General features: G+C 44.2%; 3 protein-coding genes across 5 annotated transcripts; all 3 read right to left on the bottom strand.

Annotated features, from left to right (window-relative positions):
• Positions 1-3,399: 3,399 nt before the first annotated feature.
• Positions 3,400-28,570, bottom strand: LOC142587158 (kunitz-type serine protease inhibitor bitisilin-3-like). 2 transcript variants are annotated; one of them, XM_075698048.1, is made up of 6 exons: positions 28,438-28,570; positions 19,720-19,902; positions 16,838-17,020; positions 10,344-10,361; positions 7,166-7,339; positions 3,400-3,557 (listed from the first exon to the last, which is right to left on the bottom strand). In XM_075698048.1, exons 1-6 carry the CDS (start codon positions 28,490-28,492, stop codon positions 3,445-3,447), a joined length of 726 nt encoding a protein of 241 aa, XP_075554163.1. In that variant the 5' UTR covers positions 28,493-28,570; the 3' UTR covers positions 3,400-3,444. The 2 variants fall into 2 exon arrangements, with proteins under 2 accessions (XP_075554163.1, XP_075554164.1); XM_075698049.1 differs by lacking the exon at positions 10,344-10,361 and having other exon boundaries at positions 3,410-3,557.
• A 4,624-nt stretch (positions 28,571-33,194) lies between these two features.
• On the bottom strand, positions 33,195-50,340 carry LOC142587951 (uncharacterized). 2 transcript variants are annotated; one of them, XM_075699348.1, is made up of 5 exons: positions 50,170-50,340; positions 47,670-48,125; positions 36,927-37,130; positions 36,329-36,517; positions 33,195-34,179 (listed from the first exon to the last, which is right to left on the bottom strand). In XM_075699348.1, exons 1-5 carry the CDS (start codon positions 50,243-50,245, stop codon positions 33,560-33,562), a joined length of 1,545 nt encoding a protein of 514 aa, XP_075555463.1. In that variant the 5' UTR covers positions 50,246-50,340; the 3' UTR covers positions 33,195-33,559. The 2 variants fall into 2 exon arrangements, with proteins under 2 accessions (XP_075555463.1, XP_075555464.1); XM_075699349.1 differs by lacking the exon at positions 36,927-37,130.
• Positions 50,341-51,295: 955 nt separating this feature from the next.
• On the bottom strand, positions 51,296-57,773 carry LOC142587157 (kunitz-type serine protease inhibitor B5-like). Its single transcript, XM_075698047.1, has 3 exons — positions 57,704-57,773; positions 54,183-54,386; positions 51,296-51,517 (listed from the first exon to the last, which is right to left on the bottom strand). The coding sequence occupies exons 1-3, from the start codon at positions 57,756-57,758 to the stop codon at positions 51,303-51,305; spliced, it is 474 nt and encodes a 157-aa protein (XP_075554162.1). The 5' UTR covers positions 57,759-57,773; the 3' UTR covers positions 51,296-51,302.
• Positions 57,774-71,647: the final 13,874 nt, after the last annotated feature.

Genomic DNA, 71,647 nt, shown 5'->3' with positions numbered 1-71,647 from the left:
ACTAACATGTCTTTAAGTTTTCTGTTGCGGCGACAGGCAACCCTTGGTACCTCCGGCGACGCTTTTGTCAAGCGTTCGATACTTGATATTATTTGGTGGTATTTTCATAGGATGTTGATGTCCGAGATGGCATTAGAATATTTTGTTGTAAAGGCTGGCGATTTGTCACATACTGGTATAGGCTGGATATTAGCTAATTCCGATTTTCTCTCGAATTTTGACGCGACATCTTAAGCTCTGTAAAGAGAAACTTGCAGATAGTTTCTCTTGCTAGCATTGGTTTAAGAGGAAGCTTTAGCTCGGGCCCAACTCCAACGCGGCCTATTCGAGCACATGCAAAACGCAAAAACGTTTTTCTGAGATACCCCTGCACCGATTTTCATCAAATTTATCGCATTTGAGAAACAAAGTTAAATTCTAGTGAATGCTGCAAGCGGAATGCTGAATTAGGGACAAAATTTTATGAAAAGGATTTTCACAAATTTGAAAGCTAAATAAATATAGAAGCACGAAGTTTATAAAAACTAGTTCTGAATCAAGAACAGATAGTGCGGTTCTGTAAACGGCACCCATTAGATCATTGAAAGCGGACAAATTTCATGCCATCTTATAGCTTAGGTAGATTTGTTAATTTGTGTACAAGGATTCTGCAAAAGCTGTATTCCCATATTAGTAATTTTTTAGATTCATATGTAACATATCAGTTTTGTCCGCTGTAAAGGTACCATTAGATGCAATTCACAGAATTGTGATATAATTTTTCCTCGCTGAGTTACGGAGTTGTAAACTAGATAGTTTCGTTTTCTGAAAATATTCAATTTTTACCATTATTTAATAAAAAAAGGACGGCATAAATAAAAAATTGGAAACCAGCAGTCACTAGATTATAGGTTTTTCTTTCAATCCAATAAACCTCGCCAAATTTAATGCAGTGGTTGCCGAGAAAAACGAATTCTCCTTTTACATGTATTTAGATATGAGCATCTGAGCAAAGGCTTCCTATTAAAGTGAATTAGGTGGTGGATATAATCGTTGTCTTCGCTGCAGATGCTTTAGACCAAATACGTGGATTCTTGCGCTGCATTTTCATTCTCTCTTTTTTTCACACTAGTCGTGGCCAGCTATCTTTTCAATATCCCTACGAGCACTTATCTTTTTAAGTTCTTCTTAGATAGCTTAACTACTGTGAATTTTATTGCAGCACTTGGGAAAGTATGATCTTAGACTAAGTGTGATGACTTCTGTTTGTTCTGTTTGTGATATTGAACATGTGGACTAATTTGCCTAATCTTGATTTTAAATGGAACTATTCTAATGAACGAAGAGAAGCCAAACTGGAAGGCCGAGTATTCATTTGTCACAAACGCATGAAGTTCATTCAAGCTCATGGCTGTTTGATGTTTTAAAATTTCTAGGCACAAAGTACTGCCCACCTATGTCTGCATATATTGTTGCTGTTTTTTTGTTGGTTTTTATTTTCAGAGCTTCGTATATATATGTACTCAATAGGTGTTAAAAGCTAGCAGCTGAAACTTTGTTGCACATTTTGTATTGTACCTGTATTGTAAGTAAATTATTCTATTCTGAAAAACATGTACACCTATACGTGAGAAGACATATCTGCATAAATATTACAGCATCCATTCCGATAGCTTTCGCAGTTTAAGTGCACGTTCCGCTAAAGCATACTTCGTGTGTTAGGAGAACAACGTGGGTATCTAACATTTTTTTTATTTTCGGCACACTTGACATAAGAAGGCGCAGGCATTCAACCAATGCGCGCGATACACATAAACCCCGCATTCAATCGAGTTCAGTCTCTTCTGAATAATAGTCCCCTTAACCTGTGCGCTGACACTTCCTCGCGCTCCTTACTTTGCCTGACGGAAAGCACAACAGCGTAGTGGCCGCTTCATACAGAGCGTGCCTTTTATTACAGAGAGCCCGATTTTACAGCGCAACTAATTATGGCTAGCCGATTCGTTCGCCGGTCTGTCGGTGCGTCTGTCGCCTGTACGTGAAAAGCTCCTCCGGCACGACCTTATGCGCATGCGCAAAAAAAGAAAAGGAGAAAGTGAGGTGCGCAATTGGCTGCGCAAGTAGTGACGTCCTTGCTCTCCATCGCATAAATGGAAGATGGCGTCGCGTGGCGACAGCTTCAGCCTAATTCAGTTCCCTGCCTCTTTTATCTTCACCTCTTCCACCCCACATAATATCCCTCATACAGTCCCTATTGTGGAGCAAAGCCCACAGTATATTATAAAAGCACTTCTTGTTGGGCTAGTTGGTAGCTATTCATTATAAAATATGAAGACGCCAAATAAACAGACACACACAAGAGATCTTCCAATATTAGCTATTAATTATTCCATGATTACTAATTTCACAGGCGCCCTGTCCCGTTTTCTTCTCTTGTGTGTGTCTGCTCATTTGGCGTCTTCATATTTTATAATGAATACCCACACTATATCATTTCACCTGGGAGTGCCCACACCCTCCCAGTTACTCCTCTTTTCCTTGACCTCCACCTTCCTCCTGGGAGATTGCGCTGACCAGCTCAAACCCGCAAGAGCAGCAACGGCTGATCCGTCCAATGGGGCCCTGAACTAAGGGCTCCACCCTACGACGAAGACACCCAATCTCATTACAAATAATAAATGTTTTCTCTCTCTCTCTCTCTCGCAGCCGAGCGCGCGCGCAGCGAAGTCTCTCCGACTCGGAAATGGTAGGCCACGCGTCAGACGTACTCCTGAGGAGCAGGCAGTGTCCGATCGGCAAGGCCGCAAGCAAAACCGGTAGCGAGCTCGTCTGCGCCGTGCCGATGCTGCAGCCTCGAGCAGACTCGTGCAGCCAAGCGCAAACAACAACTTGGTACCGAGGATCCGGCAGCCTACGAAGCCTTCGTTTAAGGAACCGTCGCGGAACCGTCCCGAATAACCCAGATGGTTTAACCATCTGTGGGAGTGCTTGAACGGCGAGTTTTTTTATACATAAATAGAAGTAACTTCTGTATGAATACCGCTCGTCTTCCGTATGTGCTTATAAACAAGACAGATTTGACCTGAAATACCACTCAAATAGCCTTATGCGGGACGTTTTCTTAGCGGCCCTCCTCTGCAACAAATGTGTCCGTTTAAATGCGAGCGGCATAAAATAGGCCTTTATTACTGGGCTGCATACGCAGTAGGCAAGTTGCAGTGAGCAATTTACAGGCGTCGAAATTTCGATCTACTTCCCGCGTTATATGCGCAGTTTTATGCCGGTAGTGACTAAGAAGATATATTTTTTGTGGTCCGTATCAGTTTGAAAGAGGAATAATAGAAGCCAAGCAGAGATCCGGTCAGTGTTTAGCAACTGCATTTTATTCTGCACTTGTTAAACATGACATTAATTTTAGAAGAACCATGCATTCACAAACAACCCTACTATTTGTGAGAAGTTTTATTATGAACGGCTAATCAACTTTCTCAAGCTGGAACGCCCGAATCGGTTCCGGGTCATCTTCGTCTCCTGGTCTATTTGTTCATGAGATGTGGAGCGTACTGGAGCTTTGCGATCTGAGGAAGATATAAACAAAATGTTAACACAGTTATTGATATTTCAATATTAGCTATTAATTAACCCATAATTACTAACTTCACCGACAAAAATCACTAAAGTCTTAGCAAGGTAGAGTTCCTAAATACACTTTCGCTTTGGGCTACATTCGTACGTCCACTGAAGCTTGTCTTAGAAATCTGCTGTAACAATTCACTTGTTTGTCTTACGAACACACCCATACCACAGGTAATACTAGAAGCGCTTAAGGTTCTCCACTGTCATCGTCTTAGTAGAGATACCATTCCTTTAGGGCGCAACGCATTCACATTTGTTTAGCCCTTATACGGTACAGTGAAGAACTAAAGTGTCTGATGGGGGTAGTTGAGAATAAAATGAAACAAGCTGCCTTGCCTGTACGTAAGTTCATAGAAAGAATTGGTTAATTTCCTTTGTACACTGATTTGCACCTTCTTAATGTTCCCGATATGCAGTTGTCCCATAAAAAATTACTAGATTAAAGTCTTTCGCTCTACGAATCTTGCAAACTTCTCCTGCATCAATGTTGCGCAGGCCCATCTGCAATTATTTTTACAATTTTTCAGACTACCTTGGTACAAAAAAGCTATATAACGAAAAATGTAATTGAGAATAGCATTCAAGATAGCCTTATGAGCAATGAAGATGACGTAGAAATGAAGAGTAAGGCGTAGGCCCATTACCATGGGTAAATGCAGAAGCTTTTGAAGTATTTAGACAATCTTTAACATTTTTAGACAGCATATAATTGTATCGTAGATTTCAACACTATTTCAAAGACACTCTAGTACGTAAAATTAAACATTAGAAGTGACAAATATGACGCAGATCTGTACAGCATCTTGGAATCTACGTGAAGCGAGCTTTCGGGAAGCGGTTAATCGAGTAACCTATATTTGGTCATTTCGTTCCTGCGTCTGTCATGTAATATAAACTGGCCAGCGCAGGTGAATGTGCCCTCACGCATCCCTGCTACGCAAGGGGAAACTCACGGTGGTCATCTCAAACAACTAGTTGACGTTGACACGAATGCAGTCTACGTGTCATTGAGGCTTTATGGTTCGAACATTAGACTGCCTTGCGTGAGGACTGAGACTCAATCCCGCCGTGGGGCAGGCAGTTCAATTTTGTTTCAAATACTAGCTATTCGGCAAGACGGCATAACCTAGCTGCGACAATCAGGAAAGTTCGGGAGCGTTTGGAAGAAAAAAAAAGGTTGCGTTGTAAATTAGTAGTGCCACCCAAATGCCATTCAGTGAAATCGATAGCCAGGTTAAGCGTTGCAATTAAGATGGTCGCCTAATGTTGTAACTATACGCGAAGTCGAGAACACGTGATGCAAACACGCGGAGCAACTCCTCTTGCGGAGCAGGAAGAGTTCCTTGGCTGACACAGAGCGAGCGACGATGCTTGCGCAGTGAGGAATGCTGTAAGTGGGAATACAGGTGCCGTACGACGACGGTTCAGGAAATACGACCGACAGGAGAGCATCAACTTTCGTCAGCACCTGATGCAACGATAATACCCATGTCACACGGGTATTTTTTGAAATGACGCTGGGCATGGGGTGGCCTTCGAAGTTCTAAAATTACCTTTATTAGGACTTGGTCATGTAGCAGCGTTAAAACTTGTGTCACCTAAACACTTATCTTTAGCTGTACTCGCACGTCTCCATGTGTGACCGGTTCGCTATGCCTTTAATTCTACCGTCGAAGATAAGCTTTGTGTTCGTCTTTTGTTTCAAGAAATTGTTTAAAATGGACTCAACTGAGGGTTGGCTTTTCTGCTGTGCAGTTTTGTGGCACTTATTGGGGTGCTGGCACACTTGCCTTTTATTAGAATAAAAACAACTGGTAAAATGGGTATTTGTTGACGTCTCTGCAATGGCTCATCCGTGTAGACTATTTTGAGTGCAGGTTTCTCGCAATGAGCTGGTAATAAGATTTATCCCGTATTCGTGGGCGATTAATTGATCCGTATGCTACATATAGAAAGGCTTTCAGGTTGTGTACGAGGATTGTCTCAGAAGTTCGTGAAGTACCTTGAAAAAATTATCCTCTCGAACTTTCAGATACACGAATGTGACCACATCATCATCAGCAGTATCATCAGCCTATTTTATGTTAATTGCCGGACGAAGGCTTCTCCTTGCAATCTTCAATTACCCCTGTGTGGCGCCAACTTATTCAAACCAGCACGTGCACATTTCCTAATGTCATCGCCCCACTTAGTCTTCTGCCGCCCTAGACTGCGCTTTCCATCCTGTTCGCACTCATTCTGTAAACCTAATGGTCCATTGGTTATCGAATCTACACACTACATACCTGCCCAGCTCCATTTTCTCTCTTAAAGTCAATTATAATATTGGCTATTCCATTTTGCTAGCTGATCCTCACCGCTATCTTTCTGTTTCATAACGTTATGCCTAACATTCTTCGTTCCATCGCTCTTTGCGCGGTCCTAAACTTGATCTCATGCTTCTTTGTCAGTCTCAAAGTTTCTTACCCAAACGTTAGCACCGATAAAATGAACTGATTGTAGGCCTTTCGTTTCAGTCATAATGTAAGCTTTCAGTCATGAGCTGACAACGTCTGCCATATGCGCCCTAACCCATTTTTATTCTTCTGTAAATTTCGTTCTCATGATCAGGGTTTCCTGTGAGCAATTGACATAGCTAAAGGAAGTCTTTCACAGACTCTGGAGGCTTACTGGCGATCCTGAACTCTTGTTCACTTGCCCGGTGTTTGATCGTTATCTTTGTCCTCTGTATATCTATCTTCAACCCTAATCTTACAAAACAGAGACAGAATGTAGTCACATTAAAAAAAAGATATCATTAGCCTCCATACACTAGTTCAACCATTTTTCCATTGCTTGAAGAGCCCTTGTGTATATTCTATTAGGCCCTTCAGCCGCAATGTTCTTTCCTTTTGAATTGCCGTTACCTTTTTAACATGACAGCCACGGGACAAAGCGTTAGCATTACGTGTAAACACTCACGTCCTGTCAATACAGTGTCAGCAGTGTCATTATCATGGTGCAAATTAAAGCATCCCTCTCTCGAAAATTTTGTCCGGGGTGATGGGAACCAATTCTGAGTCGCCTGAAGTCCTCAGCGTAGAAAGCCGCATAAATAGTTTCCCTTTCAGGGACAAATTCTACATTAGGCCTTGCTTTGCCACTTCAGCTCGGTGTGGCATTCGCAACTTGCCGAATCACGGCAAAACGTTTCGGACAGACCTAATCGATAATACAATAACTGTTTGCTTCAATGTGCTTGATCTGCGCTGCGGGCTTTGCGCACCGTCATATCAGCAGGTGGTAAGTGAATTGCGGTCTTTTCGAGTTCTTCGACACAAACCCAGGTACGGTGGCAGGGAGATACGAAATCGTGTGATCTCATTAGGTTCTTCAACGTGACACCAAGAAACAGCACTTCTAACGCTTGGCTAAATCGTGGGCCAACCGAAATGCCACCACATACACGGGAAATATTTCCCGTAGCCTTGTGTTCAGTATTAGGAAGCGGTAGCCATTGAGCCATCGGGGTGGTTCAGAGAAGGTAATACAAATAAAACCTCATACTTACAGCTGCACCTGTCCACGCATTTTTTCGCCGACGCAAATGCATTGTGATTTGCACCACATTGATTTCTTGGAAATAGATGACACACATTACTGCTTTCTTGAAAGTACCAGCGCAAGTTGCTGCCCCAACACTTTCCGGATTTTGGATGCAAGCTGCACAAAGGTTTCTGTTTGTCTGTAAAGTGTATAAAACGAACAAGTTCTCATTTCTGGGAAACTTTCATGTCTGTATAAAGATTTCTTCAGTGAGCTAAACCGAAATGTTAACTCGGAACGTATCAAACCAACCGCGTAATATTGTATTTAGTGAGCACGGTTTCTATTAGGTACTGCTCTCTTGAGAAAGAGGTGAGAACGAACTCCAGACCCGAAACAAAAACTTCCGTTTTTTTTCCTTCTGTGTTTCAGTTGTATGTTAATTGATACAAATATTGGTCAACGACTTATGTTTATGAACTTCCCGGACTTTCTTCTTTAGGTTGATGATGTGCTTTTTTAATTAGTGTTGTGCTCGATTCTTCGAATGCAGAAATAGCACAATGAGTGCTGAGCACAGTTCTTGCTAAAATGTGCTCAGCCGAAGTATTTAATGCACATTTATGTTGTAACATGGTGCACTGACACGTCTACGGACATCCGTACTATCATTCGCCCCACAACAATTCACTTTATGTTGTGGTAGGAGCAGCGGAGCAATCGACAGTCATATTGCATCTGAAGATTGAATAGTGGCTCTCTTGAGGGCTTTATTAAGTAACTGACAGCTATATAGTAATGAAGACCCAGTTCCACTGCAAGAAAGCGCAGTTGTTCAATAGATATTCTACTCAACATGCCGCACAAGGTACATGCGTATCCTTATATTGTTTCGCGTGCAATATTCGGATCAGATGGAGTGCTAATAGCAGTTATGAATTTGAAAAGTCGATTATCGCGTTGTTATAGCACTGTCAAGACAGCTGTCATGGTGGCGCAGCTGTCTTCATTTCATCAAAGTTAGAATATTCCAGGCGTCGGGACTTAACAATTAATCAAGTAAATTGTGAATCAGTGTGGATTGAGCTGAACGCATCATTTCTCGATATTGACGCCAAAAATTTAGTGGTTGGTTCTATTTATCGATCACCGTCGTCATCCTTTAATTATTTTTGTTTAGAACTTAACCATGTTTTGCACACGCTATCGCTAGAGTGTAAAAACATCATTATTATGGGTGACATCAATATTAATCTTTTAGATGTTCACAGTTCATCATACACTGCTTATACAGATACATTGAACGGACATGGCCTTGAATCACTTGTAACTGTACCTACTCGGCGGAATATAAATGGTCCGGATACACTAATTGACCATGCATTGTCGAATCTCATGGTTACTCCTGGATCTGGTGTCATTGAAGTTTCACTAACTGATCATTATACAATATTCGTGCGCATAAATTCCAATATCAATATTCCAGATATGCATGTTAAAAGAAAAAATCTTGACAAAACTTCATTTGTTAGGAAAATCGCCGAAGTTAATTGGTACCCCGTTATGTCGCAAAAAAATCCAGAAATCGCCTTCGAATTGTTTTGCAATATAATTTCTAACGCTACTTCCGAATCAACCACAATAACCACGAGTAAGAAAAGGTTCGCTTTTCCTCGTTGTCCGTGGATGACTGATAATCTTCTCAAATACGTGCGCAGAAAAGATAATCTTTATAAAAAAACAAAAAAGAAGCCATTTAATGTGACCCTGCTCACTCGTTACAAGTGCTACTCGAATATTTTGAGCAGGCTTCTTAAAAACGCTAAAAAGAGTATTATGAAAAGGAAATTGACCGTGCTGGCAACGATTCTAAGAAACAGTGGAAAATTATCAATGAATTTTTAAACAGAACATCGCCAAATCCCGCCATAACTGCTATTCAAGTTGGCGAACAAACCCTTAATAATCCTTCAGCCATTGCTAACGCCTTTGTCGATTCTTTTTGCCCCGACCAGCCACGTCTCTCAGTTCACATCGACAAGGCTTATCATCGTTTGCCACGCAGTTTTTTTCTCGGTCCAGTTTCCCCAGTAGAAGTGCGCATGACCATTCTGAGCTTAAAGAACACTGGAGCTGGTTTAGATAACTTCAACTCATCTCATGTAAAGCTTATAGCTCATCTTATCAGTGACACACTCTCACACATAATAAATCTAATATTCAAAACTGGCGTCTTTCCTAGCTGCTTAAAAATCGCCAAAGTTATTCCTGTTTTCAAAAAGGGTAGCAAGAACTCGTTATTAAACTACCGCCCTATATCTATTTTATCATTTTTCAGCAAGATAATTGAAAAGTTATTCGTAGTGCGTTTAACTAGCTATTTCACGAAGTTCAGTATGTTGTCCCCTTATCAATTTGGCTTTCGATCTGGTTATTCAACTGAATTAGCGCTCATAACTTTAACCGATCATCTTATAACAGCCATTGACACAGGTGAATTGGCTGGTACCTTGTTTATTGATTTTTCTAAAGCATTCGATTCGTTAAATCATGACATACTTTTTGCTAAACTAAACGCTGTTGGCGTGTGTGGTCCAGCACTTTCCCTAATTCGTAGTTATTTACATGATCGAAAACATATCGTCTCTATTTCTGATACACATTCGCGTGCCAAACTAACTAACATAGGGGTTCCACAAGGCTCAATACTAGGACCAATTTTATTCCTTGTGTACATCAATGACCTTCCAGAATACATTACACATTCCAGTTGTATTTTATACGCTGACGACACAACAATTTATTCTTCTAACACTTCCTTGGAATCGCTAATATGTTACCTTAATGCCGACGTGGTTAAAATCGTTAATTGGTACAGAGATAATATGCTCAGTATTAATGCTACTAAATCGAAATTTGTAATTTTTTCATCCGCGCAAAAAAGTGTACAGGAGAAGCCATGCATTAACATTGGTCCGACTTCGCTTCAGGCTGTTGACCATGCAACATTTCTTGGAGTTGAACTGGACAATCATTTGAAATTTACAAATCACATATCCTTATTAACGCGTAAAGCAGCATATTGTATCAGAATACTAATCAAAGTCCGCCCCTATTTTCCTATACGTATATTAATTTCACTCTATTACGCATTTATTCACAGCCACATCTCTTACTGCATTTCTTCTTGGGGTAATACTTACGCAACTCACTTGGCTCCCCTGCAACACACACAAAACCAAGCTTTGAGAATAATAAGTTACAGCAATTTTACATGTAGTGCTCTGCCATTACTCCGCACATATAATATTTTGTCCGTAGTGGATTTAAATAAATGTTGTCTTAGTGTACTGACGTATAAATTTTGTCGAGGAGAATTACCAATTTCGTTGATATCAAAAGACCAAACCCCCCATTTCACTGGCACTCGATTTTCACACCATAATAACTACCTCCTACCGAAACCAAGGACTAACTACGGCAAACTTACTGCGAACTTTTTGGCAACATCAATATGGAATTCACTACCACCCTCCATTAAATCATCTCCTTCCATTCATTTATTTAAGAAGAAAATTCGTCACCACTTCTTGGGAAAGTGATTGTGCTGTATATTTTTTACGCTTCTGTATGTCGAATAATACTCCTTGGATCTGCTTTTCGTGTTTATACTTTGTTGTTATTACTATGACTCGACTTTGTTAATACTTTCTGTTCCTAGGATTGCTACTGCTGTTGTTAACCGCATTAAGTAAACTTTTTCTATGTATTTTTTGTTGGAGGTCCCTCCTCAGTCTTTGACTATGGGACCTCCTAGAGTTGCTTCTGTAAAACATTTCAAACGCTCAATAAACTGAAACTGAAACTGAATGTAGGACAGCAGGTACATTAGGACACAGAACTTGCTTTGGATGCGTGATTGCGAACTGCACAACACACACACACAGGCTGAACAGCAAGACCAAACACTTAAGTGCGCGCTGCAATCTGAACCTAATAAAGGCATACACACGCTCTGAGATACAGTCTCGGTAACGGGTTTTTCGTTTTGTGGTTTCGCACACAATAGGACCTACAATAACTGGAAAAAGAAGGAAAGAAAGAGATTCGCTTACACGAATGCGCAGTGAGCTAGAATGCGTATATTTGTCGCTGCCAGGATAGTTAGGTTGGGAATCTTTCAACGCATAATTCAATAGAGAATTGAGTTAGTCGTCAGCACACCTATAGAGATAGCGCAGATTGCCACACATATAAGGCCATGCGTTAGTGTAGGCTGTCGATAAGGTGAAAATATCGGAAGCTTACGTCCAAGCCGCGGTTTGATAGGATGTCGCATCCAATGTTGGGAAGGGCAATGTCGGCTGTTATGAACACCCACCGAAACGTGTGACGTAGACGCACATGAATAGTGAATGAGAGCAGGCCGTGCGTGGTTATCAATCATGAGTTAGCGGAAAGTAGTGTTCGTCGTGTGGATCTGGAGCAACGATCGCGTTGGCAGGTGGTAGCACACTTCTTGTGCCGCGTCCGCTCGGAATTTCGTCCCTGAGATTCGCTCCGTAACCCTGAAGCGGCGGCCGGGTTGAGGAGCGAGGTCACAGGTCGATTTCTGTGATCCCCTCGGCCGTAGGTAGGCAAAGTGCATTTTCTTCCGTTGTGCTGTAACATCCTGTCGTACCGGAGATCGAAGATGTACTCGAACGACACAAAGAGTCATTGCGCGGAGAGCGACGCCTTCGTCGTGGAGGGTGCTAGTAATGGGACAGCGAACGCACAGGGGCTATGCAAGCAGCGAGTTGGTCTAGGCGCTCCTCTAACACTGAAACACCAGAAACCTCAGGGGCAGTGGAGGCATCGGTTATGGTTGGAGAGACAATGTCATAGGCGGTGTCAGTCAATGCTGCAAGGCTATCGAGATACAACGTGCGCGCAGAAAGCCATAACGAAGAAGTGCGACGGAGCACGGGCTGCACGAACGACTACTTGAGGCAGGTGCTGTGCGTGCTGATGTGGCTCACACGCAAGAACCGTTGCATGACGCTGAGCAGCTGTGAAGGCCGCCGGTCGCCTGGCTGTTCGCCATATTGAGGAGCTGCTAGGTACGCGCGTGCTATACGTTTGTAATGTACGTTCCAGTATCGTTTGCTTCAGTCGTTGGCAGGGTGTGTCGCCCAGAGGCTCCGCATTAGCATCGCCCACCTTCTAAGCCACATCTGACAGCAGAGATTAAAAGGGGTGGCAGTACCGTGTGCTCTCTGAGGTAGTGTGGCGAAGCTAAAAGTGGGCCTCCAGTGGAGCGAACCATGCTTTACTCGGTGTTTAGGCAAACCGGCTGCATGCGGGGTTGTGCGATTACCACGTCCGCCTAGTTTTTTGCCGGAAGCGGTAGGAAGAAAGCCTGCTGGCGGAAGGTCAGGTGAGCTCGTGTCTGCTTCCGGAATCACCACTGTAGCAACCTCACATCAAGATCAGGACGTCTAACATCAAAACTTCAGCCCCGGTGTATGTCTTCTTGGTCTTCATCACAACCGACCAGATACGTTCTGCTGTGATGCGGAGGGGGCCTCTTTTGTTAGGGCATGACAGCGCCAGCAACGTCGAGAATGCAGACCCTGAAGCAGGGCCAAGTAGACTGATGTTTAAAAACGTCAGGCAAAATGAAAATACCAACAAAGACAATATGCGTGGATCCATTGCAGGGGAAGTGTCTCTCTACCTTACAGAGGGAACTTGCACTGACACGGTTGCCCCTGACAACTTGGAAAGCGAACGCTAGCCGCTTTCCCTCGCTTTCCCGCCTCGCAAGGGCACTTTTCACTGTGAATACGACTTCAGCTGACGTGGAACGCATATTTTATACATCTCTGATAATGACAACACATCGAAATCGGCTGTCAAGCATCTCTTTCGAGCAGCAGATGTTTCTGAAGCGGAGCACATAGGTAGAAGGCAATTGTTTTATCTCGCTATCTTGTTTTACAATTAACCACTGAAGCAACCATCATTTACACTTCGGGTTTTTAAATCTAAACGGCGAAGCACTCATTTAGCTCATGATATTTTGCGGCAATATTTCGATGAATAAAACTAAAATGAAGTCTGCTTTTGCACCTTGCACTGCTCGCGACCTTTATTGCAGCATTTGAAAATCACGAGGACACCTAAGCAAATATATGCTGTCGTCCTTTTAGCATTAACACACTCAAGCTTAAACAATAATAAAACATCACAAGTCGTCAAAACATGCTGACCATGCAAATACAATAGGTAGTGGCTGAACTGCCCCTAGGGAATTAGTATGGTGGTTCTACTGCACGAGATATGTCGCCAAGCTACTACCCTCGACCTTGGTAACCTGTTTTCCGCATTTTTGTAGTTCTTAACGCGCCTGATGACATTAGCTTTATAGTGCGCTCATCGGTAACTAGATTATACTACCATGATGCTTTTGCTATGTTGAAGAATTGCAGGAATGGAATTCAACTGCCCGGCCATTGCTGGAGTGGCAATGCGCTAAGTTTTTGTCATTCCGATGAATTGAAAGGAATGAATTTGAAACAGAACAGCGCGGTTTTCACGGGGACAAGCAAGGAGAAACGACACGGGCGAGCGCTGACTTGCAACTCTGGTCGTCTGTCTTACCAACTCGCCCAGACGTCTGTTTTGAAAGTAATGAAATTGCGACAAGTTCTAATTAACGGGAATGTAATTGCAATAAAATGGGCGCGCCCATTCCGCAACACTTGTCAGAAGAAGACCCTACATAAAAAAAGCAGGGTTAATGTCAGCAGTCTGGCATAGCTCGCAAGGAAACTTCGCAGTAAATTGACCAGGGGGAGTAAATTTGAAATACTAGAAAAAGAACCTTCTTTGAAATTATTAGCATCGAGAGTCTATAGCATCCGTCAGTGGCACCTGAGTGCGGTATTGCTAGCCTGGTGGGTCATTTACGATGGACTTCTGTGTTTTTATTTCTTTGTTTCATATCCCGTCCTACATTGTCGCATATTTTGATCTCACGTCTTGCAACGTCCCAGGAAGGGCTGACGTTACGATGTAATGTATTAGTAGCAAATGTACGTACGTATGTGCTGTTTGGAACTGCACGATGCCGCGGACAGTGCACGGTACTATGTTACGAGCTGCAGCGTAGACGAAAGCGGAGAAGCACGCCCAAATAGCGTCTGCCATCGGTTAATGTGAGGCACCGTACAACCGATGTGCGTACCGCAGCATACCTGTACAAGCCTCTCAGCACGAAGAATAAAAGCATCGTTCAAACACACCCAGGGGCCGTATAACGTAAAACTATTCCAATATGTTTTTATTCCAATCTCCAGACGCCAAATTTGCGTAACCGCCAACCCAAGCATCGGGCGGTCACCCGCAGGGTTGTCTGATCAAACCAATCAAATGCTCCCCTCGTTCACAGGAGGCCACTTTTGTTTGCGTGAAAAACGAATAACATTGCCCGCACTGAGCGGCTTCACTTATCTAATTAGCTTAAGAGGGGCGAGGAGCATGCTCAAGTGGAAAGGGATTCGATGGGGCCGAGATACTGCACTGAATATCGATAACTGGATGAAAAGGGTGTTGCCGGCATCTGTGATTGGTCCGCTTTCTCTTACTTAGCTTGCGGTGGCTCGTCGACAATCGCGGAGGCATGCAACGGAAGCCTAAGAATGACGCTAAAACGGATCCTCAGCAAAGAAGAGTTAGCAGAACGAGGTCGTAAACGTGCCGAAAGTTCTCGAAAACGTTACACGGCCCCGCAGAAAGATTTATTATATGCAAATACGCACCTACAAACTAGAACAAAGATGTAGCATAAGTTATATATCTGACTTAGCCCCGATTGAATTATTTCATTGCACATATCCACGCCGGCATAAACTCCACTGGGTATTACCAAAAGTAAGAACAAACTATGGGCACCAAATGGTAGCATATCACTTCCATCCTTACTTAACAAATATAATTGATGAAAATATAGACTTAGGAAGCATTAGCTGCTCTAACCTTCGCTACTACTTTCTCCTTAACGCGTCCCTTTGATTGTCCAACATTTAGGCATCTGTGAACGTTTGCGTGTCTAATTGTGTTATAAGCGCATTTTTGGTTGCTGTTCTTTCGCTGGTTCGTAAGCGTTTTTGTTCTCAGTTGCTGTACTTGCCTTTCTTTTCAATCTGTTTATATTTTTTTCACATACGCAGGTGATTGTGTATTTTGCATACTTGTTTTTGTACTAATGCTTTGTTTGACTTTGTATTTGCTGTCGTGACAGAAGTGCCGTCGCATGCCACTGCTCACCTGCTGTTCGGGGGGTGGGAACATAGTCAAGCGTCAATCACTTTTATTTCCATCCCCTCCATCAATGTAATGGTGATGGAAATGAATCATTATATCATAATTATTATAAACCCAGGCTCTCCGGCAGGGGCGAGTAGCCAGTGCCTGAGTGATCGGCGGCAGCCATCTTTTATTCCTTTCGGAACGGGGCAGTCTGCGGCTATTCAGAAAAAAATTCAGTTTTATTTGGCATATTAATGTATCTTTAGCGCGCACATGTCACGTTGACGCGCTGAGTTTTCGCGGTCTTCCGACGTCGCGTGACAGGCAGGTGAAGTGGGTACAGCCCTGAAGCTTTTGACCAATAGTCGAGGTGTAACGTCGAAAAGGCGTCGAATCAGAAATAACCATTTTTCTTTTCTTCGCTGCAATCACGCATAATCAGTGTGTACACGTCGTATCAGGTGGAGAGGTGTCGCGGTTTTCGTGAAGTCGCGTGACAGACAGGCGAAGTGGGGGTGGTAAAAAAACGTTTGTAACCAATCGCTGAGGGCTGATTGCAGAATTGGAATAGAAAAGTTTGAAATAGCTTTATGTTATAGCGCCCCAAGATGCTTCAGTTCCCTCCAAAATTTTCGAAGAGTAGCGTAGAATACCCTCTCACAATAAGGTTTCTAAGCACATCAAAAGTGTTTAGGGTTCCCAAGAGGCGTTCAGGTCATTTAATTTAAGGAAATCTAATAGTTATTGCTAATTATAACAGCGAAAGGAAGATGCAAGCGAGCGATACTACGAAAGCACTATTACTAGCGATTACCCAATAATTACTTGCCCAGTTTTCTTTCTTCTCTATACTTAATACACTAAACGTGCCCAGTTACGTCGCCAGTAGAAAATGCACTTATCAGCATCCAAATTCAAAACTGTTCATGTACATCTAAAATAGGACATATTTTCTTTCACGTTCAGTCTCTTAATTCCGCTAAGCTTACCGCGCTTGTTTTGCTTGTGCAGAAAACAACATGTCTATTGGCCTGATCGGTCACACACCTTAATTTCAAGTACCGGGTATGTCTAAGAAACACCAGTTCGTGAAAAAAAATTCAATATTTCCCAACAGAACAAATAACACGGCGGCAGACCGTGAAAGGTGGGAACATTAAAATAATCTCCCAGTGACGACTGTAGATGTTTGTTTAGCGGCAGTTTATCGTGATCGCATTCGTTGTAGTGCGTATTTTGCACCATGGAAGCATCTGTAGTAGTACTGGCGCTCAGTATTCAAGGACCTATATCTCACTTCGGTTGGTGAGGACTTAGGCGTACCTAAATAAAGCCTATTTATCAGCACAAAACAAACCAGGTTCCGTTTTGACAAAGTTCTTTATATCCCAAATGTACTCACGAAGACACGTCGCTTGGCACTTTTGTTCTGTCGCAAAATCGTTCACGCCTTCAGCGCAGATCGTACGGTTGAAAACTTTACAATGGTGTTCTAGGTAATCGAAGTAGTAAGCCACAAATACCGGGCCACATGGGCCCTGAATTGGTGGCCGCAGGCAGATTTTGGCGTTCTGTGTAGTCATCGCTGAAAAAGCATACATTCAGAATACTTAGCAAATGGTATAGCATGCAGCAAAGCGTATGCGCAAGAAGCTTAATGGTATATCTTTTTCTTCCATTCAACTTTTAAGATATATTACTGTCGTAAAAAAGTGGGTGCCGCTGATGTTACTGGCGTCACGACTGACCTTAATTACACGTGCTGCTGTTGATGATCGTTTTTTTATCATAGCTTCGAAGAAGTTACTTTTTTAAGCTGTATGACATATTGTCCGTGTGTTACACATAAGAGGCACGAGGCATTGTGTTTGCTGGTTATTACTTCCAGTTGCATCGCACCCTCAATGATGTGAATGCACTTAACTTCGTGAATGTGGCAGAAGGAGAAAGTTCCATTAATATATGAGGCTTTTTCTTTGGCAGATAATCACCGCCTAGTGGCAATTTCTAGTTTCCGGTTGCGCGTCGTTCATATTTTGGGAAAATATACTCACACCCTACACAGCCGCACAAAGCAGCCTACCTTATAATTATCGAGACAAAACTACGAAAAAAAATCGATGCGCTTTATTTCGCGGTAAGGAACAAGCATGCTGCAAGCTGCCCAAACACTCGTGGTCTGCTTCGTGTTTTCGGTGGACACTAAAGGGACACTAAAGCGAAACAATAAATCAGTTTAGACTAATGAAGCATTGTTTGAGAACCCTGCAGGCAGTCATCTAAAAAAATAGTTTGATTATTAGATGAGAAAATGAAGGTTCAAGTATCAGTATTTGAATTTCGCGCTGAAACCCCAGCGCCGGTACGTAAGCGTGACGTCAGGGATACCAAACTAAGTTAACGCATTTGGGCCGCGTTGGCTTAATAAAGGTTCCCGAAACTTGCCATGTTTAATATTTGGTTCCTTTAGAACACAATGTAGTCAATCTGTACGGCTGTATAAAATTAGCAGGCCCTAGAAGCTTCCATAAAAATCCAAGACGTCACAGCCCCCATGTGCGGGAATTTAAGCAGGCGTCGCCACCTGTATTTCGTTCTTGCGCTTTTTCTGGCTTACCAAACGTCTCATCGCTGTAAGAGTGGTGTTTTTGGTGTTGTAGAACGGTAATTTACTGATGCAGAAGAAATCATTTTTCACTTTAGTGTCCCTTTAAGAAAAGGTCAACATGCCTTATGAAAGTCGAAGTCTTTGATGTTGGAAAGTAAGGGTAGAAGTGGTAGATAAGTGATGACAATGGTAGTAGTACAAGACACAAAAACTTTGACAATGCTGCATTTTAAAAAACCAATTACATGTGTCATAGTAAGGATTTTCTTTCGTTTGTAGAAAATGCTAAATTTATTCTCATGTTGTGGGGGCGGATATGCGTATCGGCATCTTTTATTTTCTTGTCAGGGTGTCTACACACCAGCGACTTCCTTTTCTTATACGAGTAAAGGTTGCTTTGAACGGGCCATGTTAGAAGAAAATAGTTCTTTTTAGTTTATTGCCAGCGGTGTCCGTAGTTCTGCTCTAGTAAAAATGTCACCGATACCAAATTTGAAGATGTCTGTTATATAGGAAATCAAGCGAACACTTCAGAAATTTTAAACAGAAGCCCTTACTAAGCCACAATACGGCAAAAATTTTGTGCACTGCTGCCCTAAGTTACAACAGATGACAACAGTACACGGGTAATGATTTAAAAGTAGAACAGTTGGATATCACTTAGCCATACGGGTATGTTGCGTACATATGACAAAATTCTGCATAAAATCGTGTTATTGATATGTATCTCTAACACCACTTCAAAGTAGTGTGCCGGCGGAATCTGTGAACGAGTGTGTTAGTCCAGGCATAGCAGTTAGGAGACGTCGGACTGCTATAATCTACAAAACAATGGATCAGCCTGCAAACTACATTGCATAAACGCAATGAATAAACGAATTTGCTACCTATTTTCGGCGATAAGTGCCAGGACAGTGTAACCAGCATGATTTAAACGTTCTGCATCCGCCTCCAGATAGCTTATGTTTATTATAAATGCAAAGGGAGCTCTAAGAGCTTTTCAAGCGTTATCGCTTTTTTGAACATAAATTACCGTTAGCAAAAAAGGAGAATACTACACAATTCGAACATTTTCATTTTACACATCTAACCCGCATTTTCGTTTCGGTTCATCAGACAGCAGATGGGGTTGTGTGTTTTGCTTTGTCTATTGAAAAATAAAAAGGAGAAACGTAATTTTTGCTGCACTTTTTTCCGGCTAATCACACATATCATTACGTAAGAAAGTAAACATCCAGTTACTTTACATGTTGGCTCTTCGTTGATACTTTAGTAGCACCTGGGGGAGCAGCAGACAAGCAGGTTACAGAGCGACACCAAATTAATTCCCAACTTGAAGCACCGGGACCCTGTTTACGACAGATCGGTTATTCTTAGGCACGAGGGCATAAATCTGGCAGTTTATATTTTGGCTGCAGTGGAAAGAAATAGGTATTTTTGATGAACACACCTGAAATATTTCTGATAAACAACAAGCATGTTTGAAGGATAACTATATAACAGTAGAAAAGACAGGTTGCATAGCTCTGTTTTACTTAGCCTTTTGTTTAGGCAGTTAGCCCCTCTTTGAAAGAGCAGACCCTAGCTTAAAAAAAACGAGATATTCTACTACGAAAACACTGTGGAGACGTAAATAGGTACTATAATGTGACATGCCCATCTTGGGTCGTACTCACGGATGCAGGTTTTCATGCATTGATTCTGCGTAGGGAACAGGTTGCTGCCTCTAGCACAAACGCCATGTTCGAGCGTTTTACAGTGTTGGCTATTAGCGTCGTAGAACCAGGTTGCTTTCAGTGGGTGACAAGAGCCAATTACAGGCACTTCGGTGCACCTTTTTGGTATCGCCTGATGTTCAGCTGGAAAAAAAGAAACGATCGTGAATAATTTGTTAGAAGACTATACCAACCGATAGACAAGTGCATGGGAACTGTGTCCATTCGTATGCGAAATTCGCTTTGTTGGGCGCTAAGCAAACAAAGGCATCCTAATATTTGTAAACTGCATTATATAGAATAGAAAAATATGGGCTACAAATGACTATATTTGGATAACACGTTAAATGTAAGAAGTTATTTTATTTATAAAAAAAATGGTGCAATGCAGTTGAGGCCCATCAGAAGCGATCCACGCGATAATAAAGAAAAAATAAACATTCAATAACTTAACGCACAGCATGCCTTGCTAGCACTGATGAAATATTTTGAGAGGTTTTTTTCCGTATATATCTTGAGCGAGTTGAAGTCTTAGGTGGGCGGTTAATTGACGTGTTCTCAAGCTCAATAAAGAATTATACGTAACAAGGAAGAGCTGCTTTGTTGCATATATACAGCGTGCGAAAGAAGAATTGCTAACCATTTCCGGAGAAATATTGTGTAACGGCAGTGTTTTTAGTCCGCCCTAAACAGGTGCAAGAAGAAATGAAAATTGCTCTACTTCTACATTGCTTACCGCGTTACACCACATACTGTACATGAAAGCTCAGCATAGGTTACGGTTTACATTTTTGTAGAGAGATCCTTATTGCGAGGTGTTGTTATTATTTGGTTCTATTGCGGCTTGTAAGCAGCCTGAAGTAATGTGTTGTATAATAACACCTATTTTTTTTCCTATATTCTCCGAGGACACTGTTCGTCATACGACTCCCATTTTATAGACATCACCCCTTGCAGGAGCCTCTTCGCAACGCCCTACCTTGTTAGCCAAAACCCCTAAAGTTAAAGAAAGGCACGATAATTCTTACTGCAGGAAACTTGTGCCAGATTTAGAGCATTAGCAATCCCTAAACCGTTATCCTACACAGCCTGAGCTGATTAATTCAAGCCCTCTAGAGACTGGTCGATGCTAAAATGGCTGTTTTCATTGTTGAGCATACTTTAATAGTGTACGAGTAGCTTGCCGTTAGTAGCCACCAGCGTGACCGGCAGCAGGCATGCGACGTAGGATGACTACGAATCCGTGAAGATTTTCACTCGCCTCCGCGACATTTTATTTTGGCCTCGGTTTGGTAAAGTTCATGCATTTGGTAAACGATATTTATAGAAAACGCATCTGATGAATAGAACTTTCAAAACTACAGCAACTGAGAATTGGAAAGGCCACTTTATGGCCTCCTGAAAATGTGCTTATTATTTTGTTGTGGATCTCACTGGCTTACTGGAACAAATCACGCCCTCCTGGTGTTCAGCAAGAAATGATGATGATGTGCAGGTTCGACGTCTCAACAAATCGTATTGGCATTAGCACTTGCAAATAGCATTAATGATCACTCACGAAGAACCCCTCATTTTTACCTCAATGTTCTTGCAAGACACCCAAAGTAGGTAAAAGTGTCTACATAATGAAGGTATGTACATAAAAAAAAATCTTGACTCGCCATTCCGATCCTGAGAAAGCGGATGGCCTAGCGAAGCTCTTAGAAAACCAGACAAATGCCATCGATGGGGATGTGAAATGCTTTGTTCTGCCTTTTCTTAGCGTGACACCAGTGTTGAGCATTACGATTTCGCACTTTTCAACGCTCATCGTATTCACGCTGCTCTTCGGGAGCCTTTGCGTGGTCTACAGATATCGGTCTTGCAATGAACTGAATGATTTGCTAGGTTAGTTTCACTTTTATATATGAAGTTTGGTGACACCACTAACTGGTTCGTGTGCTGCTGTTACCCCTTCCCACCCGAGCAGCTCATGCAACCGTATTCTTCATCGGGAAGCATACGCGTGGAGAAGGAACGTGCCTCGCATTGTTCACAGGTGCCTTATCATCCATTATGCGGGTTTGACGCTTTTTTGTGCTTTTCTTTATTAAAATGAATACTGACCTGGGTGTTGTAAGCCTGCTTCCAAAAGAGATATACACTTTTTGTGGTTGATGGTCTTTCTTCTTTTTTGCTGACGGACACGAAACATCCCCATCCACTAGCGGCTAACAGCTTCGCTTTAACATGCGGAACAAAACGCAGCTGGAAATACGCGAACGTTTCCACATTCAACAGTTATTGAGTCCCAAAAGCAGATAGAAGGAGCAAATGAAAATTTGCCACTTTGTGCATTGGACTCGCTACGCAATGGCTGAATAATGTGTGTGCAGACTTACTGATCAATACTCCCTATTCTATAAACTTACACAGCAATAAAATACATGAGGTCACGAGAGCACAAGTTATTTCCGCTCATGCGGCGCCTTCACTGGTTTGTTTTTAATTTACATCTTCATGCATTTCCATCCTACGAATGGGGCTTATACACCACCAACTAACATTAGTGGATATTGTACTCGCGCATAGCAGGCGTTGTCCTTGTGTCTACTCGGGAAGACAATAGAAGGTGATGTTGCATTGAGTAGTGAGCTTCTATATACACGCCAAGACCCCTTGTACTTCAAAAGGGGCAGCAGGGAAGAGTCAATTGCAGTAGTGTGGGTAGTCGATGCAGCATTGATATGCTATCTACGGGGTCCTAGGAAAGCACGAATGTATAACCAGGGGGCCGCAGGGTTTTCGCATCGTAAGCTTGCGTCGACTCGGCGAGACAGCCGCCTCGCTTAGGTCACGAATAGTGTAAGCGCGCTTCAGTTTTCAAGCGTGACATTCAAGTGGACCCTAAAACACCACACAGGAGTTTCATCATGCACTAAGGACGGATTTAAATAAAAAAAGTGTAAGCACTTCTCTTTTGAAAAATACTGAACATGTGAAGTTGTTAAAGTATGCGTCATATATGGGGCTTAGGATTAGATTCCTGATATCTTGGAGAACAGCAAGCCGGCCTTTATAGGATTACGAATAAGATGTCCTATGGCGGCCTGTCCAATGGCAGGCCGCCATTGGAATATGAACCTGGCAACGTTTAACGCTAGGACGTTATCTAATGAGGCGAGTCTAGCAGTGCTATTGGAGGAATTAGAGGGCAGTAAATGGGATATAATAGGGCTCAGTGAAGTTAGGAGGCGAAAAGAAGCATATAGAGGGCTAAAAAGCGGGCACGTCCTGCGCTACTGGGGCTTAGCGGAGAGGCGAGAACTAGGTGTCAGATTCCTGATTAATAAGAATATCGGTGGTAACATACAGGAATTCTATAGCATTAACGAGAGGGTGGCAGGTCTTGTGAACCTTAGGAGGTACAAAATGAAGGTTGTACAGGTCTACGCCCCTATATCCATTCATGATCACCAGGAAGTCTAAATCTTCTATGAAGACGTGGAATCGGCGATGGGTAAACTCAAAACAAAGTACACTATACTGATGGGCGACTTCAATGCGAAGGTAGGCAAGAAACAGGCTGGAGACAAGGCAGTGGGGGGATATGGCATAGGCACTAGGAATAGCAGGGGAGAGTTATTAGTAGAGCTTGCGGAACAGAATAATATGCGGATAATGAATACATTCTTCCGCAAGCGGAATAGCCGAAAGTGCACGTGGAGGAGCCCGAACGGCGAGACTAGAAATGAAATAGACTTCATACTCTGTGCTAACCCTGGCATCATACAACATGTGGACGGGCTCAGCAAGGTGCGCTGAAGTGACCGTAGGATGGTAAGAACTCGAATTAGCCTAGACCTACGGAAGGAATGGAAGAAACTGGTACATAAGAAGCCGATCAATGAGTTAGCGGTAAGAGGGAAAATAGGGGAATTCCAGATCAAGCTACAGAACAGGTATTCGGCTTTAACTCAGGAAGAGGACCTTAGTGTTGAAGCAATGAACGACAATCTTGTGGGCATCATTAAGGAGTGTGCAATAGAAGTCGCTGGTAACTCCGTTAGACAGGATACCAGTATGCCATCGCAGGAGACGAAAGATCTGATCAAGAAATGCCAATGTATGAAAGCCTCTAAACCTACAGCTAGAATAGAACTGGCAGAACTTTCGAAGTTAATCAACAAGAGTAAGACAGCTGACATAAGCAAGTACAATATACATAGAATTGAACATGCTCTCAGGAACGGAGGAAGCCTAAAAGCAGTGAAGAAGAAACTAGGGATTGGCAAGAATCAGATGTACGCGTTAAGAGACAAAGTCGGCAATATCATTACTAATATGGATGAGATAGTTCAAGTGGCTGAGGAGTTCTATAAAGATTTATACAGTACCAGTGGCACCCACGAGGATAATGGAAGAGAGAATATTTTAGAGGAATTCGAAATTCCACAGGTAACGCCGGTAGAAGTAAAGAAAGCCTTGGGAGCTATGTAAAGGGGGAAGGCAGCTGGGGAGGATCAGGTAACAGCAGATTTGTTGAAGGATGGTGGGCAGAATGTTCTAGAGAAACTGGCCACCCTGTATACGCAATGCCTCATGACTTCGAGCCTACCGGAATCTTGGAAAAACGCTAACATAATCCTAATCCTTAAGAAAGGGGACGCCAAAGACTTGAAAAATTATAGACCAATCAGCGTACTGTCCGTTGCCTACAAAGTATTTACTAAGGTAATTGCAAATAGAATCAGGAACACCTTAGACTTCCGCCAACCAAAGGACCAGGCAGGATTCTGTAAAGCTACTCAACAATCGACCATATGCACACTATCAATCAGGTGATAGAAAAATGTGCGGAATATAACCAGCCTTTATATATAGCTTTCATTGATTACAAGAAAGCGTTTGATTCAGTCGAAAGCTCAGCAGTCAGGGAGGCATTGCGAAATCAGGGTGTAGACGAGCCGTATGTAAAAATACTGAAAGATATCTATAGCGGCTCCACAGTCACCGTAGTCCTCAATAAAGAAAGCAACAAAATCACAATAAAGAAAGGCGTCAGGCAGGGAGATACGATCTCTCCAATGCTATTGACAGCGTGTTTACAGGAGGTATTCAGAGACCTGGATTGGGAATTATTGGGGATAAGAGTTAATGGAGAATACCTTATTAACTTGCGATTCGCTGATGATATTGCCTTGCTTAGTAACTCAGGGGACCAACTGCAATGCATGCTGACTGACCTGGAGAGGCAAAGCCGAAGGGTGGGTCTAAAAATTAATCTACAGGAAACTAAAGTAATGTTTAACAGTCTCGGAAGAGAACAGCAGTTTACGATAGGTAGTGAGGGACTGGAAGTGGTAAGGGAATACATCTACTTAGAACAGGTAGTGACTGCGGATCCGGATCACGATACTGAAATAATCAGAAGAATAAGAATGGGCTGGGGTGCCCCTGGCAGGCATTCTCAGATCATGAACAGCAGGTTGCCATTATCCCTCAAGAGAAAAGTTTATAACAGCTGTGTCTTACCATTACTCACGTACGGGGGAGGCTTACGAAAAGGATTCTACTTAAATTGAGGACGACGCAACGGGCTATGGAAAGAAGAATGATAGGTGTAACGTTAAGGGATAAGAAAAGAGCAGATTGGGTGAGGGGACAAACGCGAGTTAATGATATCTTAGTTGAAATGAAGAAAAAGAACTGCGCATGAGCAGGACACGTAATGTGGAGGGAAGAAACCGGTGGTCATTAAGAGTTACGGAATGCATTCCAAGGGAATGGAAGCGTAGCAGAGGGCGGCAGAAAGTTAGGTGGGCGGATGAAATCAAGAAGATTGCAGGGACAACATGGCCACAATTAGTACATGACCGGGGTAGTTGGAGAAGTATGGGAGAGGCCTTTGCCCTGCAGTGGGCGTAACCAGGCTGATGATGATCATAATGATGAATGAGATGTCTGATCTGTTTCGCATATCTTAAGCATTACTTCCTTATTTTGATTCTAGTTTACCAGAGATGTGATAAAATAGCGTTTGAACCAGTACACGAGTTGTCTAGTATTTCTTTCTTCTGTGCATTGTACTTCTGCGGCAAGGCATGAAATGAATTTAACCTTCTATTAGTATATTGAAAGCAAGTAGAGAAAACAGGGCGAAATAGTATTGCTATCCTAGTGCGACTACTGAGTTTTCTTACTCTTTTCGTGCGAAACAAAGCTTACATAGCTAGCAAAGAACTAATCGGCTATGACGCCAACGTCAATTAGTCGTTTTATTGTAAAGCGTTTAAAATATTTGCATTTTAACTGATGATAGACGTTATTGATTCACTGTAAACAGCACCAATAATACGGACACCGAACACCTACACACCTCGAGCGCTTGCGTTGCCTAAGTGTTCTTTGTGCATTTGTGTCCGCTCCTCAACAACTACCTTTACGAACTAGCTCAGATCTCTACGCTATTGTAACATTTTTCAGTTATACATGAGGATATTTTCAATTCTCTCTTTTGCGTCTGAAAGTGCCCTTGCACGTACTTCAGCCCCAGTTTTCTTATTGTGACTCTTGTACTTGTGTCTGTTTAGCTTTTAAGCGCATTTCACGTGCTGGCAAATACTAAAAGATGCCGCTAAGCACAAGATGCGCCTTTAACTGTATGAAGTTCCTCGATGTAATCACTGGTCCTTGTTGATGCCTTTGCTGTCATCGATTTTCTGTGGCCGAATTCGTGCAGGGAAACTAGTTGATGCACGATCAATGTCATCAAAGGAGGCGAGAAAACATCAAGCAAAAATCGTTGACGCTAAGGCCGGGTAAGCGACACGCGCAGTTTTTTGTCTGAAATATTGAATGGTATGAATACAAATTTGCGCCATTAAAAATTTATTGTACATTAAAACCAGTGACTTACGACATCTTTAGAAAGAGACGAAAAGAAATTCAGAATCCAATTAAAATTAGCTAAATTGTGTAAGGACATTTGCTTTTAGACAATAGCTTACTACAAATAGGCAGAAGATTGCAGTTCTAAGAGGCTAGAATCAATAGTATTTCAAATTTTGCATACAAACTATGTTGTCCTCTCGCGGGAGTCTGGCCGAAATATAACAAAAAAGAAATTTCCATGCGTGCGCAGAGTGAAGGTTACACAGGCTTTGGTTGTCTCAGTGTGATTGAAGATATCTATATTTGTGGAACGCTGCCAGAGTAGTGCCGATCGTATAATATGCAGATGTGCTCGGTGTCCACAAAATCTTGAACTGCCTGGAGCGACGTAAAAAATTCATTGTCTGAACGGAACTTTTTTACTCTGTTTCTTAATTTGCGTTCACCGAAAATAGTTCACTTCCAGTTCAACTTCGGAGCACAAAAATAATTATTTATACTGGTTCAAACCGGACCAAATGTATTTTCTAAAGCGTGAAATTTTGGCATGAATCTATTACAAGTTTATTTTGCACACAATCTTGATGGTTCTGCTGAGCTGAACTGAAAGATCCTGCGTGTTCTTCAGGCCATCCGTAGGTGAATTCTGGGTTTTTACATGCTAAAATCACGATCTGATTATGAGGCATGCCGTGGTGGGGGACTCAGAAAATTTGTACCACCTGAGGATCTTTAACGTGCCGCTTAATCTAAGTACAATGGTGTTTTCACAATTCGCTACATCGAAATGCGGCCACCGCGGCCGGGATTCGATCCCACCACCTCGTTCTTAGCATCCTAACACCATGGTCCCTAAGCAACCTCGGTGCGTCGAAGTTTATGTGAAGCGATGTTTTAGTGAGAGAGCGAGGAAGAAGGTGATTATACTGCGGTAACACAGAGTCTTGTAGCAGGCTACTATGCTCATGGAAGAGGAGAAAGTTAGTGGACTGAGGTGAGGAGTAAGAATGCGAATACGGGGTAGCCTGTCAATATATATAAGGGTTCATGTTCGAAAAATCCGTTGGTTACCTCTAACCTACACCCGTGTATCCATTATTCTATGAGAGCCTGGACAGGTTGCTTGTGATTCAACGGCCTGTTGTTAATTGAGATTAACGAAGAGATCAATGCCTGCCGTTCAGTCATACTGGGCACGAGCAACAAGCCTATATCGTCCATTGACTCAACTACCTTGCACGCATTTGCGTCGCACTTTGGATGCGATGCAAATAGAGTCGTGCTAACGACACGCCCATTCGGCCCACTTACTTGATACGCGGAATGCGCTAATAAAGGTAAGCTACATTCAAAACTACAGGAGGGTGTTGCGTTTTAAGAAACCAGGTCGAATAGCGGGCCCACAAGTGCAGGTAATGCATGGACGAAAAGCTCCGGAAAAGCTGTAGTGAAACAAAAGTGTAGAGCGCAGTTTCCGTTCTGGTCCAAGTCAAAATAATGTTTTCTTGTTTCGTTTCAGCTGTGTTTTGATATCCAGGTTAATATAATCCCAACCATTTCTCATGTCTTCATTAGCAGCAAAATACAGTACCAAACACTGGTACGTTCTTGCACTAGCTCTGTCTGGAGTATGCAGAATCAAAGTTGGAGGTTGTACACAAAGAATAAGATATCTAAATTTCAATATGCTGTATTGGAGCAAGATGTGTTCTTTTGTATATATGCCAAACTTGTAGCTGGAAATAATACAGCACTGCCTGAAGAACCGCATCCACAATACCCTTTCTTTGGAATGTGATGACGTACCGGACATGTAGGTGAAGCAGACGATAGGAACCAGAAGGATCGCGAGGCCCTTCATCGCTCTGCGATGCGGAAATGTGCCCCGCGTTGCACAGCTGTATTGTACTTCCAACCATGCATGCAGCGACTTCAGCCATTGCAGCTGTTGTTCGACGAAATGCGTTTCTGTACACAGCCTTGTAGACATCGCTATGGGGCGTTGACGTAAAAATCCTGTTTCTATTTCAAGCATTGCTGCCTACTGCTATTGTCTGGTAAAGGATGACGTTGCTTCGCTTCATTTGTTTACATATTATTCTACGCGAACCTCACCCCAAAAAAGAATGGCGCTGCAGTAATCATGACGTGGCACGACGGAAAAAGTGGACGGTACCACGACGTCGGTCAAATCGGAAGTAGGGGAGCGGGCTGTTAACAAATGGTGTAGCGGTGACAGGAAGGAAAAAGCCTATTCGAGCTGTGGTTGTCAGCTCACATATGACCAATAATGAGACATCGGCAATAATGTAGGGCAAGAGAAACTAAATGTTTGCGAAAACCTGTTGCGTGGCCCGAGGACGCCGAAGTTTCCAGCTGCAGAGTGAAAACGCGTCTGCGAGCAACTGTGGTTGGGCTCGCACATCAATGTTTGCGTTTGTCCTGTGAAATGCTAATATGCTTTGACCTAAAGCCCATTGCGAGGTGCGAATGCGCGCGCTACGTGTGAGGCCAACAGCATTCACGTCTCCAAATAATAATCATACAGTACGGAGAACTAGTCAATAGCGCTACGAAGATAGCTGTTTCCTGTGTTTAATGTTCCATTTTCTCATTGTGTCTGGTGCATGAAGCCTCCAAACTGGCTAATCCATATGTAATATATATATATATATATATATATATATATATATATATATATATATATATATAACGCAGTATCGGTTCCGGCCGGCAACCGAGACATATTAAAATATTTTTTTTGTCAAGGAAGAAGACAGCGTATCCAGCGGCAGACCCAAAACGCGTCAAACAGAAATATTCTCAAAAGGCAAAAGCCCAGCTGCACATATCCAGGGACCGAAGTTGCCTCGAAAGACGCTGAAGTACGGGCTCGTACCCAGTTACCATAGTTCAGGTGAAAAAGGTTCTGCGTGAAGCGTCACATTCCTAGTGGCACATACGTAATGAGCCAAATTGTTCCGGCGGTTGCTTTCAAACCGAATTCCCTCAGCGGAGCGAAATTCGGGACCCAAATTATCCAGTAAGCCAAGTTAGTGGCAAAATGGGTAAATACCCTACCCGGCAACGTGATAGTCCACTAAGAGTGCTTAAATTACCCTACGAACAATCATCGCATAAAAACCGGTTCGCCAGATCCGGTTTAACGCCACGATCACACAAAGTGACCGAGCATTTAATTTTGGAAAGATACCATGTATATGAATTGATCTACGCTTGCAGATTGCGCAGGTTCAGTAATCTGGCAGTTATCAATATGTGTCGATTTAAAGACGCCCAAATGCTCAAGCGTGTGCTCACGCGGTTCCTCATTTTACCGTCGGCAATCGATTTAAGATGAGCGTTACGCGTTATTCTTGATGCTATGTCAGCGAATACCTCCATTAGGATGGCGGCCACGTACAATATCTGCATTTACTCGCTTAACATATACCAGTGTTGTCCTTAACAATACTGCATTGGATCTTCATAAAGAATGAGTGTGCTTAGTCATATTAAGCTGTGTCTTGCCAGTACTTACGTACGGCGCAGAAACCTGGAGGCTCACGAAAAGTGTTCTACTTAAATTGAGGAAGACGCAACGAGCTATGGAGAGAAGAATGACGGGTGTAACGTTAAAGGATAAGAAAAGAGCAGATCGGGTGAGGGGAACAGACACGAGTTAATTACATCTTAGTTGAAATCAAGAAAAAGAAATGGGCGCATGGGCACGACATGTAACGAGGAGGAAAAATAACCGGTGGTCATTAAAGGTTACGGACTCAACTCCAAGGGAAGGGAAGCGTAGCAGGGGGCGGCAAAAAGTTAGGTGGGCGGATGAGATTAAGAAGTTTGCAGGGACAACATGACCACATTTAGTACATGACCGGGGTAATTGGAGAAGTATGGGAGAGGCCTTTGCCCTGCAGTGGGCGTAACCAGGCTGCTGCTGCTGCTCATAATGATGATGATGATGATGATGATGAACGACGCCGGATGGCTTCGGCCTCCCGCTTCCTCAGCTCAGGATCTTCTCGCTGTTGTCTGATTGCCCGGGCTCGGGCGGCTCTACCGGCTGGATCGGAGCGCCGACGGTGAACCTTTTCACGGGCGTGTTCTCGCCGCCGCTAGTCGAACGCTGCCTGCTTCTTCGGGCAACGCACAACGCGTGGCCGTCCCATGTATTTCTGAGACTGAACTCAACGGAAAGGAAGGCGGCGCAGCACGCGCGAAACCCTTTCCCCCCTTTCCCACAGGAAAGGGTTGCGCGCGTGGCGTGAGAGCGCAACCGATCACAACTGTTTCGGTTCCGTCGGGGAGGGAAAGGGGGCGTGGCATAAGCGCGCATTCATTCAAACCACCCTTTAGTGTGCGCTTTTCCGCTGCTGCTCTGCTTCGGTAGCAACATTTTTGTTTTTCGTGACTAAATACTAATTCACCACAGAAACTTGAGCCACTACTAGCTTTGCTTGAAGAAAGGAAACAAGAAACCGTAGCCAGAAGCCAGCATTACTATCGCTTGCGCCGGAAATTCAACTCGCTAGGCGAGAACACTTTTGCTTATGAACGATTCACTAACTCCGTCAGTATGCTCAGCCTCTATGACTAGGCGGGTAGCCTGATCTTTATAGCTATGTAGAATGACAGGGTCATCAAACATCGGGTGACGTTCCCATTTCTGAGAATGGAGTGCAAGAAGTGTGCCAGGAGGCAGCTTGTTCAAATTGTTTTTTGTGTTCTCTTGAAACCTCGTTTATACATCAGCCTCTCTGGCGAAGATAGCATTTTTCATAGAACAACCGAATGCGGTAGAATAAAAGTTACTTGTAATCCACGAACTTATTCCTATGTATCTTCGCACACTGGGATCCTCCTGCCCTTGCCGGATCACTCTTCCTGAAAAGGCTTCCCAACTTGTTGGTCTTTCAAATAACAACGTCTATGTTATCACGGTGCACAATGTTGTAAAGGTTGTGCTACAATTTGTTGATATAGAGGATTGCAACAATGCGTTTGCTAATCTGAGGTTGCGTGGTTTAGGGCATCAAAGTGGCCTGTGTTGAGCGGATTTGCTTAAACATATGTTTGGCTGCTTCCTGAAATACGTGGGCTGAATAGCCGACTTCCTTTAAGCGTCATGGCGGCTGATGCAATTCGTGGTTCATTAAGTCCGGCACTAATTATTTTATTCTTTCTTAGAGAACATATCGTTGTGCTTCTATTTACTAGTTTTGAATGGCTGGAAAGGAAATAGAAGGAAGGCATTGTTTGTCTGAGCGTTATAGCATCAGCAAAACGGGTGGTTGACGCGTGTGACCTTAAAATCATAAGCCCGATGACATCATCAACCAGCCATTGAACATGACCTCAAGGGGACGACTATTATACCTACACACATTTAAAATGACATTAACTTCCTACTGTCCTCAGTGTCATTGCATTCGCGTGATACGTAGCTCCTGAAATACGCAAGTGAGCGGTCTCCCAGCAGCACCTTGGCACCTGAGGTTTGTCTCCCGTTAAAACTATGACTTTATTCTAGTGTCTTTGGCAGTTTCTGTATGCGTGAATACAAGGCATTGATTTAAATGCAAGGCTATTGAATCTTTTGGTACCGAGCGGGCGTCATAGTTTTGATGTCCCTCCTTCCAAAACGTTAACTTCGATTGCATTTGACGAAAGTGAAGCTAGCAATGACCAGAAATAATGTTATAAATGATCTCCTGCCCTATTTCTCGTTACTCAAATTGCACTCTTCTTTATTAGTGTCCATTGCGGGTACGTTCACCATTAGTTTTAAAGCTTTAAACCATTTTTAAGTGCTATCTAAATGTACGAACATTCGACACATAACATGGTTTTTTGATTCTTAGTTAATGTGACCCATTATTAAGAAGCGATATTTTCTGGGGTCTTACGTGCGCATATCGTGATATCATTATAGGGCATCCCCCCCCCCCCGCTACAGCACGCGAGAAAAATAATTTCGTCAACGTGGATTTATTTAACGAGCTCCCAGACGCGGTACATGGGTATGCTTGAGTTTCACCCACATCGAAACGCGGATTTAGCGGCGGGAATTCTATCCGATGCCTTCCTGCTTAGCAGCGTAACGCCCTAACCACTACGCTACCACGGCGGGCATTATATAAATGAATAGTCGTCAAAGGCAAATCACATACTACTGCCCATTATCATAAACCCTAACGTGGCTGAAAAAACTAGGGTAACGCCTTCCAGGTGAGCGCAATGTTTTTCATCCACGATTTCTGTTTCTGCTGTTAAACATAGATTTTTACATCTGGCTTCCTCGCAGTATTGCAGTAGACAAGGAAAATCCAGGATCGATGCAATAACGCACCATTTTACCTAATTTTGATTTTCGAAAACCCGCATCGCTATATCCTGGATGATTAAATAGCCACTTGCGATTTCCGCCACCATTGTAGACCTGATGTCTCTGAGAAAATTAGGCGCAAGTTTTCTTTCGAAACGCAAAAGCTTTGCTCATTCAGAGTACAATGACTAGCCTGACCATAAGAGCAGGGTCTGCTTGGTCGAACTGGCACTGTAGCTTCTCTTTTTATTAGCAAGGGACAGAAAGGCACGATTAGAGCGATATGACAGCATCGTGGAATTAGATAGGTCACATAGGTTTGGCTGATACGCCGCTAACAGTGGGCAAAGCAGGTTGGCTGGAGAAAAACTAGCTGGGTGGGTTGGATTTGCCCGCCTGGGCAGATGCACTTGTTGGGCGTCACTGCGCTGATGAGCAGAACTGATCGGGTGGGTTGATGAGGTTGGTGAGACAGGTTTGCCGCGTGAGGAGAAGCCTGGTTGGCTGGGTAGGATTGGGTGAGTTAGGCAGCGCAAGCTTGCCAGGTCGGCCGACTCGGCTGACTTTTGAGAGGCATTGAGATATACTGGACTAGATGCGTCGGCCAGGGAGGGCAGGCCCACCAGATGGGCCAGCTTGGTTGACATCTGTAGGTTTCGACGGTAGGCCAGCTGGCACGTGTGACGTAAACATTGTAGAGCGACCAGCTGGCCCGAGTCGGCTAAGCCCTTGCTTTTGTGGCAGGCCGGATTGAATTGGTGGACCAAGAGGGGTGGTTTGTGCTGGTAAGCTATTTGGGCCGACTTGTCCGTGTGCTTGGGGTAGTCCATTTTGGTTAGAAGCGGGAGATCGGCTAGGCAGGACAGATGGCCCTGGGTGCATTTGTCCAGGTTTTTGGGGTAGGCCGGGTTGGATGGGTAGAGTAGTAGTGGAAGGCTGTGCAGCTGGGCCGACTGGGCTGGTTGGTCCTGGTACTTGGGATGGGCCAGATTTACTGGGTGGGCCAGCAGGGGCAGGTTGGCCAGGGGGACCAACTGGACTCATTTGTCCGGGTTTCGAAGGTTCAGCGGTTTTGTTGGGAGACACTGTTACCGCTGGCTGGCCAGGATTGACATTTTGTCCGGACTGACCGGGGACACTGGGCTTTCCACCAGACGGAAGCTCGTTTGGGTGTTGTTTGGACGTAGGGCTCGTAGCCGTAGCCTGGCCACCTGAAAGCAGATGACAATGCTTATCATTCTTCTGAGTAATGATAAATATTTACGACATGAAATGTGCGACTGACGCAAACAAATATATGCTCTCAACTTCCCCACTAACACGACAGAAGTGCCACCGAATGGCCATGTCACTTGGAATTTTACGACGAGTAGCTTCGCAACTATAGCGAAAATTTATTTTGGTGTTGCAACAGGAAGACCTTGTGTATGACTACGCGGCTGTGTGCCACCACATTCTGTAGCTTCTAGCGCTTCCACCATTTAGAATTCAAGACACATACAAGCATGTCACCATGCGCAAAGGTGTTATAGTTGACTAAACAAATAAAAAATGAGGTTTCCAGAACGCCTAACATTGTACAATTATTTGTATAGCGATGAAGCATTAAGACGGAAGCTTCAGACCTTCGTATGTGAACAGTACAGTTTGCAGTACGTATCTCCCACGTAGTTAATGGGAGGCAGTTATAATAAGAGGAAGAAGAGAAATTCAGAGTAAATGATGTAGATGCCTGGGTGACGAAAATGTACGTTTTACTTCTCCCACCGACCACTAACTGAATTGGAGGTATTCAAAATTTTAACTAAAGAAAGCCAGCGCATATTTTGCTGTCGAAAGCAAGGTGGTGAAAATTCCTTTTTAAAATCAGGAAACAAAAGTTGTTCATGATTGCTTCATCGAATATAATTCATTAGGTGTGAAATGAGCACATATTTCTTTTCCTACAATACTTAAAGTGCTGTTTCTTGCAGACGTCTCGCTTACCGCCAATACACTTGCTATTCACCATTTTTGAACTCTGCAGCACTTGAAGTTGTCACATTGATCATTTAATCACATGGAAAGTCGGCCTGTAACATATTTAGCGGTAAATTCTAGTGCATTGTATGTCGCATTGGCAGCAGTTAGCACTGGAATTTTTTTTACAAGACAAACGAAAAATTTTAAAATTACTTATACAGAAAGTAGAGATTTACAGCTGCATTTCCCCATGCACTTTTCATACGTGGAGAAGCTGTTGGCGCTTTTCAAACATCCTTTAAGAAACTGCATACATGTGTTATTCCTAAAGTTAGAGATCCACGTCTTCCCTTGTGCAACACAGGTATCAGATACTGGCTCTTGGCTGCACGCTATTTTCTGCAGGTTTGTTGGTGTACCAAAAAAGAAAGAAACTTGTCGGAATTACAAGGAGAAAAACAAGAATTACTGCCTAAAAACTGGCCATTTGCAAAGATAAAGTAGGCAGCGTAACCCAATGGCGGCACTTTAGGTGCTTTAATAGTTGCGCCAAGTGTGCGTTGATATACTCCTATGCCGAACAGAAAACAAATTGCTATCTTGGACCAATTGCATTATTCCATGATGACACCGTCAACTTGCTCCCTCATGGTTGTCGAACGACTGGAATGACCGCGTTCGTTGTGTTGCTTCTCGTTAGTGAAATTCGGTCGGTAGGGGCAATAGGGTCGACGGACGCGGGCATATAATCATGGAAATGCTGCACTGTCTGATCGCAAACATCCGCGATAGTTTAGCGGCGATTGATAAATACGGAATGAAATAGCGTTGGAGAGCTCATGCTCTCCTTGATACGTTCTAATGAATAGTCGCGAAAATTCGTCTCCTGGCTTAGGCTAGTTTCATTCTCCGCAGTAGACAACTGGCAGACTAAGGAGAATACGCTTAGATGCTGTTACAACCCTACAATATTCTGATGCCACAGAAGTCGGTGTTTTCAAAGCAAATCTTTTCTTAAGTGTACCTGTTGCCTTGGTAAACGTGCCATACAGAAAACGAAAGATATCGCGTAAGCATGCGCTACAACTGCACGTCTTTCACGTGCACGGGAATATTTGGGTCACTAATCATCAATAGTATAACGCTTCGAATACTTAGAAGACGCGCTCACCAATATGACACGCACGCTTGCTTTGTGAACTCATAAATTCCCCATTTCGCAACGCAAATAAGCTTGCCAGATTTACACGATGTATAGGAGGCACATTGAGGATATTGAAACTCGTTATCACAACTAGTTTCCTCTGTATTCTTAAAAATAAAATAAAACGTGTCCTTTAAGGACATTACTATATGTATTTTTACTGGCTGATTGATATCAGTAAGAGTGGTACTTACGTGAGCATACAGCCTGGCACATACTTTCTGTCCGAAACTTGTTGCGAACATTCTCACAAGAGGAAGCGGTGTAGGTGAATATTTTACAGGTGGTGGTGTTTGGGTCGAAGAACCAAGCCTGTTCTACTTTCCCACAGGAAACTCTGACCGGTGGTTTAAGGCACATGTAGGGCATGGCCTTAGTGGGTGCTGGAAAAGTAAAAGATGCATTTTTCACCATCTTAAATCATAGCCCACAATTCCTTATTGCAGGCAATCACAATGAGAAACACGTTGAGTAAAGCATCTGACCCTGTTTCTCCTGTCACACAATCTTATTGATTCCAGCGGCGAAACACATACCTTAGGATGGCAGCCCGTTGTGGTTCCTTCAATTTATTCAATGTACGAATTTTATGGGGAAGAAACGGTAATAAGATGTTGGAAACAACGTCCCGTCATTATTATGTAGTTGCGGCACTTGATAAAGGTGGTTACTGTGGTCTGGTTATTGCAGGTAATCAGGTGTCCCTATGGGAGAAATCTCCCTATATTCTCCCTATAGGAGAAAATTCTATAAACCGCACTATGTTAATATAAGGCCAGAGTATGTACTCACATTGACATGTATCCTTGCATTTATTTTCAGAGAGAAATTTGTTGCTGCCTCCATTGCAAAAGCCGACACCCAACTGGGTACAGCGCTTTTCTGTAGAGCTGTAGTACCAAGTCTGTGCTAATGGTCGGCAGCTACCTAGAAACGGCGGCTTTGTGCAGAACGGCGGCTGCTTCTTTGCAACCTTTGAAGATTTTTGAAACGAAGCTGAAAGAAACATAAAGTTACATCAATGCACACGTATTAGTGTGCAAATTGGATGGATTGTCAATATTATGAATAATTAAAGAGGGAGTAACCGCCACAAGCAGAGTTAACGCGAGCATCTTTGAAACGAAGACTTAGTGACCAATAACAGTACAAGAAAAGTGCCGAAATTAGATCGCGTACTACGCGGGAAGAGATATTAAAGAAATATTCAGAAAGCTAAAGATATTAAAGAAGAGACAAGAAATATTCAGAAAGCTTCCGCAATTCCCTCGGCTCACAACCACTGATCTTCGATCTTACAAATCTTCGATCGCTACCGCATTGCTCTGTAGTGTCATCGAAATTAATTCCACACAAGAACGCCAACAATCTCAGCCTATCGGTTGTGTGCAAAACACCTCACAAACAACGTATCACATGACCTGTGGCAGTGCAGGGATCGATGGCGCTTTGACGTAGGAAATGCTTATTAGAATAATTCCCACAGGAAACCTTCGCACCGCAAGCGTTGAACTGCCTATATATTTACAGGCAGTACACGAATTTTGTGTAATCTTAGCGCTAGCGGCTTCAAATCTCTCACAGTGTTGATTACGCTTTATTTTTCTAAAGTTATAAACAATCACAGCATTTCGAACACAGCAAAATAATACGTTTATGTGCGTGGATAGTTTTTTGATGTTTCCGCATATATACGGAGTACCATTTCGTTCAATATGGCCACTTGAGAAAGTCCCAAAGCCGTTTCGAGCCCCGAAGCACGGAGCTTATATAGATAGATGTTTGTACGTTGGCTGAGCATCCCACTTGCACCTACCATAGACGCTAAATGCAGAATTATATCTACTGATTTTTGTACAAAACGTAATGGCCGTATGAATATGAATTGCAGCCGCAGTGTTTGTGTGGTCAGACAGTTTTGTTTTTATTTGTAATGCGGCGAGGGCCAAGTTGCAAGTGAAAAAGAACCCGGAGAAAATGCTACAGGAATTTTGAGAATTGTTTACTAGTATTTAAATAAATACGTATTTATTTTTCAGATATAAGGTGTGATGGCATGGACAGAATTTCCTGGGATACTCGATAAAGAATGCTTCCGCATTAAAACAAAATACAAGGAAGAAGACGATTAGACAGCGCGAGCGACGTCACAATAGAAATTGTGAACAGACGAAGAGATGCAGCTAAACCTACTTTGAAGCCTTTATCTCCTATCTCAGTAAATCTTAGAGGTCATGATCCCAAGGGCTGACATGACTAGCGCCTCTAAACCTTGTAGCAATATGTGCCAAACCAATATACGCCAGGCTGTGTATGACGTTTCTTTTCCGGCTGTTTGAGGACGCCTGGCTAACATATCAGTTGGCCCCGTAACTGATGTAGACAAAACAGAAAAAGGTTTCAGATGGCTAGGTCTTAGAAACCAGATAATAATCGCACAGTGAATCTTCCGTAGGTGTTATATATGTTGCTATTTTTAGTCTCATTACTGTAAATTTTACATTGCATGAGCATAGTCGAACTGTCACTCAAATATGGCTACGATGAGAATATCTTACGAAATAATGTGGAGTGATGCATTGTAGGTAGTCTCTAAGCTGGTGAACTTGACTCGCAAGTAATAGCTAGACTCGCAAGTTATAAATATTTATCTGTCAAAAATGGCTAATGAGTTTCAATAAAATTCAGAGACTTATATATACAATTTCCGTCTTCAACACATATAATAAAAGCATTCGCTATTTTTGTTCGCTGCTGTGCAACCACTTCCCACTGGTGGCAAATGTATTGATAAGTTCTAGCGCAACACTATTACAAAACACCACAGTCAATAAATGCGGCGACTCGCCGTGGTTGCTCTATGACTATCGTGTTGGGCTGTTGAGCACGAGGTCGAGGGAACGAATCCCGGCCACGGCGGCCGCATTTCGATGTGGACGAAATGAGAAAACACCCGTGTACATAGATTTAGCTGCACGTTAAGAACCCCAGGTGGTCGAAATTTCTGGAGACCTCCCCTACGGGGTACCTCATAATCAGAGAGTGGTTTTGGCACGTAGAACCCTATAATTTTTAATAAATGCGGCGTGTCTATATTATTAATTTAGTATTTTAGAATAAAGATAAAACAGCTGAAAGGTTCGAAAAATACTGTCAATTCAATAAGTTTTGATGATCCAACATTAGGTGATTATCGGAAACCTACTGTAGCTTTCAAATAGGGAATACGCCTCCGCAGCTATTATTTTGAAAGTGAGCTTTTCCTTGCCTGCTACCGCGGAGTGTGGTTTATAATCGCCGGTGGTTTCGTGGAAGAAGCTGTCACTAAAAAAAATATTACGCGCCTTATGACAGGTTTTTAACACAGCAGTCTGAAGCCGCCCTCATTAACGCACCGATGATAACGTGCGGTCACGATATATTAAATAATGACTATATTCTAAAAAATGTACATATGTCGACCTCATAAGAAAGGTGAAGAGAAGATAAGCGTATGACAGTTTCTGCTGTACTGAGTGTGAGCTAGTTCTTTTTGCAATGGTACAGCAGAAAAATCGGTAAGTCGTTTTTAGTCATGAACATGTTGATCAGAACATGAAATAAAGGGTTGCAATTTAAAGCAGGTCATTTAAATATACAGAAGTACCCGCACCTATAGTAGGTTCTGTTAAAAGGAATATTTGCTCAAAATACCGATGGGATGCGCTCTAAGGCTGTTTTAGATGAACATTGTCAATATATTGTAAAGGGCTGCCAACTGGCTAGACGCGTTCCGTTTAATGATCTCATTATATGGAAGAAGCGGAAGTGCATGGCGTACGCAGAGTACACTGACTCTATAGTATGCATTAGGGAGTGTGACCTTTTGGGTGGCTAGCTTGCAGTTTCAGAGTTTAACAAACGCAGCACTCTCTTTGGAATGGAAAAGTTGGAGACAGCTATAAACTGGTTTTGAAGAAATATACAGTAAAGTCTTCCATAAGAAGTCAACCTCAAGGAAATAATCTTTTAAGATGTATACAGAACTAGAGTTCTGAGGAATTGCGTGCAATAGATTGAGACGTGAAATGCATACAACGGAATGATTAAGAGGTGGCATTAGGCGAAAAAATTTTTCACACACATCTTGAGAGTGTGAAAAGAAGAGTGCAGAGATCATCAGCTATTTTTTTCTATATTTGTTTGAGAACACACAAAACAGCGTACTGGGCAATCAGTACTCGCAGAATGCATACGCTCGAAAAGAATCAAATACGAAGCTTTAAACCCGTCATAAAAATCCTTGCAAAAACACAGTTACGCGTTAGTTACATTTACAAAGTAGGTGTTATCCGAGAGATGTGCGCGAGAACGTTTGCAATGTTTAAATAAAAGTGAACTTATTTGATGTTCAGAAAGTGCCTATGCAATTTACAAAATACGTAATCATTTAAAGAAGACAAGCAAAGCTTCGGTAGTACCTTGGGCACAGTTTACGGAGACTAGCAGAACAAGGAATCCACGTAGGGGCCTCATTGCAAGGTGACTGTAAGCAAGTGATCCAGAGAGTGGAGTTGCCCCAAAGAAAAAAAGAAACGCATCTCTTTGTTCAGCAGATAGGGTGACAGAGTTCCGGCACAATATTATTTTCTGGCTATGACCTTGCAGCCTTACCTAAGTTTCAAGGGTCAGTTCTCTGTTCAGAAAGAAAGCATTACAAAATACGGAAGGCTGCCAGGGCGATGCCGCCATGAGAACAATTGAAGCTTTGTCCAGGCACCTACCCGTGCGCGATAAATTGCATGCAGGCTCGTTCTTAGAAGTCCTTTAAAAATTTGTGCCGGAAGCTTCTCTGCAAGAAGTTATCGTTTGTTCTGCTGACGGGAGGAACATGTTTGAAGGGGTCGCGCACAAACAGAAATAAAGCAAGAACAATACAAAAAAAAAACAAGTGTATACTTACAGTAACCTTGTTTTCTGAGAAAACAACAAGCGTAGTGCATCTGTGTTTTATTACAAGAGCAGCAATATGAGCCTTCTGAAACACGGCAGCCTGCTCTATACAGAGAAGGCCTCGTCGAGGCACGATTTAGTGCGTTTGCGTGTCTAATATATTCGGGGTTTTTCGCCAGTCAATTAACTCAGTATAAACGTGCACACAGGCAATTGTTGCTCATCCGGAAAAAATTCCTTTTCCCCGACAATATCGCTCTCAATATGAGCTGCAACAGGTGAGCCGCGGTTGCATCTACGGTCTTGAAAAAGAAAAAACTTGGAGAGGCTTTCTCTATTGCAAAAATGCATATACCAGCTTGCTTTACGCTGTCTACTTTCTTCATGGAGTGATAATACAGTAATCCGTAGAGTAGCCCGCAAGTCCTTACGCGTTAGCATAGCATTCTTTGTCATGGTGCACGCTGCCCTAGCTTCATAACTATTGCTTCTTTCTTGCAGTTTTCATTTTATCTATGAAGGAGCGGTAGCTGCTCATTGTACCACTGCATCATCACTCCCCGAGGAAAGCAGAACACGGAAAGCTCGGGGTATGTGGATTGCTCAAATGGCGACACCCCGTCCACTTTCCCCACGACAGCTTCACCTACCTATCATCCATCTATCTGTCAAACGAGAACCCGGCGACTATTCATTCGGTTTACTCTACAGCAATAACGCCCGCGCGGTGAAAAAAGGTTACGTTACACAGGCTTTCATCAAGTCCACAAAAGTGTTTTAACGGTCACAATAAAGACAACCTCTTATGTGAATGACTTCTTTCGTGAAACATACTGCGACGTCCGTCCATTCCAAACGTCGATAGGAGGTCACTTTCAGACGAGTTTCTTATAGGTCCTCGGCCTAATTCAAATAGCACAGCCCTGATAACATGCGCCGCTATAGACTTTCTCCAAGCCACTAGGCTGGACGCACGGCTTTAGAGATGGCACAACTCTGTGAAATTATGTATACGCATCTCTTCCTCATACGTTCATCATCATTCATTCGACCTTTTCCTGCCCCTACCTTTTCCCAGGGTAGAGCAGCAGGTGAGAGCAAGATATAGGTCAGGCCGTCCTCTCTGTCCTTCTGTAAATAAATCTCTGCCTCTCTCTCTTGAGCTTAATGTGCTGAAGAGCCAACAGAGCAAGCAACACTCCTCCTCGTGGTCTTCTTTATCTCGCAAAAATAGAAATGTATTGTAACCTTACAGCGCTCTACAAAATGCTTCTCATAGTTCACACTAAGAATGATATGAAAATAAACGTTTCTTTTCCTTCTTGTCTTCCCCGACCCATGGCCAGTTGATCGACTGCCATTCAACAAAACGCACCGTCTCGTAGGAAATAAAATTAGATCCCGCATAAAAAAGCGGCCATTGTAAACAATATGTTCGCACCTCCATACTTTCTCTTGTAAATCTCAGGTTTTCGCGGGATAACTTTTGTGTGGACAAGATTACTCTTGCGTGTGTTGTATCTAAAGCGCATCAGCGTATTGGACAATGTGTATACAGCAGCTCATTGTACCATAACATTACCACCAGCCACCTACTTTGCCCTGTATTTCCCACTCCCCCTTTCCCCAGTGAGGAGCCGCAGGATAGAGACAGGCTCTCCAGGCCGACCTCTCCTCCTTTCTCTTTATAAAAATCTACTCCTACTCCTCCTCAACACGTTTTATACTGCGAATATTAGTATTTGCATGAACAGACTACTTTAGTACGCTTTCCACCACTTCCACTTTTCCGTTCGCGTCCTATATGAGTAATATAGCTGCTCAATCTCGTTCAACCACCGCCGTCGCGGCAAATCGCCCATTGAGCGCTAAGCCCAGTGGCTTTGAAACTCGGCTTCAATGACCGCAATTAGCGCCTCCACGGCGTGTAGCCTCTCACGTTATCTGCCAGCCCACTTAATATAACCAACCTAGCTATTTCCTAAAGACTGTCCGAGATTGTTGTTCCCTTCTCTCTGAACTTCGGTTTGTTTCCAGGCAAGAAAGGCGCGTCTTTTATACACCAGCATCTCATTTCCTTACCTGTTAAAAATTTGTTGAAATGCACTGTGCAAGATAAACTGGTGTTATGAGGCAAATTTCACGATAACATCACCAAATATCAACTGAGTTTTAATTTGCCGCGTAAACAGGGAAACTATTGAAAAGAGCAAGTGTGTCACATCATCAAATGCATGCTTCAGAAGTGTGTTAGCCACCTCAACGGCTTCCGATATTTACAACGCCGTGCTTTAGGTTGCCTCAATCGCGACGTTTCTTCCGCACACTTACACCGTACGTGTGATGCCTCCCCTGAAACTGAATCCTCCCCCAGAGTGCGACGTTATTACAACCTCTCATGTTTGTTTTGCTTTCGAGTTGAAAATGTGTGGGTCATATTTCCTGACTCATGCGTATGCCACGGGCCGGATACGTAAATATTTCAGTGTACCACTTAATAGCAAACGTGACTTAGAATAAATTTGGTTAAATTAAATTAAGAATCAATTAGAATTGTATGACAGAATCTACACTTATCCGTGTAAAGGTCCGCATAGTAGCGACGGTAGGCCACCGGTTTCGGATATATATCTGTTTGTAAGACGCGCCACGCCGTTACTTGCCGTCTACCAAGCAAGCAGTGTGCCGGTGGGAAATGGGCCCTTCCCAATTTACAGTGTTTCGTGATCTCGTTAAAGCTGGTCATCCGGCCTCTCTCCATTCACAGTAATTGCATGTCACCTGCTAGACCTCTCAGTTCTTGAGCAAGGTTGTGCGATATTTCATTTCCGGGACGGCATGAGTGTTTGCGTGCCCATATTTTGTAAACGTTTCGATCTTCAAGAAAGTTGGCTAAAATTCTCAGCACTTCCGTCGAGATTCTTCCTTTCGCATATTTCTTGACGGCTGTTTTGGAGCCACTGGCTACGATGCTAGCCTCCATGGAGGCTATTGCCTCCTTCGCCACCTCCACCTTTCCCGCTCTCACAGTGCCACTAACTCTGGAGTCACCCTCTAGACTCGCAGCAACAATCGGCATACTCTTGTTTATTTGCGTAGTCCGCCGCGTCCACATAGACCACGTCCTTGGCACTACGGAATCTTTTGTGGAGAGCTCTCGCTCTTACGATTATTCTATCCATGCGAAACTCAGGGCCCATGTTTCTGTGGATTGGGCGTATTGAGAGATGGTCCCTTATTTTCCTTAGGATGTCTCTCTGCAGTCCATGCTATGCTTCGTAGGTTATTAGGATGTCGTCTACCATGTGTCTCCCTGTCAAACTCTGTGTCAATGTTTCATACTGCCCCAATCTCTAGGCTTCAAGAAATTCGTATAGTGTATTGTTCACGAGGAGCGCCAGGAACTTCTCGTTTTACGTATTCACCGGATGTCCCAAGGCTTTCTTATACGCCATTCAAACAATACAGTCTACCTTGGCTTTCTCCACAGCGTAGAGCATGAGACAAGCGACCGCATATACAGCATGTCTGATCACGAATATTTTGATCATTCGGATGAGACTATGCTCTTGAATGCCATAGTTCCTGTTCGATATCCGCTTTATTGGTGTGATTGTTTGTTGAACGCCATTTTCCAGTAGTCTAATGGTTTCTCCATTAGGCCCGTTTTCGGATATGGGGAGTGCTAGTGTTCTCAGGCCCTCCACTATGGATGAAGAGCAGGGAGATTTACGAATTCGGCAAGAAAGGCATCAGGATGAAATATATGTAGCTTAATACAATGGCTTGCCGTATGGCGCTGGTCCTGGCTGATTCAAGATAAGAAAAACACCGGAACAAATGTTCGGAACAGGATCAGGGAAGTGTTGCTGGCTGAAACGTCCCGAAAAATTAAGCCCCAGATCGTAATAGTATCTGAATATATTGACCCAGCGAGACCCGTAAAAACTGTTTACTTTGCATAAAAGCTTAGTTTCCACATGGACGGTCGGTTTTCGAGATAAGCAGGAAGTGTTTACAGTGCTGGTGCAAAAAACAAGAAGAGATTGAGATTATTATAGTCGTTAAAGGCAATGACAACTGTACACTATATAAAGGTTTTGTTGACGACAGAATTATCATGGAAGGATAGCTGAAAGGCTACACTGCTGTGCATTTATATAATAACTGTTTAGCTCGAGCAGACAAGGGGACTGACTTCGTTGCTGCCCCGTTTTAAAGAAGACGTGAAATGAAATCATAATAATGATCCATCTTGAACATTACCCTCTAAATGTTCCTTCGCTGCATTAGTGCGACGGCTAAATTTATGCACACGGTGCATGTGGTGGATTTGTCTAGCGCTGTCATTAACTTGGTAATACTGAGCCTGTCTCGTTTTTATTCTTCTGTATTTTGGTGCACGTCAAGTACGTAATTTACTCTCTCAACTTTACCATCACCCAACCCTGTAAGTTACTAGTACACGGAATTATGATATAGTGCAGTAGATGAATATTTTGTTTGGAAAAATTTGTGGCCTTGCAGGAAATTTTACTACGACGAAATAGATGTTTGGCGACGTTGATCATTACTGCGCATTCCTGTTGAATTCGTCCACAGTCGCACAAATACCTTACAATTTAGGCAGCCTCAAGTAGTACAGCAGTGGCTGCGTAGCAGACATTGTTCGTGACTATGCTTCTGAAGCTTGGATTTTCTCCTGCTCTTCTTATCATCCATAAATTACCGGCACAATACAGGCGTGGACCACATACGACAAGATCGTCGTCCATCTTGTCTACTATGTGATTAGACCACGTGTGTATGTGACCGCACGTTTGTCTTCGTCGTCCGGCTACCGCAATTTTCTTACGACTTGCGCAATAATTTTTTCTCAAAGTAATACTTTCGTTACTTAAACTGAAAACTGTTGCTCTTTGGAGTCCCTTTACATCCCGCTACAGGAATATGAATGATGAACAAAAATGAATGAATATGAACAAAAAAGCCACGCCCGCATCCGAAGTTTTAGACATCACCTTGCAATGTTTCAGAGAGCACGTTCGCAAATTTCTTGCAGCTTGGGCTGCATCACCATAGAATTCAATAGATAGACTGGATTTATCGCTTTCGATACTGCACCAGCGCCAAACTATGTAGCGCGCCTTCGAAAAGCTGTGTCTCAATCAAGAGAATGCACATTTACGTGCTGCTGTTGTGGAGATGCTTTTCATCGAGTTTCGTTGCAATCTTCTGCTCTAAAACCCACCGTACTTACTGTTTCTCGCTTCGGCCAAATTTCAACTTTTCTTAAAATTAAAGAAAATGAACGAGCTGGGGTTATTGCATTTCTAGCCACCACTCACTCAATCTATTAGGGGGCGGCAAAGAGGGAGGGACGACCTTGCCTATTTCTAGCTCAAATATTTGCAGAATGCTACGTAAACTGTTTCATTACCATGAAGGTGCTCTTTGGATTTTGCGCTTTCCCGGACTACGCCTATAACTTTATAGACATACGTTACTATTCTTCCAGGCATATACATTAAATTTGTTACTTCTAACCTTCAAATCTCCATACCAAGGCACAATAACTTCCTTCGCTTTCCTTATGTGGTGTATAAAAGCGGGAGCATTATATACAGATGAGAGAATACAGGATTATCTGCACATGCCATGACCAATTGTGTACATCAAGAAATTTTTATGGTTCAAGACAGTGCACCGATGAACATTGACTGCGCTTTCAAAAATAGGGCAATGCCACTTCAGTAGGATTAGGATGACTTGTAACTGATTATTTTTGTAATGTAATGTTAAAGCTAGCTTCGTGTATTGAAAAGATACAAATTATACGAGTTAGGAGCTAAAATAACGGTAATATAAAGGTTTGCTGGTCTGGTCAACCAATTATAATTTATTGAGTCCTTGTGCTGCTACATTGTACAAAAAGTGATCTATATTCACGAATCGGTGACTTTAGTGCTGTGAAATATGAAGGGTAACTATCTTTCGAAGGCAACAATACAGAAATCTGCTTTAAGTGCGCTAACGGCCGGCCTGGCTGAAATGGCTGGGTTTGCATTGTATACTATGTTGTACAGTAGAGCCAGTTGAGATAGCTTGGTCATTCTGAACAGAGAGTCCGGCTGTCGCGGTCGCGCTGGGACCGAGAGGGAGCTTAGGTTTGACGGGATGAGCCGGCTGGAGGCTTAGTGTTGGTTGAAAAATATTAAGCAAAATAATAAATATTAGTCAAGGCTGGGCTTCCAGGTGAAACGAAGCGAGGCGGGCTCGGCTTGCCATTTTGGTAATGTGTAGTGGGTAAGATGCTAGCGCCGGCCGTTGCCTGGCAGCACCGGTAAGGCAGGCCGACCGTACTGAACGGGTCTGGTGGTAGAGCCGGGCCATAGTGGTACAGCACGGTGGCCTTGCTGCCCTACGCCAAGCCCAGTAGATGGCCCTCATCGGGGGGAGGGGGGGGTGCACCAGGCGGGAAGATAGGGCTTGTTTGACCGGGCTTGCTACTCACACTTGGCTGATAAGGCTGACCTTGTCCTCTGCTTTGGGAGGATGTGCCTTGTTGGCTGGGTAAGCCGGCGCCGGGTCTGCTAGACTGACCTGATTGAGCTGGTGGATTGGGCGGCAAGGTAGAGCTGGCGTGACCGGGAGCCCCTGCTGAGCTAGCTTGACCAGGCAGTCCTGATCCGGCGCTTTGAGCGGGTTGACCGGAAAGAGCAGGCTGGTTGGGTAAGCCTATGTCGGGTGTGCTAGATGGACCAGATTGCATTGACATACTGGGCGGGAAGGTAGAGCTGGTGGAACCGGGAGCTCCTGCTGGTCTAGGATGACCAGGCACACCGGATCCGGCACTTTGGAAAGGCAGGCCGGATTCACCAGGTTGGTTGGATAAGCCTAAGCCGGGTGTACTTGGTTGGCCAGGTTGTACAGGTATGCTGGGCTGGGCTGGTGGTTTGGGTGGGCCAACCTGGCTAGGCACACCGGGTATACCCATGAGCGGTTGCTCGTTTTGGAGGTTTTGTCCGCTAGTTGGGAGGGCCGCCGCCCCTTGGTTATCTACAGAAAACATTTAAATAATTTGATAAATTTATCCTAGAAATACGTGAAAATATAGGCTAGGCTGAGTACATCAGTGACTCAAACGGTTTTGCCTACTTGAGCTCGCGCACACGGGATAGCTCGAACGACTGACAATCTCAGTGACTTGGTAATTTGGTTCAAAATTCATTCCTTCATTCATTCATTCATCCATTCATTTTATTTGTTCTACGCAACATGACGTACACATTGTCAAAGGCGCCAAGAATAAAAGCCGTTGCATTACGCCATGAAAAAATCTTGGTCCCCTAGGCATTGGCGGCAACGAAGCAACGGAGGCCAGAACGATAAAAAGAGAACAGTAATAATCACTTAACTTGTTTACGAATACTACGGCGCAAAGTTATCAGAACCCAAATAAGACATTCAAGACAGTGACATTTCTGGTGAAGCAGTGGTAGAATGTCCCGACAGGTTGTTTTGTTTGTGAAATATATATGTGTCGTGTACTAGGAACATGCGCATGTGAGTAATAAAACAACGCCCACAGCCTACGGAAGTTTTGGGCTAGAACACTTATTTCTGATATGATGTGTACATTTAGCAGTCGGAGAAGTTTATTCCTTAGCATGTGAAATCCTTAATTAGTGCTACATTTCGAAACTTTCCAGCGTCACTTTTTCTTCTGTTATAGGCCACTCTGCCCGATAATTCTAGCATAGAAATGCCTAAAAAGGGCTATGATTTTCCCTAGTGGTCAGCTTATATTTGCGCTTATACTTATACTGGTGCATAATATTTACTGGAATGACCTTTAGGTTTTTGAAGATTTGTTCGGTGGAATGAAATGTTGACAGATTACTAGTGTTTCGTAAAACTAAATGTGAATAGTTTATTTACCATGACTGTCATGCATAGTAGATAGCTAGTTTTGCAGACATCGGAAATACATAAAATTTTGCTTAAGTATACCTGTTATGGAACATTATTTCTTCGAGATATGATTTACGTGTTTATCCCATTGCATCACCTTGAAAAGTATACACCTAATAAATTAATACTTTTGACCACCTCGATCTTTTATGATCTGAAGAAAAGTTCGAGATCGATATGCAGCATCTGAGCTTTACGATGAAAAATTCCTGCTTTTGTTTTTCGTATTAATATGAAGTTCATTATTATTTGTCCAAGCGCCTAATTTTTTTGAAACTATGTTTGCTTTAGCGAACGCTTCAGTACTGGAGGAAGTTGAAACGAATAAACTTTTTTCGTCTGCGTATATCATAAAGTTAAGGTCGGATGATATACAGATTATGTCATTGATGTATACATAAAAAGTAAGGGACCAAGGATGCTTTCCTTAGTTTACGCCTGAGACTATTGCTGTCTGGCTAGAAATTGCCATACCATACACCATACTACCATGTATGAAGTGGTGTTTCTTCTAGATGTTTCGCTTACCATAAATAAAGTTGCTATTGACTATTTTCGAACTCTATAGTACTTGATGTATCCTTACTTATAATTCGATCACATGGAAAGCGAAATATCACGGGTGATATTACTAGTATTAAACAGCTATGTTGGACCGATGCCCTCACACTGTGTTTTGTCAATTTCTGTAGCACAGCCAACGTGTCATGTGTTAATATTTTGCCTGAAGTGTTTCAAATGGTTCAATGATTTCTTTTAATGCCATAACACTATTCATATTTGAAAGCTTTCATTCGAAGAGGATGCTTACGTAAGATTAAGACACATTGTAAATGCAAAGCTATCAAATGCGTGTTGTCATTCAGATTACCACCAATAATATACTTCAGGACATCTATGTGGCGGTCGCGTAAAGCAAAATATCGAGGCGCTATGTTTGTTTTGCAGTCGTGTAAAAACCGTCACAGAAAAGTAAAATGACAAAATCATCCTAAAAGCACTCAACCTGCAACATATTTAGTGTTAAATTCCAGTTAGCATTGTATGCCGTATTAGCAGTAGTCACTGCTGGAATTTTATTTGCGAGGCTCAGGAAAATATGTAAATTATACAGATAGTACAGACTTACAGCTGCATTTCTCCATGCACTTCTGATACGTAGAGAAGCTGTTGGCACCTTTTCCGCAGCCCCCGCGAAACTGCATACACGTGTTATTCCTAAAGTTAAAGAACCACTTCTTCCTTCGTGCAACACAAATATCAGGTACGGGGTCCTGGCTGCACGTTATCTGCGGCTTCTTTGCTGCTGTACAAAAAGAGAAGAAAATTATGAGATATCCAAGGAGAAAAAGAAACACTGCATAAAAACTAGGAATTTGAAAATTAAAAGTGGGTAGTCTAACCTAATGGCGGCCCTTTAAGGGGTTGAGCATTTACGTGAAGAGGGCAGAGTTATAACCCTGTGCTCAAATAAGAAAGAAACTGCTCCCCTGAAGGAATAGCATTATTCCACCATGACTCCATCGATTTGCTCCCTAGCGGTTGTTCAATGACTGGAATGCTCCTGCTCGTACTGTTGCTTCTTGCTAGTGAAATTCGGTCGGTAGGGGCAATAGGGTCTACGGACGCGGTCGCATAATCCTGGAAATGCTGCACTGTCTTATAGGGAGCAGTCACCATAGTTTGCCGGTGATTGAGAAATACCGGATCAAACAGCGTTGGAGAGCTTACGCTCTCTTTGATTTGTTCTAACGAATGGTTGCGAAATTGTCTCCTGGTATAGCTTAGTTTCATTTTCCGCGGTAGACAACTGGTAGACTAAGGAGAATACGCGGAGATGCTTACACAAACTTACAATAGTGTAACGCTACAGTGCTCGGTGCTTTCAAAGCAAACATTGTTCTTTAGTGTACCTCTTGCCTTTGTAAACGTGCCATGCAGAAAACGAAAAACATCACTTAAGCATGCGCAACCACTGCATGTCTTTCACTGACATATAAATACCTGGCTCACTAATAATCAATAATATAAAGCATGCAATACTCAAAACATGCGCTCACCATGGTACACTATTGTTTTCTTTGTGAATTCATAAATTTCTCATTTCGCAAAGGAAACAAGTGTGCCAGGTATACACGATGTACAAGAGGCACACTGAGGCAGTTAAAACGCATTATTACAACTAGCTTCCCCTATATTCTTGAAAATAAAAAAAAACATTTCCTTTAATATTATTACTCTATCTTTTTCAGCTGATGGAAGTCAGTAAGAGTGACACTTACGTAAGCACACAGCCTGGCACATCATTTCTGTCCAAAATTTGTTGCTCACACTCCCACAAGCGGAAGCAATGTAGGTGAACATTTTACAGGTGCTGGTGTTTGGGTCAAAGAACCAAGCATGTTCTACCTGGCCACAGGAAACTGTGACCGGTGGTTTAAGGCACATGGTGTTAGAGGGCGTGGCCTTAGAGGGTGCTGTAAAAGTAAAAGTTGCATTATTCACCAGCTTACCTCATAGTCCACAATTGCCCATTGCAAGCAAGCACAATGACGAACATGTTGAGTGAAACTTCTGACCTTGTTTCTCTTAGCCCACAATCATAGTAATTCGAGCAGCGAAACACATGCCTTAGGGTGACAGCCCATTGTGATTCCTTCAATTTATTTAAGGTACCCCTTTCGTAAGGAAAAAAAAACAGAAATAATGTTTCACAAAGATAATCGGCAATCATCATTAAGTACAGGTGGCACTTAACTTACTATGTATCTGGCACATTGGAATATTGCGTCGGTGTTTAGATTGCCTCAGCAACACATTTGTCGCCTGTGCTGTCGATAGTTACTCACAGCATATACCCCGTCATGGAAATCTACAGTAGGCATTCAGCGAATAGGTGCACAAACATCCCTGCACGTTTAAGTTGTCACGTTGTAGTTACGGTAAAGAACTACGCGTTGTCGAAAATGTGAGTTGGGAGTTTGCTATTTTCGGGCAATCTTTTACCCATCAAAGCAAGTAACAGTCAAGCACGACGATAGCTACAAGCAAAGTCGAAAATCTTCGTGGAATGTGAGCTGCTGCTTTGACACGTCGGCTATTTATACTTGACTCATCCAACGCTCAAGCATCATCGCTGGGGCTCGCACATAATCTAGTATGTACAACACTGTTTGCATCGCGCGTCCAATCTGGTGACAATGTGTACTGTGGCAACACAGACCGCAGATAAAGAGACCAGCTAGGAAAATCGAGAACAACCTGCTAAATGCTGGCGCTTCTTGCGCCCAGCACTAACGTTTAACATTTTTTTGCCGGTGAATAGTGGTCACAGGAGAAAGGCAAAAACGTACGCATGTCAATATTGTGTTACGTTGTGCTTTTTAACTGCGCTCTCTGTAACGAGATGATATAGATAACTTCTCGAAGTTCTCAAAGGGTTCTTTCTTGTCATTGAATGTTTTTTCCCAGTGATGTTCGCGTTCTTTTGCGAATAGGGCCACAAATATTTTGCATGATTACAAACCTTGTACGAAATATACTCATGTTGTTTACAATCACACATTTTTGTCTCCACACTCGAGAGACTGTTTACCATACCCGTATTACCATATCACGGACTCATAAATCCGGTTTAACGTGAAGGTTACAGCTGTTCCTGTGTATACACTCGGCATTCCAAATAGGAGAAACGCATTGTTCCTTTGTTTATATTGGTTATATCACAGTTATTCATCCATGCTCACGTGGGATGTGCCACGGAAAGGAAAGCGTTTTTTTTCAAACCGTTGCTCCATTCAACAATTAAAATAATGTTTTTCAACTTTCTTTGGCCTTCAACGACGTTTGTTGAAGACGCCCCTTTTTACGTTGTAACAGCATCTTGATAAATGTGGTTGCTCTGGTCTTTTTATTGCAGGTGTGATGAGTGAAAGAAAATGACGCCGAGAACAACGAAGCGCGCACGGGTTCTTTTGACATTGGGCCACGGATGTGCGTGATCTCACCAAATCAGCGATGACTCTATGTTATTGCGAAGGTGCGTCGTGCCACGCTTGGGCCATGTATGGTGAGCGCGTGGCAAAATGCTTCGTGCGGAGACAAGGGCTCAGTCAGCAGGAGACGGAATACAGCAGGCCGAAGTGTCGGGCGCCGGCGACCAACAGGCCCCAGGGAACGCGGCTGTCCATGGAGCTCCCGCGAGACCGTTGCACTTAGCTGATGCGTTAGCCAGCACGAGTACTGCAGCTGGGAGCGCGGCCTGGCCTGCTGCTGTGTAACCCCTTGCCGCAAGCATTGCGGTTAGCTGGCAAGGCCCTTGGCCCCACGGACGGCCCTTAGTCGGCTGTTCAGCGGATCACCGTTCGTGGCCTGGCATATGCACCGAGCACTGCCGCTCGCACGCAAGTCGTCCGCTGGGCAGGCTGACCATACCAGCCACGTGCACTGCGGCTCGGACGCAGACAGACTGCTGAGCGGTCGTCCCTCGTTTGTGGAGAGCCATCTTCTTCTTCCTGTCCAACATAGAAGCGTCTTCCACGTCGTCACGTCGTCGCCCCTCACTGCGGCACCCTCACTCCGGCAACCTCTCGTCTCCTGTACCGCGAACTGTTTCAAACTGTTCGTTTCTCGTACACACGAATTGTATCCGTACACACGGATTGTACAAACGGGTTGCGTGATTGTATTATGAAACATCGTTCTAACGCACAATTGAACACGGACGAGAAGAGAAAGACAACATGAAGACGAATCTCGTCCGTGTTCAATTGTGCGCTGGAACGATGTTTCATAATGCTAATCATAACCGACTAGCCCAGCTGTCCATACTTGTGTGATTGTAGTTTGATTTTTTATAGTTTTCGTAAATGTACTTTTTTGTGGTTTGCATAAATATAGTTCGTGTTTTCATCATGTGTTCGATTACTTTCCTTACGTCCTTTCCTCATCGTGCGGCACGACAACCAAGTGTGACAAAAGTCCCGTAACTTCTTTACAGCAGGTAAGCAGCTGTAATTTCGGCCATGCTTTAATACTTTTCAAAAAGCCAGCAGAGACTTAAAATATGGGACGCACAGCAACGTCAAGAAGAAAATTGTAAGAATCAGGCCATGTTAAAATATTGCTAGAGTACGCACTCACATTCGCATGTCTCTTTGCACTTGTTTTCAGAGACAAACCTGTTGGTTCCTCCAATGCAAGAGCCGACATTAGATGGTGTACAGCGCTTTTCTGTAGAGTTGTAGTACCAAGTCTGCGTTAATGGTCGGCAGCTGCCTAAAAACGGCGGCTTTGTGCAGAACGGTGGCTGCTTCTTTTCAACCTTCGGAGATTTCTTAAACCAAGCTGAAATAAACGTAAAGATGCATCAATGCCCGTGTATTAGTCTGAAAACTTGAAAGAATTGTCAAGATTATGCATTATGCAAGAGAGATAAAGAGAGCGTCATCAAAATACAGACTCAGTGGTCAATAACAATATAAGAAAAGTACCGAATTGGCGTTAAGTACCAGGGGAAAAAAGGAACAAAGAAATATTTAGCAACCTTCCGCAATTGCCTCTTCTCACAACTGGTACATTACAACAGTAACTGGCTCAAGCATCGCACAGCCCCTTATTTACACCAACAGCGTCATTCGTATACATACAGTGACATCTTCGACCACCGCCGTATTGCCCCACAGTGCTAGCGAAATTCTGTGCAATAATATCAACAATCTCAGACTCTCGGTGGCGTGCAAAACACCTTACAAACTACGTATCACATAAAATGTGGCAGGGCAGTGATCAGTGTCCCTTTGACATAGGAAATACTTATTACATAAATTACTACGGGAAAATTTCGCACGACGATCATTTAACGACCTTGAGAATTACGGGCAGTAGACGAATTTCGTAATCTTAGGGCTAGCAGCTTTAAATGCGTGACAGTATTTATAATACTTCAATTGTCTAAAGTTATAAACAAGCACAGCCTTTCTAAAGCAGCTAAATATTACGTTTATGTGCGTAGGTAATTTTTACAAATTGCTGCAGATGTACGGAGCAACATTTGGTTGAAAATGGCCACTTGAGAGAGTATTAAAGCCGTTTGAAGCTGCCCGAAGGACGGAGCTTAGGCAAATGCGTGTTCGCACGTTGACTGAACATTACACTTGCATCTACCATAGACGCTAAATGCAAAGTTCCCTCTAGTGATCTTTGCAACAAACGTAATGGTCGTACGTCTATGAATTGCAGCCCCAGTGTCTGTGTGGCTCGGTGGTTTTGTTTTCATTTGTAATGCGGCAAGGGCGAAGTTGCAAGTGAGAAAGAAGCCGCAAGAAGTGCTACAGGAATGCCGAAAATTGTTCACTAGTGCAGAAGCGTTCTTTGGGTCGGCCGGTACTTCGCTTTTGTTTACTTATTTTGCTTGCTTATGCATGTCTTCCCACTGCTGCTGAATATCTACCATTACAATATTATAACGATTACATGTGTTAACTTGACCAATTAAGTCTTTATTTTGAACATATAAGGCGCGACGGGACGGACAGATTTTCCTTTCACCAAAGAATACTTACGCAGTAAAGGATAATGCAACAAAGAGGACGATTAAGCAATGACAGAGACGTAACAAAGAAAATCGTGAACGGACGGAGAAATCCAGCTAAACCCATTTTACAGCCTGTGCCTCCACTCACAGTAAATCTTAGAGGTCGTTATTTCAATCGTTCACGTGACTAGCGCATCTAAATCTTGTAGCAATATCTACAGAACCAATATACGCCAGGATGTGTATGCTGTTTCTCTTTCGGCCCTTTAAGGACAACTGGCTAACATATCACTTGGCCACATAACTAATGTTGGCGAAACTGAACAAGGTTTCATGCTGCTACGTCTTAGAAAGCAGATATTATTCGAACAGTGAATTTTTCGTAGGTCATATGTACTTTGCTATTTTTCGTGTTGTTACTGTAAATTTCACTTCGTATGAGCGCAATCGAACTGTCGCTCAAATATGATTACGATCACAGTGCCTTAGGAAATGGTGCGGAGTGATGCATTATAGCTAGTATCTAACCTGGTGAAACTAGAAAAGTAAACTCGCAAGTTGTAAACATATCTCTATTCAAAAATAGCTGATGAGTTTCATTAAAATTCAGAAACTTATATATACACATTTCTTCTTCAACACATTTAGCAAAAGCATTCGCTATTTCTTTCGCTGCTGTGCGACCAATTCCTACTGGTGGCAGATACAATGAGAAGTGCTAGTGCAATACTATTACAAACCATTACAGTCGATAAATGCGGCGTATCTATATTAATAAATTGAGTATGTTAGAATAAGCCTATAACAGCTGAATGGTCAGAAAAATAATTTGACTTCAATAACTTTTAAAGATCCGGCATTAGGTGGTTAACATTAACCTACTGCAGCCTTCAAATGGAGATTACGCCTTCACGGCTTCCGTTTTGAAAGCGAGCTTTTCCTTGCCTGCCACCGCGAAGCGTGGGGTGTCATCGTCGGCGGCCTCGCGAAAGAAGCTGTCAATAAATAAAAAAAAATATTACGCACATGATGAGAGGTTTTGAACGCAGCACTCCGAAGCCGCCTTCGTTATAGCACAGACGACAATGCACGGTGATTATATATTATGCAATGACTATATCATAAGAAAGTCTGTTTATGAAGACCTCATAAGAAAGCTCAAAACAAGAGACTCGTATGACAGTTTCTACTGTGGTGAGTGTGAGCTAGTTCTGCTCAGAATATTTTGCATAAAAATTGGTAAGTTATTTTTACTGATGAAAGCGTTGACTCGAACATTAAATAATGTGTTTCATTTTAACATAGGTGATATAAATATACAGAAGTACCCTGACCTATAGTTGAATTCCATTATACGGAATATTTGCCCAAAATGCCGATGAATTGCAGTCTAAGACTGTTTTTGATCAACATTGTCAATACAGTTTAAGGGGCTGCGGGCTCGCTTGACGCGTTTCATTTAATGATCTCACTATATGGAGCAAATGGAAGTCTATGGCATGCGCAGAGTACACTGATTATATGGCATTCATTAGGGAGTGTGACTTCCTGGGTGGCTAGCGTGCAATTTCAGAGTTTAGTAAACGTAGCGCTCTCTTTGGAATGGGAAAGTTGGCGACAGCTATAAACTGCTTTTGAAGAAATATACAGAAAAGTTTTCCATACGAAATCAAGCTCAAGCAAATAATCCTTTAGGATGTATACAGCACTAGCATTCTGAGGAAGTGTATGGAATAGAATGAGACGTCGAATGCGTGCAACGGAATAATCAGGAGGCGCCATTACGCGAAAAAGTTTTTCACAGACATCTTGAGAGCGCCAAAAGAAGAATACAGAGAGCATCAGCTACATTTTGTTTGTTTATTTGAGAACAGACAAAACAATGTACTGGGTAATAAAAACTCGCCGAATATAGACGTTCGAAAAGAATGAAATACGAGGTGTCGAATGGGCAATGAAAATAGTTAAGCGTATGAAACATTCAGAAACGAAGACATATGCGAGCCATGTGTGCGATAACGTCTGCGAAATTTAAATACACGTAATTTTATTTGAAGTTCAGGAAGTGCCTATGCATTTTACAAAATACATAATCATTTAAAAAGGAAAAGCAAGGTTGTGGTACTACCTTGGACACAGTTAGCGCAGACCAGCAGAACAAGGAGTACACGTAGGGGCCTCATTGCAAGGCGAATGCAAACAAGTGACCCAGAGTGTGCAATTGTCCCGAAGAAGCAGAAATGCAGCTCTTTGTTCAGCAAATAGAATGACATAATTCCAGCACAATTTTATTTTCTTGTTATGACCTTGCAGCCTTTCCTAAGTTTCAAACGTCGGTTCTCTGTTCAGAAAGAAATCACACAAAATACGGGAGGCTGTCAGGCCGATGCCGCAATGAGAAGAATTGAAGCTTTGTCCAGGCACCTACCCATGCTCGCTAAATTGCGTGATGGTTCGTCCTTAGAAGTCCTCTCCCGGCCACGGCGGCCGCATTTCGATGGGGGCGAAATGCGAAAACACCCGTGTGCTTAGATTTAGGTGCACGTTAAAGAACCCCAGGTGGTCAAAATTTCCGTAGTCCTCCACTACGGCGTGCCTCATAACCAGAAAGTGGTTTTGGCACGTAAAACCCCAAATATTATTATTATTAGAAGTCCTCTCAAAATTTGGGCAGAAAGCTACTGTGCAAGAAGTTATCGTTTGATTTGCTGATTAAGGGAATGGGTTTGAAGGGGTTACGCTCGCTAAGAAATAAAGCAGCAAGAATATAGAAAAAGCAACTGTATACTTACAGTAACCTCGTTTTCTGAGAAAAGAGCGCACGTAATACACCTGTATTTTATTCCTAGAGCGGCAGGATACGTAGACTTTCAAAGCAGGGCAGCGTGATCTATACAGTAAAAGCCCCAACAAGGTATGACTTACTGCGTTTTCTTGTCTAATATATTCGGGGTAAGTCGCCAGTGAATTATCTCAGTATAAGCGGGGACGCAAGGGATTGTTGTCATGGCGCACGCTGCCCTAGCTTCGTAACTATCTTTTTCTTCTTTTCATCTGTGATGGAGCGATAGCTGCTCAGTGTAACAGGGCATTATCGCTCCGCGTAGAAAACAGACGACGGAAAGCTGGGAGTTTGTGGATTGCTGGAATGGCGACAACCTCTCCACTTTCTTCATGAGGGCGTCGCCCTTCTGTCATTCACCTATATGTCAAACGAGAACCGAACGATTATTCACACGGTTTACCCTACAGCAGTAACGCTCACGCGGTGTGAAACGGTTACGTTACACAGGCTTTCATCAAGTCCACAAGAGCGCTTTACTGGGTTACAACAAAGAAAACCACCCAAATTCTGTAACTTCTCTTGTGAAAAATATTGGGCGTGAAGAGCCAATAGAGCAAGCAACACTCCTCCTGATTGTTTTCATTGTCGCGCAAAAATAGAAATTCATTGTAAAAATCTTACAGGTCACACTAAAGCTGGCATGAAAATATGTGTTTCTTTTTCGTCTGTTCTTCCCTGGCCCATGACCACTTGACCGACTGCCAGTCAACAAAACGCACCATCTCATAGGAAATAACATTAGATCCCGCATAAAAAAGCGGCCATTGTTAACAAGATGTTTTTTTACCTCCATACATTCTCTTGTATATCTGAGGCTTGCATATTCATCAAGATTGCTCTTGCGTGCACGGTGTCTACAAAGCACATCCGTGTATTAGACAACATGTATACAGTAGCTCACTGTACCATAACATAATCACCGGCCACCTACCTTTGCCTGTATTTCACTTTTCCCCTTTCTCCAGTGCGGAGTAGCAGGCTAGATACGCGCCCTCCAAGCAGACCTCTCCTCCCTTCTCTTTATTAAAATCTGTTCCTGCTCCTCCTCCTCCTCCTCCTGCTCACGTTTTATACTACGAATATTCATATTTCCATGAGTAGACTACTGTAGTACGCTTTCCGCCACTTCCACTATTCCGTTCGCTTCCTATATGACTAATTTACCTGCTCAACCACGTTCAACCACAGCCATCTCGGCAAATCGCCCATTGAGCGCTAATGGCAGTGGCTCTTAAGCTCGGCTTCACTGACTGAAATTAGCAGCTCCACTGCATGCATCCTGCCAGGTGACCAACACGATGACCTAATATAACCAAACCAGTTGTTACCTAAAGACTCTCCGAGATTGTTGTTTGCTTCGCCCTGAACTTCGGTTGGTTTTGAGGCAAGAAATGCGCTGCCTTTACAATCCAGAATCTCATTTCATTGCCTGTTAAAGATTTGGTGAAATGCATTGTCCAAGGTAAGATGGTGTTATGAGGTAAATTTCTCGATAAATTTCTCGATAACATCACCAAATATTAAGTAAGTTTTCATTTGGCGTGTGCACAGGAACATTATTGAAATCAGCAAGTGTGCTGCACCATTAAATGCATGATTTAGAACTGTTATCAACCTCAATTGCTTCCGACATTTGCAACGCCGTTTTGTAGGTTGCCTCAATCGCGACTTTTCTCCAGCGTACCTGCACTGTATACATGTGATGCCTCTCTTCAAACTGAATTCCCCCTCAGAATGCGGCATAATTACAGTTCCTCGTATTTGTTTACCTGTCAAATTTTAAATGAGCCGGTGATGTTTCGTGACTCATGTATACCACGGGTCGGAGATGTAAATATCTTACCATGTCACCCTTAATAGTAAGCGCGACTTAGAATAAATTAGGTCTATTGCAGGCATACAAAGTGAGAAACGTTACCGGCACACTTGTGTTCAGGGGAAGGAGGAGGAATAAACCTTATTTTAGGACAGCAGATTTGAGACCTAGGCCTTTGTACCTCAATGACGGCCTCGAGCCCTTCTGCTCTTGCGGTATCTTCGGCCTTCTGGATTGCCTTCAGTTTGTCTTTCAGTGCGCAGCCGGTCAAGGCGCTTTCCCACTGTTCTCTGGTTTTGTGTGTATTATATTTTGTCTGTGTCCGCGAACATGTCCGAACCATATGTTGTAGATTCGACCTTTCGTGACAGAATCTGCTTTTATACGTGTAAAGTTCCGGCTACTAGCGTTGGTATACCATCGGGTTCAGATTTGTATCCGTGTTTAAGAGCCGCCATGCCGTCACTTGTCCTCTACTTAGGGAGGAGTGTGCCGGGGAGAAATGAAGTATTCTGAATTAATACTGTTTGGTGGTCTCCTTAAAGCTGGTCATCCGGTCTCTCTCCATTCCGAGTATTTGCATATCACCTGTTCAGCCCGTCAGTTCTGGAGCCAGGTTGTGCGCTATTTCGCTCCCGGGAAGGGATGAGCGTGTGGGTGCCCATATAATGTAAACGTCGAGATCTTCACGAAAAGTTCGTTAAAATTCACAGCGCTTTCGGCAAGATTCTTCCTTTGGGATAGTCCTTGACAGCTGTCTTGGAGTGATTACAATGTTAGCCTCCGTGCAGGCTATTGCCTAGTGTTAAGACAGCCTCCTCCCCCACCTCCGTCTTTCCTGTTTTTACATTGCCACTAGCTCTGCAGTAAGTCTGTGCACTCGTAGTAACTATCGACGTACTCTATCTATTTGCGTACTCCGCCGCGTCCTCATAGACTTCGTCCCTGGCACTACGGAATCTTTTGTGGAGAGCTCTAGTTTTTGCGATTCTTCCATCTTGGTGAAACTCACAGTCCACATTTGTGATGATTGGGGATACTGAAAGATGTTTCCTTATTTTCCTTAGGATGCCTCTCCGCAGTCTGTGCTTTGCTTCTGTTGCGTTTCGCCTGCGACACGCGGTTTTGCCGGCGCGACTGCGGCGGGGCGGCAGACATTTTGGCCCGTTCGGCGTCGCCGCAACGCTCCCCGCCAGGTGTTTCCAGGCGTTTCCAGGCATGTTCCGATGCCACGTGTCTTCATGTGCGTGTGTGAGTGTTGTGCCATTGTGCCCAAACCAGGCGATGCGAATGCAGGGGTCACCCTCTCCTTCCAGTCATTGTGCCCGAACCAGGCGATGCGACAGCAGGGGTCACCCTCTCCTCCCAGTCTTTGTGCCCGACCGGCGGCGCTACGACAGTGTGCGTCACCATTAGCCCATTGTACAATCACGTGCTCGTCTATTGAGGGGTTCCTTCTTGCCCTCAACTGCGAGAGTATAAAAACAGCTGCCCCCGGACGCCAAAGGAGGGCTCCGATTTCTTCTGTTGAGTAAAGTGCTCTCCCGTCTCTCTACTTCGGTCAACCTGACCGCCAACTCTTTGCGATGTTAAAATAAACAAGTTGTTTTGTTGTTACCAGTCGACTCATGCTTTGCCGGGACCTTCGGATGCTTCCAGTTGTACCCCAGGCCGCCAGGCCAACGCTACCCTTGGGGCTTGCGACCCAGGTACAACCACGGGCGTCAGCGCCGAGTTCCCAACAACCGATGCCATCGGTGGGATCCAAACATCTGGTTGGCAGCGGTGAGATCGCCTCCGACTCCAAACAACTGTCTGCCAGCGGTGAGATCGCGACAACGGAGGCCAGCAGCGAAGATATGCAGTTGACTGTATGCTGAGCAGCTCAACGACGATCCGGGAGCAGTGCAACGAGCCCTGTGTGATGACTGGTTGCCTGCAGCGGAACGACTGCGCTGGACTCTTGGCTGCGAGGTTTGGTGAGTGCGGGACTTTCTTCTTCTGAGCTTTGCCAGGCTTTTGTTAGTGTTAGAAACAGAGCTGGTATTTGTGGTTGTCGTTGCTGCCGGGTTAGTTTGCGGCAAGACAATAGTAAGCAGTAGAGAAAGCAGCATTCAGAGCAGCCATGGATTTGAAGTCGTTGCGCAAACCGAAATTGCTGGAGCTTGCAAGAGAGTTGGGTCTGGATGTCTCGGACAAACTCAGAAAACCAGAACTGCTAAAGGCTATTCTTGAGTTAGAGGCTGAGGATGACGAGCTGTCGGAATGCCTTGAGACTATTGAGGAGAGGTCAAAAAGACAGGAGCGCGAACTTAAAGAGCAAAAAGAGAAACAGGAGCGCGAACTTAAAGAGCAGAAAGAAAAAGAAGAGCGCGAACATGCTTTGGAAATGAAGCGTCTCGAGGTAGAGATGGAACGCGCTCGTAATGGAAGTCAGGCACACGGTGCAGGAGAACGCGTATTGTTCAAAATGACTGACCTGATGCGGCCGTTTAAGCTTGGAGAGGACATTGGTTTGTTCCTGGTTAACTTTGAGCGAACGTGCGAGAAGCAGGGGTTCTCTCGGGAAACGTGGCCACAGCGCTTGCTCACTTTGTTACCCGGCGAGGCGGCCGACGTAGTCGCTCGCTTGGATAGAGAGGAGGCAGAGGATTTCGACACAGTGAAATCGAGTCTTCTAAAAAAGTACCGGCTGTCTGCGGAGGCGTTCCGTCGGAAGTTTCGGGAAAATGAGAAAGGCAAAAGTGAGTCATATACAGAGTTTGCGTATAGGCTTATGTCGAACATGCAGGAGTGGCTCAAAGAAGAGAAAGCGTTTGGTGACCACGATAAAGTTCTGCAGTGCTTCGGGCTAGAACAGTTTTATAGTCGGTTACCGGAGAACGTGCGATACTGGGTCTTGGATAGGCCAGACGTTTGTACGGTGGCTAAAGCCGCTGAGCTAGCCGAGGAGTTTGTGACGCGTCGGGCTCGCGGAGCTAAGGACGGTCAAAAGGTTGAATTTGGCTTGAAGTTTGAGAGGCCGAAGTTCACACCCATGAGAGCAAAGGGGAACACGCGTAGTGCGGATGCGAGTGGAAGCAGTGCGACCGAACCTAAGGAGACGGCGGCAGCCGAAGCCGAACGCAGAAAGCGGTTCGAGATGAGGCAAGCGCGCGTTTGTTATACGTGCCAGAAGCCGGGTCACTTTTCGGCGCAGTGTCCGCAAACAACACCAAAAGTTGTGTTTTTTTCAATAAGCAGCACTGACGAGAACATGAAGCTTCTCGAGCCTTACATGCGAGACCTCCTCGTGAACGGGAAAGAGCGCCGAGTGCTTCGCGATTCCGCAGCTACGATGGATGTAGTTCACCCGTCTTACGTAGAACCCCATATGTTCACGGGCGAGTGCGCATGGATCAAGCAAGCCGTGGAAGCTCATAGCGTGTGTCTGCCAGTAGCAAAGGTGCTTATTGAAGGACCTTTCGGAGCGCTTGAGACGGAGGCGGCAGTGTCATCTATGCTGCCACCCCAGTACCCGTACCTATTTTCAAACAGGTCTGATCACCTCCTGCGCGAGAAGGGGCTTTTGTTTGGTGAAGCTAGTGTTCAGGCCTTAACCAGATCGAAGGTTCGGGAGCTCGCTGCAAAGGCGGTAGTTGCGGGGCCGACGTTATCAAACAACGAAAAAGGGTCAGAGGCGCAGCAAGCTGATATTCAGAGCACGCCCGAACTGAATAAACTTGAGTCTGTAACGTTAAAGGCGCCAGATACTGGAGAGGAAACGCCCGACACGGGAAAGTTAGAAGAGCTATCTACTGATTTGCTCATCGCGCCTACGTCAGACGGACTTAATAGGTTGCTAAAAGTCAGCCGGTCGGCTTTGGTAGCCGAGCAAAAAAAGGATGGCAGCCTGGAAAACGTGCGCTGCAATGTCAAAGAAGGTATCGCCAGGAAAAATGCGCGTTTTGTGGAAAGAGGTGGAGTCCTGTACCGGAAGTATCTAGACCGCCGAGGAGTGGAGTTCGATCAGCTGATCGTGCCTCAATGCTATCGTCAGGATCTGTTGCGCTTGACGCATGGGGGTTCGTGGTCCGGACACCTAGGAGTTAAGAAAACTAAGGACCGTCTCTTGCAAGAGTACTATTGGCCAGGGTGTTTTCGGGACGCAGACCACTTCGTGAGGTCATGTGACACCTGTCAGCGGGTGGGCAAACCAGGGGACAAATCGAGGGCGCCGTTGAAATTGGTACCTATCATTACGGAGCCTTTTAGACGGCTCGTTATTGATACAGTGGGACCTCTGCCGGTAACAGCCACGGGGTACAGACACATTTTGACTGTGATCTGCCCAGCGACAAAGTTCCCTGAAGCAGTGCCGCTTAAAGAACTCAGCTCAGTTGAGATAGTCAATGCACTACTGTCCATATTTGCGCGAGTTGGTTTTCCTGCGGAAATCCAATCAGATCAGGGCACAGTGTTTACTAGCGCTTTGACGACAACTTTTCTCGAAAGGTGTGGGGTAAAGCTGTTACACAGCTCAGTGTACCACCCGCAGTCGAATTCCGTTGAGAAGCTCCACTCCGTCATGAAGCGCGTGTTGAGAGCGTTGTGTTTTGAACATCGAACTGACTGGGAGCTGTGTCTGCCTGGGGTGATGTTAGCTTTAAGGACCGCGCCGCATGGGGCTACGGGGTTTTCGCCAGCTGAACTGGTGTACGGTCGCTCGCTTCGATCTCCGCTTCGCATGCTTCGAGAATCGTGGGAAGGTAGGGGCGACGACCCAGTCGTGGTGGAGTACGTACTTAAGCTCCTCGAACGCTTAAGAAGGGCACAGGAGTTGTCAGGTGAAGCAATGACAAAGGCCCAGCAGAGGGCCAAGGTTTATTATGATCGGACAGCCAGGGCCCGTCGTTTTGAGGTGGGCGATGAGGTCATGATATTGCGCACATCGCTAAACAACAAACTAGACGTGCAGTGGGAGGGCCCAGCACGAATTGTTCAGAAACTATCGGACGTTAACTACGTGGTAAGTCTGCCAGGAAAGCGGAAAGCACAGCAAGTTTACCACTGTAATCTGCTCAAACCTTATAGACAAAGGGAAGCAGTGGTGTGCATGATGGTAAACGTTCCTGAAGAGCTTCCGGTCGAGCTTCCGGGACTAGGCTCAGTGACGAACAGGGAAGACACCGGTCAAGTCATTAGTGACCTTATCAGTAAAGCACCGCTGTCGCCCGAGCAGAAAACCGAACTACACCAGCTATTACAAGAGTTTCAAGGTCTGTTCTCTGAGAGGCCTGGTAGGACTTCTGTACTTACTCATGATATAGAACTTACCTCCCCAGAGCCAGTACGATCCAAGGCGTATCGGGTGTCACCCCGCCAGAGCGATATTATGGAGGCTGAGGTAAAGAAAATGCTACAGCTCGGTGTTATTGAGGCAGGTGAGAGTGATTATACCTCCCCTTTGATTTTAGTTGAGGTACCGGGCAAGGAACCTCGTCCTTGCGTCGACTACCGCAGGCTTAATTCCATCACTAAGGATCAAATTTATCCGATCCCTAACATCGAGGAACGCCTTGAGAAAGTTAGTAGCGCTCAGTTTATTTCCACCCTAGATCTTGTCAGGGGTTATTGGCAGGTTCCACTTACAGAAGAGGCTAGTAGGTATGCGGCGTTCATTTCACCAATGGGAACATTCCGTCCTAAAGTGTTGAGTTTTGGTTTGAAGAACGCGCCATACTGTTTTTCAAGCCTCATGGATAAAGTGTTGCGGGGACAGCAAGAATTCGCTTTACCGTATCTAGACGGCGTAGCGATATTCTCCGCAGCCTGGTCTGAGCATATGGCACACTTGCGGGCAGTGCTAACCCGCCTGCGCGAAGCGGGCTTGACAGTAAAGGCTCCTAAGTGCCAGTTAGCACAGGCCGAGGTTGTCTACCTCGGTCAAGTGATTGCTCAGGGTCGTCGCCGCCCCTCTGAAATAAAGGTGGCCGCTGTGCGAGACTTTCCGCAACCGCGCACGAAGACCGATATTCGGTCGTTCTTAGGTGTCGCCGGCTACTATCAGAGGTACATCCCTAGGTACTCTGATATCGCGGCTCCCCTGACGGATGCTCTAAGAAAGACAGAGCCTCAAACAGTCGTCTGGGACGAGACAAAGGAAAGAGCTTTTAGCGCCCTAAAGAGTGCCCTAACAAACCAGCCTGTGCTACGATCGCCAGACTATACAAAAGGGTTCATTGTTCAGTGCGATGCTAGTGAGCGAGGCATGGGCGTTGTACTGTGCCAACGGGAAAAGGGAGAAGTAGAACACCCCGTCCTGTATGCTAGTCGTAAGCTGACCAGTCGTGAGCAGGCGTATAGCGCCACCGAGAAAGAGTGTGCATGTCTCGTGTGGGCCGTTCAGAAATTGTCATGCTATCTAGCCGGCTCGAGGTTTATCATTGAGACGGATCACTGCCCTCTCCAATGGCTGCAGACCATCTCTCCCAAAAATGGCCGCCTCCTGCGCTGGAGCCTCGCTTTACAACAATATTCCTTTGAGGTGCGTTACAAAAAGGGGAGTCTCAACGGTAACGCCGATGGCTTAAGTCGAAGCCCCTAACGTAGGAATCAGCCTCAAAATTGTTGGTTACTGATGTTTTTCTTCCTGAGGCAGGATTTTTTTTAACATATTGCTTTTGTTTAGTGTTTCAAAGTGATGATATGCTTTCTAGTGCAATTTTCCAATTTGTGGACGCGTCCTGAGTGAGGCTAGACTACTGTAAGGAACTAGGCAGTGGTATAAAAAGGGGAAAGAGCCGTGCTTGCTGACTGAGCGGTTGAGTTTCAGCGTAGTTCTAACGCTTGCCGGGAACGAGAACAAAAATGTGAACTCTCCCGAAGTCACTTTGCAGTGTCCCGTGCGAACCTGAACGAGAGAACAAGGCCTTCTCTGTGCGCTGCGCTCAAGAAACGTCGAGGGACGCCCGACTTCGGTTATGAGCATCATCGAGCGACATCCCTCCGGACAGCGGATGCAGTCCCCTGTCCATCGGGATCTCCTTCCCCCGGCGGGGCAGTCTGTTGCGTTTCGCCTGCGACACGCGGTTTTGCCGGCGCGACTGCGGCGGGGCGGCAGACATTTTGGCCCGTTCGGCGTCGCCGCAACGCTCCCCGCCAGGTGTTTCCAGGCGTTTCCAGGCATGTTCCGATGCCACGTGTCTTCATGTGCGTGTGTGAGTGTTGTGCCATTGTGCCCAAACCAGGCGATGCGACAGCAGGGGTCACCCTCTCCTTCCAGTCATTGTGCCCGAACCAGGCGATGCGACAGCAGGGGTCACCCTCTCCTCCCAGTCTTTGTGCCCGACCGGCGGCGCTACGACAGTGTGCGTCACCATTAGCCCATTGTACAATCACGTGCTCGTCTATTGAGGGGTTCCTTCTTGCCCTCAACTGCGAGAGTATAAAAACAGCTGCCCCCGGACGCCAAAGGAGGGCTCCGATTTCTTCTGTTGAGTAAAGTGCTCTCCCGTCTCTCTACTTCGGTCAACCTGACCGCCAACTCTTTGCGATGTTAAAATAAACAAGTTGTTTTGTTGTTACCAGTCGACTCATGCTTTGCCGGGACCTTCGGATGCTTCCAGTTGTACCCCAGGCCGCCAGGCCAACGCTACCCTTGGGGCTTGCGACCCAGGTACAACCACGGGCGTCAGCGCCGAGTTCCCAACAACCGATGCCATCGGTGGGATCCAAAGACTTCGTAGGTTATTCGGATGTCTACGATGTGTCTTCCCGTCAGACTCTGTGTGAGTCTTTCATACTACGCCATTCTCTGGACCTCATTAAGTACGTCTTGTGTGTTGTGCACGCCAGGCGCCAAGAACTTTTTGTTTGACCTATTTGCCAGAAGTACCAAGGCTGGCTTATACACTCTTCTAATAATGCAGTGTATCTTTTCTTTCTGCGTAGCCTAGAGCTTGAGATAAGGGACCACGTATACAACACGACTGCTCACGACTGGTCATGATCTATTATTTGAATGAGATTGCGCTCTTTCATGCATAGTTCCTGTTGGATATCCGCTTTATTAGTCTGATCGTTTGTTGAACTCTGTTGTCCAGTAGTCTAATGGTTTCGCCATTAAGGCCATAATGCAAAAAAGAGATGAGGCGTGCAGACAGGACACAAGAGTAGAGAAGTTGACAACACGAACGCCGACTATCAACTGACGAGAGCACTGAGGCGAAAAAAGAAAGCTGATTGGGTGAAGAGATGGCGTTTTTCTGCAGAAATCAGGCATTTGTATTGGCTCAAAGGTATTGGCTCATTTGTATTGGCTCCCCTAAGGCTTAGAGAAAGCCTTAGGTGATAGCGTTATCAAGATATTTCGTTACGTTGATGATTACCTGATTTTCTGCAATAGCGAAGAATATGATTCTGCTGCTACCTCGGTAAGTGAGCAATTTAAGCTTTATGGAGGAGGATTAAAGTTTACGAAGGAATTTCCTCAGCGAAGCGTAATTCAGTTCCTCGATATTTTCTTGGTCGTCGAAAAAAACCACGTTTGTAGGCAGTAGTCCGCAAGATCTTCGAAGCCGTTGCTAAACCTTCAATCCAAGCATTCCAAAGTAGCAAAAAAAATTTACCGACGATTACGTTACTTCCTAATGCGAAATTTGAGCGCAGCAAATAAGCTGTTTCACCTTTTCGATAGATTGAGGCAAAGAAATCGAGCAACACATGTATGCGCTATCACAGATTTTTTTTTTATTTTTCACACGTATTCCTTTAACAAAGACTCCACTAGGTAAGCTTCTGCTTCGGCGGCACGCACCTCTGGATTCTGACGGCGACGGCGCTGGGCCTCTGCTCTGGCAGCTCGTTTAGCAGCAGCAGCAGCAGCAGCAGACGGAGGACTTCCATCGGTCGTCTCGCTCATGGCTCAGAAAGAACTGGCAGATAATTTCGCAGTGGCGAACGGCAGCGGCAATTTCGGCTCGGGCGGTGCACATATACAGATCCGCCACCACCGATCTGGCTCTCTGATTGCCACCGCACAGGGGTTGCATTGGAGGAGGAGCGAAGAAAGGAATTAAGTTCGAGCCGGCGCTTTGACAACCGGAGACTCGCAGGAAGAAGGGGGAGGGGGGCGGCGTGTACACCCAGCGGCAAACGATGGGGGCAGAAGCGCGCGCAGCAAGCGGACAACACGATAAAGGGAGGAGGGAAGAGATAGCAGCGACTGACTGATGCCGCTGACGCCGATAGTGAGTCAACCCCAGCTGCGGAGTTGGTTTCAGGGACAACGCCGCCGATGCCGACACAAACAATATGATACCCTCGCTTCCGCAGCGCTAAGAACCAGGTCTAGCCGTGGGAAGGTGGTCACGTATTCGTCGACGTGCCGGGGCCTACGTGAAATAACCGGCGCGTCGGCAACTGAAGAGCACCCTATCCGCCACACAAGAACAGGGGGGGGGGCCCTTTCCTCCTCTTTCTACATGGCGGCGACGGTGTTCTATGCAGTCACGTTATCTTGACTCTCTAGCGGCGTCAGCGGCATCCAGCGGTATCAGTCGGTCGCTGCTAGCGCTGGGGGGATGAAAGGGGGGCGGAGCTGGTTACGAGGCCGACGACAACGCCGACGACGACGCGAAACCCAGGAACGGACGCCAAAGAGCTGCGCTCTAAAACGGAGTTGCCATGTCGTGCCTTAAGTCTTCCTGCATGCACAAAATGAGCGCAAGTTTTAATGCGCAGGTCCGACGCCTATTAGAAGCAGGTTATCCTAGTGTAGCAGTGGCCACTGTGGCTGAGCGCCTAAAGAAGTAGGCTTCGAGGGGGACGGACGTGATTACAGAAACCAGTAATAGCAAAGAAAGAGTAGTGGCATTTCCGTACATTCATTCAGTGTCACACAGGCTTTAAAAAGTTGCAAGTAGATATGATGATAATGTTGCTTTCACTGCTCCCAATAAGCTAGGTAAGGTAAGTGCTACCGTACAGAGGAAGAAGGAGCAGGTAAAAGTCATGAAAAGAACAGATATTTGTCCAGTGAAGCACAATAAGAACAACACTTTTACTGACTGTTATATGGGTGTGGTTTATAAAATTCCCCTTAGTTGTGGCCAGTTCTACGTAGGGCAAACGGGATGGTGTATCAATCAAACGCTAATGTAACATAAAAGGGCGTTAACCGGTGGATCGCCTTCTAATCTTTCGCTACATTCCCAAGATTGTAACTGCACGCCAGAGTTAGACGAATGCGCTATATTGTACAGACTTAAGAATGAAGATACGCGTCCTATGGTAGAGGCATGGCATATCTGTAATGGTGGAAGTGCATGCGTGAATCAGTCTTCGATCACTTTACTTAAGGAAGAGATTAAGTGCCTTAACAGTTATCTCTCACGTAGACCGGCACATGTACCCGACTGACACGTGGTGACACCATTCCTGAACTTGCGCAAATCAGTTTTGTGTCTTCTTTCTTTTTTCGCCTCAGTGCTCCCTTCAGTTGATAGTCGGCGTTCGTGTTGTCCACTTCTCTACTCTTGTGCCCTGTCTGGATGCCTAATCTCTTTTTTCCATTATGAATCATTACCAACTAGCTCAGCTTTCTGTCGTTCTAAGCCATTATGGCAGTTTTTGGATATGCGGATCGCCAGTATTCTCAGGAGCTCCACTATCGGTGAAGAGTATGGACATTTAGAAATACAGCAAGAAAGGTATCAGAGTGAAAAATATGTAGCATAATACGATGGCCTTGCCATTTGGGGCGTGAGCTGGCTGATTCAAGACAAGAAAAACACCAGAGCAAATGTTCGGAACAGACTGAGGCAGGCATTGCTGGCTGAAAAGTCTGGAAAAATTAAGCAACTCGTAACAGTATATGAATATGTTGAATCAGCGACACCTGTAAAAATGTTTACCTTGCATAAGCGCTGGGTTTCAACATGGACGGCCAGTTTTCAAAATAAGCAAGATGTGTTTACAGCATTGGTGGGAAAAAACAAGAGATTGATAGTACTGGAGTCATTACAGCCAGATACACCTGTACACTATATAGAGGTATAATTGACGACATAATTATCATGGAGAGATAGCGCAAATGCTACACTGCTAACTGATAGCTCGAGAGGACAAGAGGACTCGCCCCCCCCCCCCCCCCTATTTTAAAGGAGATGTAAAATGAAGTCATAATTAGGATAATCGAACATTGCCTCTCTAAATGTTCCTTCGCCCATATTAGTGCGATATCTACATTATATGTACAGTGTCAATTGCGCTGGAGTTGTCTAGCGCTATCTTTAACTCGGGACTACTGAGCCTGCGTCTTCTTTATTTTTGCGTATTTCCGTGCAGCTGAAGTACGTAATTTACGTTCTCAGCTTAACCTCCACCCAACGCTGTAAGTTACTAGTACACAGTATTATGATATAGCACAA

This window comes from Dermacentor variabilis, chromosome 7, assembly GCF_050947875.1.
Source record: "Dermacentor variabilis isolate Ectoservices chromosome 7, ASM5094787v1, whole genome shotgun sequence".
NCBI classification, from domain to species: domain Eukaryota; kingdom Metazoa; phylum Arthropoda; class Arachnida; order Ixodida; family Ixodidae; genus Dermacentor; species Dermacentor variabilis.
The sequence above is the reverse complement of the archived record's forward strand: the minus strand, read 5'-3'. Positions and strand labels throughout refer to the sequence as shown.

Coding starts and splice junctions, on each gene's coding strand:
- LOC142587158 (XM_075698048.1), bottom strand. CDS start 28,492: ATGAAGGGCCTCGCGATCCTTCTGGTTCCTATCGTCTGCTTCACCTAC. Junction 19,903..28,437: donor CTGCTTCACCTACATGTCCG/GTACGTCATCAC, acceptor CTTTTTTTCCAG/CTGAACATCAGGCGATACCA. Junction 3,558..7,165: donor ATGCGTGGACAGGTGCAGCT/GTAAGTATGAGG, acceptor TATCTTCCTCAG/ATCGCAAAGCTCCAGTACGC.
- LOC142587951 (XM_075699348.1), bottom strand. CDS start 50,245: ATGCAGTTTCGCGGGGGCTGCGGAAAAGGTGCCAACAGCTTCTCTACG. Junction 48,126..50,169: donor GTGCATGGAGAAATGCAGCT/GTAAGTCTGTAC, acceptor TGTTTTCTGTAG/ATAACCAAGGGGCGGCGGCC. Junction 36,518..36,926: donor ATGCAAGGATACATGTCAAT/GTGAGTACATAC, acceptor TTACTTTTCCAG/CACCCACTAAGGCCATGCCC.
- LOC142587157 (XM_075698047.1), bottom strand. CDS start 57,758: ATGAGGCCCCTACGTGTACTCCTTGTTCTGCTGGTCTGCGCTAACTGT. Junction 54,387..57,703: donor CTGCGCTAACTGTGTCCAAG/GTAGTACCACAA, acceptor CGTTTATTTCAG/CTTGGTTTAAGAAATCTCCG. Junction 51,518..54,182: donor GTGCAAAGAGACATGCGAAT/GTGAGTGCGTAC, acceptor TTACTTTTACAG/CACCCTCTAAGGCCACGCCC.